Raw genomic sequence first — 60,948 nt, 5'->3', positions numbered from 1 at the left:
GTTACACGACTTTGGGGGAGTATGAATGATATCCAGTCAAACCCCCTTAGGACGAACATGAAGGGACCGATGGCATTTGCTCTGTGAGTTTGTCTTAACCCTATTTTATAACGAGTGAATACAATTATTTCTCCAATAGAGACACGAATAGATTTCTTCTAAAGCGAAAGATTCTAAGCCAGACCAAACCATTGACTCGTCTTTTATGAAACAAATGAGTCACTGAACCTTTCTTTAGGAACATGACGGCAACTGAAACAACAACAGAGAAAATACGATACATGTACAGCACATTCTTGCAGGTACAACAAACAGATTGCAGATCGTAATTCTTGCTCTACCGGCACGCAACTTTATTTGGGGCAGTGCAATCTCAGCGCTACTCACAAATCAAACAGCCCAGACTCGAGTAAACAAATCCAATCGTACGAGATTTTCACGAGACGAGACTGCACCCAGTAGGGAGGTTCTGCTCTACGTTTTGGGAACGCGACGCAAAGAATCACGCGAACTTTCTTCGCGTTCCCGTAACGTAAAGAAATGCTGTTCTGCTCTACGTTTCACCTAGAGAAGTCACGTGGAATGTGTACTGGGAATTTTCCCTTCCATATTTGGCAGTTTTCTGCATGCAGTTGATCGATACCCAGCAAATTTTCTCTGCGTGTGCCACAACGTAGAGAACCCCATCTCCGCGTAGAAATCTGGAGCCAAAACACGCGAAGCCGTAGACTCTAACCCAGACACCTGCTCTCTACGTGATTTCTCTACGTTTCACGTATAGCAGAACCTCCCTATTGGCTTGTTTCGTATGAAGCAAACAAGTCACTGAATGCATGAACCTCTCCATAATGGAGATTTTCCCTGATATGCGAATTTATCTTGCATACTAGTCCTGGGCCAATGCGTCCTTGAACCTTCCCCTACAGATTGGGAACTGCCAACGATGCTATGCCACTGCAAAATTCAGATTCTACCCTATGATCGGGGCACGGAATGCCGGAAGCAATCATGACCAGTGCCTTACTTGTAACGTACCAATGTACAATGAACATGAGTATTTCGACAACACATCTAAGCCTCAGCAGCAACATACAATGTAAGCCTTACCGTCAAGAAGGTGAACTCGCGTTCTTCGCACACTGTTGGCAAGGGCAAAGAGATACGAATGGATCTAAATCCGAATAAAATCAGCACACGTTTCCGTAAATGAAAGGGTGAGCATAAGCAAATGAATCGAAGGAAACTGGTCAACTCAGAGATCACTTGTCATTGAGTATTCCGTAAAAGGAGGCCTCGACAGCAGAAAAGCTAAATTTAGAAAAGAGATCCTGTCAGCTTTTCCATTATTTATTGTATTCCACCTAAAATCAGCACACTTTTCGTAAATGAAAGAGTCAACACAAGCAAATGAATCAAAGGGAACTGGTCAACTCACCTGTCATTGAGTAATATTCCGTGAAAAGAGGTCTCAGCAGAGCCGAAGCGAAATAAGCCAGGACACGAAATATCCGAAACAGCTCATGCAAGAAGCAGTTCCAAAGAAGGAAGTTCCTCGCGCATGCACATCCGAAAACGGACTGCATTGCATGCAACACAATGTCTGCCGTGCACGTGCACAGCACGCGGCTACCACCCGTTGGTAGATCTAATACCGAGCACCTTACGTAGAAACTTACGTAGCCTAAGTGAAGTACCGAGCACCTTACGTAGAAACTTACGTAGCATAGCGGTGTCGTTTTTTCTGCCATGTGAACACAATAATAGAAAAGCTGACAGGATCGCTTTTCTAAACTAGGAGATCCCCCAGATAGGCGTTAGCCTTTGGGTAATCCTGACCTGAAATGAAGATTATTATATTATTAAGAGAACTGGAGCACAGAATTGAACTGCTGAAGTACACAGCTGACGAGAATAAAGACAGGAGCACAGAAATGAACGTGAGACAGTAGACGAAGTGGTGGTACCATCGGTGCATGCACCACGTCTACTTCGATACTTGATGACCCATGGTGTAATTTGTAAAGGTCAATTCGCATATGTACGCAACAAGTCTGTAACGGACCAACTTATCTTGCTAACCCAATCAATGGCTGTAAATATTGATAATGGCACTAATTTTGACCTGATATCTCTAGATTTCAGGAAAGCTTTCGACCGGGTCGACCACTCTATACTCCTAAAGAAATTCGGTAAGATTGCTACAGCTTTGTCAGTAAAATAGCTGAAGAGCTTCTTAGGGGATCGACAAATTGAAGTGAAGGTACATAGCACTAAATCGAAGAAGCGGAGCATCAACTGCGGAGTGCCTCAAGGTTCCCACCTTTCACCACTCCTATTCCTACTCTATATAAATGACCTGCCCACCGCTATGCAACATTGCACGCAATATCTATTTGCAGATGATGTCACCCTCCTACTGGCTTACAAACCTGAAGACACCCTCGCCAGTAGAGCGAACATGCAGTCTGATCTAGATGCATGTCAAACATGGGGCAGGAACAATGGAGGTGAATTCTCAGCAAGCAAGACATCCGTGCTGTGCCACAGAGCTATCAATTTTAGTGATTAAGATACCATATTTTTCGGAGTATAGTGCGCACCTTTGTATAACGCGCACCCCCAATCTTCATTGGGGGTGCGCACTTCAATCGTCATTAAAGTACATGCATTTCATATTCGGAGCATGGTGCGCACCTGCGATTTAGGGCCTAAAATAGCACATTTAAAGTGCGCACCAGTATACTCCGGAAAATACGGTACACGTGCCACGTGACGTGAAATATTGCCGTGGCAAGATTCGAGTTGAGTTATAACAGCAGAACATTTTCAACGCACAAATATAAAGTCTTCCAACAAACTCGATAAAACTACGGATACTCACACAAATGCCATCGGGATGACCATACGTAACTTCCAAAAAACCCACGTCAAGAAACTACATGCGTGGCAGTTTTTTATAACAAACAGCTTGAGCCTCATGCGGCATAGTCAACTTACGTAAAACACATCACATTCTTCGTGAATTGTTTTGAATTTTTCACGTACAAGTAAAAGTGCACGAACGCAAGAAGTTTAGCACGTGAAACGTTACCTATAATTATAGTATTTCTAGTTACTCGTAGTATGCTTAGGCACATTGTACATTGGATAAAAGATTCAGGGCCGTCAGTGCATGAGCTTTGCTAAGGTAGCGCTTAGAAGCTACTATGCCGACGTGCTATGTTCCCGACATGTGTAGACCACTCTAAGGCCGCGGTCACACCAAGCGCGATTCAGCCATTCAGCGGAAAAAAGCGCTTTTTGACGTCATCGTCGCTACGGAAACGGCTGAATTTTCGGCTTCAGCCTTTTTCAGCAGTCAGCCGTTTTCAAAGCGCTGAATGGGAGCGCTGAATGGATTCAGCCACTTTCAGCCATTCTGGCGCAGTGGCGGGAAAAATAAATTCGTTCAAAGCGCATCTTGGCATGATCTTGCAGCGCTTGCATCGTGTTCTGCCACCTTCCGGCTTTCGTTGTTGGTAAAACTTCTCTCCTTGCCTTTTTGTCGGTCATCATGGAATCCTGGACAGTAGCACTGGAGCGGCGACTACTGGAGCTTTGGTTTGAAACAAAAACCAAGTATGAGACCACTATGAAAAAAATACCAGAAAGAGAGCGTGGATCTTGGACGAACTGAAAAAGTGTGCTGGAGAAGGCGGACGGGAAGACAAGAGAAAATCATATTCAAAAATGAGCGGGAAGAAAAAAAACTCTAGCACACAAAAAAATCCAGCCGATTTCGCGAAGTGGTGTGACCAACCGCCCCATTCAGCACAAGCCTCTTTCAGCGCAAGCGGGAAACGGCTTGTTTGGTGTGACCGCGGCCTTAAGATAACTACTCAGAGAAGTGAAAACTTCAAATTACTATATTGCCATGAAGAAGTTGACGAAGACTAAGGACTATAAATGAAAGGCAAGCGCGATATCATTAGATGGACATGTTGAGTAAGCATGCGATTACTTGAACATACATAACGATACACCTGGGGGCATGTAGCATGAAATGCCGTGAACTGCGATAAAATTGAAAAAGTGCATATTATTAGAGTGGCATCTAGGTGCAGAGCAGAGATAACATTTTGTTGCCTTGTAAATTTATTGTAAATTCTACACTTTGAAAAAAATTATGAAAACGTTTAAAAAAAGGATACTAGTACTTGTACTGAACCACATGTTGTTGGTTTGACAGCATGAAACAAGGTGGAGGACACAGTGTTCGGAATCAGTGACCTTACTACAACCATCCACGGCTGGTAGAGCCCTGGTCCGAACTATAACAAGGTTTATCTAGTGCTAGTACTGTACTAGTATTGGAATATCTAATACTAGTACTGAACCGTAGCCGATGGTGTGTGGGGGTGTTGAATGTGCAACTCACCCTACTTTAGAATATTGGGTCCATCTCCTTGTTGTATACTCAAAAAACCTTTTGAAAAGTAAGTATGAGCTTTTGTAAATCGTAGCAGCCACCAAATCCATCTATTAGTAGGAAAATGGAACTAGGAAAACAGAACGCAATAGTGCTTGCTAGTAAATACAACGAATTTTTCGTTCATAGTGCATGGCTGGCAAATATGTTTTAAAAGCATCTGGCAATTGCGATGGAAGAGCAGTGGAGGACTTTATTTTACAAAGATAGCGGCCTCATAAATGCCAACATTCTCATTCGAATATCCCTCACTTGTGCAAATACGAATTTCCACTGGATCAGAGGTACTGGTGTCGAGTTGACGATGAAACCACGGCATATCTGTGTTGTCACAACAAGTCCCGCCAGCAGTACATTGACTGGTGTTGCTCCATGCATGGTTGGCTGGAGTGAATGTCCAAGGTCTCCAAGCAGGTCCATGGTCAGCGCAATAGTAGTGGCTACCAACAAACGATGGAGGTTGTGGCCCAGCTCTGGGACTACATGGACAGTGAGCAGCCTTGTCATTGTCATCAAAACTACCTGTGTATGTCCATAGGTGATGCCTTGGAGAACCATGTGTGATAGAGACACCGTCCATGTACCAGCTGTTCAACTGCGTATGGCTATTATGTGCGGAATAGAATGCGTCCAAAGATTTATCCTGAGATCAACATAAACAGACAGTACATGGTGTATAACATAAGTAATTCCCGCAGCTATGCCATGTCGTACCTTAATAGACAGCTGACCACCTTATTTGAAATATTCAAATAGGTCTTTCAAATATAGGGCACCTACAAGTTTCAAAGTGGGCACTATATTCAAATAGGGCAAATGTAAGATTATAACGTGAAGTAACTTGAAAGAATGTGTATGTTTTCAATTTCGACACATGTTACAAGGTGAGGACGCATAATGCTTCTGACCTAAACCATAGTCGGGTTGGCAGGGTCCCGGTCTTGCCATCATTTGAACCGTATTGGGAAAACCCCGGTTCGGACCCTCTTTACTCTACAGTCTATTTATTGAAAACTGGCACCCTAACTTTTTAGTGTCTCCCTCACATAGTTGTAGATATCGTGAAAACAGCAGTACATCATGCCTTGCGTGACCCGTGCAATTACTCCTAGCCACATTTGAGGCCAGAAAAGTGAAAGAACAGGGAAATAGAAATTCAGCCAAGTTTTACTAAATTGGGACAGGTATGCCATGGCAAAATGTATGGAGAAGCAGATCCCAAACCCAAATTTTTGAGATTTAAAGTGGGTTTTTGATCCTCAATTCGGCCCCAATTGGACTTTCAAAGGCCAGCGGGGCAGTTTCCGATGAATGGACTGTAGGGAAAGGTTGAATTTAGAATTTAATCTCTTCTTACTGAAAAAAAGATAACATTTTAAATTCAACCACCCTAGAGTAAAGATGGTCCGAACCGGGGTTTTCCCAATACGGTTCAAATGGTCGCAAGACCGGGACTCTGCCAACCGGATTATGGTTGTAGCCAGGATCACTATGCGTCCTCGCCTTGTAACATGCTGTCGAAATCGAAAACATGTCATACTATCAAGCAAGGCTTCTATATAATTATACCAATAATGTGTATGTATACGAAGTGTATCGGGGGAATGCATGCAGGGCAATAGTGCGTTTACGAATCCCATGTTCTGTCTGAAAAAAATAGGAGAAATGGAAAAGAACCGTAATTTCACGAAGGTTTTATTGGTGTACTAGCTGTGCTAGTACTTGTTAGCAACAATCCGAACTAGCCCACACACTGCACTGCATTGCTTTGTACTGCATTCAAGACGGACGTCATGCGCTTTGTTTTGCTGCGTAATCACAAATGGCACCAGCCCGTTTTGCTGAAAAGAAAAACAAATCTTGCTTGCCCTGTTGTGCTCTTCCAGACAACAGATCGTGCTTCAGCAGTGTTTCTTTTCTTTTCCTTTCGTAGCTTTGCTGCCAACCCGAGTCGGAGTGTCACCTCGACACTGTATTTCTTCAGTATGTCTGACCTAACTGTCGACACTTTGAAGGCAAGGCCTTGCCAAGCCCGCGGCGAGCTTTCTCAGCGCGGCTTGAATCCGAAAGGAAACTTAGTAAAAGTATTTTACATGACCGTTTGCTGGCACAGCTACCCCTTGGTAGTGAGGTCTGCTCTGGCCAGGAGAACCAGCAACATGACAGTGCGGACACGGCTCGCGAGCCCAGAAGCCCGACTGGCACCAATGCTTCCCCCGCCAGCTCAGGTGATGCGGGCTCAACTATCTCTGCGCTCTCGTACGAGATGAGGTGTAGTCGGCTTTGTCGGCTGCCATTATATTATTATCGGAGAGCATTGTGCCGCTCTTCACCCAAGACCAAGGCAATGCGGCTGCTGCCGCCACTACGCCAGGCCAAGCTCCTGTAACCCACCTGATCAGCCACCTGCACCAGCAGTGCCCAAGGCTGTGCAAGAACGTATCTTTCAAGGGGAGTTCGTAGATTTTTCAAGTTTGTTGCCTGAAATTCTTGCACACTTCCGGCCCAGCATTCCGGCTGGTGTACAGCCCGAATAACGATAGCCAGCTAAATATCGTTGAGTCGGATGACGCAAAGCAGGTGCGTCGCAAGGTTCACGATATACATGTAGCTACCCGGCTAGAGGCATGGACCACATACATGTCTGTTATCACGGCTGTTGCCCCACACCACACTGCTGAACTGATTGCTTACCAGCAGTTGATCGTGACTGCTAACCGCCAGTTCTTCCCAAGCTCGTGGCTAGAGTACGACCGCCAGCTGCGGATGCTCGCGGCCCAGTAACCAGGCACGAAGAGGTTGGAAACCATCGACGTGAACCTATGGCAGATAGCTTTCACAGGCCATGCACACTCAAAATGCGCTCAATGTAAGACGGTCCATCCAGGGGCGGTTTGTGTCCTTTTCGTCCCCAATCTCAATTCTCCAAGCCAGCAGCATTTACCTCCAGTGGTCGCATCCAAACCAGCGACGGCCAAGAAATCTGCCACAACTTCAATGGAGGTCGCTGTTATTTGTCGTCGTGCCGCTTCTCCCACACCTGCAGCCAGTGTGGCAAGGACCAACCATGCATCAGGTGCAACCGGCAGCAGTGCGGAGCCAATCGGCCGCTCCTAGCAGAATGGCTACTGAATCGCTTGACTCGGTACGTAGCTCCTTTCCTATACACTCTGCAGACACCACACTGCTAGCTGACCACTTTGCCTGCCTGTTACGTAACCACTCAGATCAATCATACGTTGCGTATGTTCTCCATGGCCTGCGCCATGGCTTTACTCTTGGATCTGCCGGCCAACACGACATTTCGATTTGCTCTAATAATCTGCCGTCGGCTTTCACTCACTCGGCATTTATATCTGAGCAATTAGCTGCTTCCTGCGCCCGCAGCGAGACCACAGACCCATTCCCGTCACCTCCATTTCAGTTCATGCGCCGCTCTGGTATTGGTGCCGTCCCCAAAAAAGAACGGCAAGCTGCGAATGATCCACCATCTGTCTAGTCGGGAAGGCACCGGCGCGGACGACAGCATTCCTGCCGAGCCGCTCTCTCTGCACTACGCGAGCATTGACAACGCGATCAACATCATCATGTCATGCCCACAGCCTGTGTATTTGTCCAAGCTCGATGTACGCAGTGCATTTCAGCAGATCCCAGTCCGCCGTCAGGACTTCGCTGGGAAGGCTCCTACTACTACGAGCGCTTTCTGCCTTTCGGCCTCCGCTCCAGCCCAGCTGTCTTTGACTCAGTAGCCAAAGCAGTCAACTGGATCATACAGCACGAGTTTGCTATAGATCACCGGCTTCATTACCGCGATGGCTTTCTCGATATCTCCACTGGTTTGCCTGCAGCCAACCAGCAACTCACCATCCCTCTCCGGGCATTCACGTATCTCGGCATTCCTCTTTGCTCCATCCCAGCTCGAAGGGTCATCACCATCATTGACCTTCCTTGGTATAGACTGCGAGCGCCGCGAAGCTCGGCTACGAGAGGACAAGCTGTTCGAGATGCGTGCGCCACTCATGGCTACTATCAGCGAGTGCAGCATCGGCCAACGTTAACTCGAGTCCCTCCTGGGCAAGCTCGCTTTTGCTGCCCGAGTCATCATTCCTGGACGCACATTCATGCGTGAACTATGATCAGTGTGCCCTGAACTGTGTCTGTGTATGTGAGTGCGGTGCGTAAAGCCCACATTGAGAATGGGTTTGCCGGCCCCTTAATAGATGCATGGCTTCTGAAGAGGGTGTTGAAGGGCATCCAGCGATGCCATGGAACGGCTGTACTCACCCCTCTCCTTCCTATCACTATGCCAATCCTGCGACACCTGACGGATGCACGCCGGAAAAGTAGTATCCTGAATGGCCATGACAAGTTGCTCTACCAAGCCGCCATGCTGCTCCTTTGGATTTCTTCGATGTGCCGAATGCAGAAATGGCATCACACGGGGCTGTACTAGCTCCCCTGGTGACGGACGCCTGCAACTCTTCCTGCTTTCATCCAAGACGGAAGCATTCGGTAAAGGCGTTACTAGTGACATTGGCCCGTCTGTACCGCCGTACTGCCCGGTCCATGCCAGGGTTAGCTACTCATTTGTCACTCGTCGCGAGGGACCGGAACAACTCTTGTTCGTACCCTCGAACGGACAGCAGCTGACCAGACAGTCATTCACAGTAACAGTACAGTCTCTTGTCGTTGTGGCCGGTGTACCATCCCAGTCGAACTACTCCGGGCATTCAGTCCACATTGGTGCAGCCACCACCGCTGCTATGGCTGGTGCCCCCGACTCCTTCGGTGGAAAGAGCGATGCGTGCCTATGCTACATCCGGAATAAAACAAGCGCTAAACGCCAGCTATCGTCCTGGCTTGCTGCCGTGTCATGGATGTCATGATCCCCGACTTGGGTGAGTAATAAGCTACAGAACTCTAACTGCGCAATGCTTGCCTTTGCTGACATTAATTGACCCTTGTTGTGCGTCAATAGTGCTTAGCTAACGGAGTGCTGGTTTCATGGGTCCACTCTCACAACTGGTGTAATCTAGCTATTTGCTGCGGCTCTGCCTTGCGCTATATTACATCCATTTAGCATTGCAGCTCTACGTTGAGCTAACACCAGCTCTACTTTAAGCTACCAGCAGCTCTACTTTGAGCTAACCGCAGCTCTACTTTGAGCTAACAACAGCTCTACTTTGAGCTAACAGCAGCTCTACTTCGAGCTAACAGCAGCTCTACCTTGAGCTAACAGCAGCTCTACCTTGAGCTAACAGCAGCTCTACTTTGAGCTAACAGCAGCTCTACTTTTAGCTAACAGCAGCTCTACTTTGAGCTAATCGCAGCTCCACTTTGAGCTAACAGCAGCTCTACTTTGAGCTAACCGGAGCTCTACTTTGAGCTAACCGCTGCTCTACTTTGAGCTAACAGCAGCTCTACTTTGAGCTAACCACAGCTCTACTTTGAGCTAACACCAGCTCTGCTCTGAGCTAACAGCAGCTCTGCCGTGAGCGACGTGCAGCTCTGCTCTGAACTAACAGCAGCTCTACTTTGAGCTTCAAACCAGTTGTTTCGAAACCAGCACTCCTCAATCCAAAGATGCCTCTTTGTTGACTTGTTTGTGTGAGGGATGGGGCTAATGAGATATCACGAAAAAATTCTAGTACATGTAGTGTCAGTTTTTTTCTTGGCGCTAGTACTTTTCAGTCTGTGTTGTCGTTCCGGGCGTGTCTTCCTTCAGCGTCGAGATGCCTTCAGGTTCTCTTTCCGGTTTTGAGGGAGCTGATCCTGTGCTGGTGACGGACAACGAGGTGAGTATAGCCGCGTCGGATATCGGATGGACGTCAAGTGTTATTAGAAAGTCGGACCGCAGATCGGTCAGAAGACCAAGATTCGTTTCGCTGGAGCTTTTCCAGAAGCTGGAGTTATCAGTAGGCCAGATGTTTGCTTCCAGCGAGAGTTTTATATCCAGATTCAATCAGGCGCCCAGGAGTTTGTCAAGCAGACCGATCCGTGGATATCGATGTTCGAGGGCGAAGATGAATCAGGCCCAGACGGCACGCCGTCTCTGGCAGATTATGTGACTCGCTCTCATTTTACCTGCCCTCCTCTACATTTCTAACGCATAATTCTCCTCCCTAAGATCAGCCTAAAGACATCTGCTGCCTGTACTAGATAAAAGGTACATTCGTACAGTGGCCAAACAGCCGGGGTACTCACACCGCCCCTTTGTACACCTGCAACGGACAGATCCCCGCGCTGGAAGGCGCTGAGCCATATTCATACCCTTAGCCGCTCATGGGAAGCGTACTGATCCACCAGCGATTGTTTCGTCTAACTGTGCGCACCACCCTTGTCAACGACCAACTCGCATGTGGTGTCCCTGCGGCACACGATCACTCAGGTGACTGTCGCCCCTTAGTTGCTGCCATCAAGCTGTGCAATGACTTGCCCCACGGGTTTTGTATTGCAAAACGCTTCCATCAGTTCGAATAATGTATCAACATGCTATTCCGAATATCACTAGCCATGCAACGACATGCGCAAAGTGCAAACCCATAATGGCAGTGAACGAGGTAGAACATCTTGTCGCATAGAAATTTCCAGGGCAGAGGCAATGTGTGGGGAGGCATATAATATATTCCGCTATAAAGACTTAGCTGGTGTGTCTTTAACACCTATTGGCATATTTGGCAGTGGATTGTTTTCGGTCAGGCTACCGCAACTCCCACTCCTGCTGTTAGACATTATAATCCAAGATAGAAAAGTATATACTTCGATGTTTCTGATCTGGACAGTCATCAGAAACTGATACTTTAGGTATAAAGCTGCAGGAAACTGGCAGGCAGATACTGAATTGTACAATAGCCTCTTCAATTACATGTACATCTATTCAAAAATTAATATAAATTCCGTCTTCTTTGTCGTATCTTCAGGGGTTTCTTCTCCAGGGAGTGCCAGATGAGCCCATCAACGCAAAGCTACTTTCTAAATCTGTACAAGTAGTAGAACTTGACTTAATCTTTCACTCACCCTGTACCCAGTGACAAATCCAATCACTTCACTGTACTCGGCAATAGGTGACAGGAACGATACACCATCACATCCACCATCACTGCTGACTCGTCTAGTGCACAGCTTGACTTGAAGGTTTTCAAATCTCATGGTACCATGACATTTGTCCATCTCTGTGGGGTTGATGTAAGCAATCAATGCCCAACCACCACCATAGTGATCCATATCACAGTAGACCTAGAGAACGAACAAAACACGAGTATAACACAATGGATAGAGTAGGGTACCAGGGTGGTCCTACAAGTATAGGTGGTGTGTGCATCGATAATTGTGGATTATACAAGAAACCATAGGTTTTGATGTATAATACTAACTGCATAAGGAGGTGAAGCGAAATGTAACACTGTAGTGGCCCCTTCGTTTTCTCTGCAAACCCGCTAGAAATACCAGAATTTTTTAACGCCAAACACCATAGCAACCACAGCCCTGGATAACCCCTGTGCCACTGCCTGCCTCCATTGGCCTTGTTTGAACTGCTCTGTAAATCCTGAGCACGCCCCAGTGGGGATGGGCCGGGAGGGACTACAGTGTTACATTTCGCTTCACCTCCTTATGCAATTAGGATTATACATCAACACCTATGGTTTCTTGTATAATCCACAATTGCACTGCAGAGGCTCCGCTTAATGTAACACTGTAGCTATTTGTCGCAGTAACAAACCGCCCACAAGCAACGTGAAGCGAAATGGTGACGAACAATACATCACCGCAGGCCAAGACCAGTGGAAAACAGGAATAAGTACCTGGCTAGAAAAATCACTATACATGTAGTGTCCACGGTCAGAATACCATCCGAAATAGACCAAATGGGAGTACAGGCGAGAGAAGCCAAAGAGAGAAAAAATGGGTTCACAACCCATCATGTCGTCATGCACTAGAACAAGACTAGATAAGAGTCCAGAATTACATGTACAACGTGAGTACTTGTGAGTTATTATTTGCAAAATCCAACTCATAGTCCGGGAACCGGACATAGCTAAGTCCGTCGAAGAACCGTGGCCGTGAACTGATCTGCCGCTGTCCGTGCAGGGCTCGCGTCCACTGGCAACAGATAGAAACGCCGAAAGGTAGATGCTGATGACCAATCGGCTTGGTGCAAGATATCCGCTAAGGATACCTCACCGGCATGCGCGGCCGATGTAGCGGCCCCACGCAACGAATGGGCTGAGAATATCGCTGTGTCAACTCCGGCCGCAGTCGAACCATCCTTTATCCACCTGGCTATAGAGGACGATGTCACCGGCTTGAAAGGCTGCCGCAGGCTGAGGAAAATCTGCGGATGAGCAGTCTGACGGTGAGGAGCTGTGCGCCTGACATACTCCTGGAAGCAGCTTGATACGCACAAGTGTGGCGTGCTGTCGAAGACAGGTCACACCACTGTGAGAAGGGACGCATCCCCTCGGCAACCAGGCCGACGCTGATTAGGCATGGAGGCATACGTCACACGAAGAGACCCATCACCCTCAGTAACATGGGAATGAAATCCAAACGATGCAAATCAGAAGAGCGCTTGGCTCCAGTCAGCGCCATGAGCAGAGCCAGCTTTATCGAAAGCAGGCGCAGAGAGAGGGTAGAATTGTCACCCAGACCATCCATCAAACTCAAGACATCGGAAACTTTCCAAGTATGGGAATACCGGGGTTGTGGAGGACGCTGTAGGAAGACGCCACGCATAAGCCGAACCACCAGGGGATGTTGGCCAACTGGCGCACCATCTAAGCCTGGCAATGTGGAGGACAGGGCAGAGCGATACACGTTCAAAGTGCGGTAACTTCGGCCCACGGCAAACATACCAGTTAGAAGCTGCAATACTTGTGACACAGGCGGCTGAAAGGAATCAATCCGCCGTTCAGAACACCAACTGTGCCAAGCTGTCCATGCTGACGAATAGGCCGAGTTGGTGGAGTCCCGCCATGATCCCAGGATGAGGGCAATAGTGCCTGATTAAAGGCCTGCCGCCGCATAGGATCGGGAGAGATGAGCCAGCCGGCTAGTTGGAGATGACCGCCCAGCACCATGGGATGAAGTTGATCCAGCGGTGAGGTGAGGAGCGCTGGATGGCCCGGTGATAGAACTGGACATGCTACCAGAAGATGGAGCAGGAGCGGATACCATGGCTGCGCATCCCACACTGGCGCCACCAGCAACACTCTGCACCCCGGGGACTGGCGCACTTTGTGCAGAACCCTCGGCAAGAGAGCGAAGGGTGGAAACATCCACATCCAGTGCTCCGGGTTGAGGCCCCCAGGACACAAAGCTATCTAACTAGGCATTGGTCCGTGACGCAAACAGGTCGATCGCCGGCTGCACCTGGAAGTGTTGGCAAAGGCCCCGGAACACTACTGGATCGAGCATCCAGTCACTGGAATTGACCACCTGACAGGACGGGGCATCGGCCGGGTTCTCCGCCGACGGTATGTACTCGGCTTGAACTGTCATGCCACGTTCCAGACACCACTCCCACACCTGGCAGGCCAGCTGGGACAAGTGCGGGGCATGTGTGCCGCCCATCTTGTTGAGGTAAGCCTGGCAAGTGGTATTGTCCACAAACAGGCGAACATGGAGCGGACGGTCCAACGCCACCCGGTGGAAGGCCCGAAGTGCCAGAAACGCCGCTGTCAACTCGAGGGCATTGATGTGCATGGAACGCTCTGCCCGAGTCCACCGGCCGCCCACCTGTTGATCCCTGCACACTGCTCCCCAGCCATCGAGGGAGCCATCCGAGAACACCACCAGATTGCAGGGTGGGCGAACCAATGACTTCCCGTTCCAGTCGGACAGTCGCTCTTTCCACCACTGTAAATCCAGCCTGGCATCGGGTGTCCACTGGACGGTCGCCCCGTAAGACTGGGACTCGCGAAGAGCTACGATCTTGAGCTCCTGCAGATGCCGGTAACGGAGCGGCGCTGTTAGCAGACCCGGAGAAAGGGATGTCAAGCGCCCCAACAGACAGGCTAACGTGCGAACAGTCACCCGTGGCTGCAGCAGAAGCTTGGTGCACTCCTGGCGAAGCTTCCGGATCTTCTCCGGAGGCACCCGCATCTCCATGGCACGAGAGTCCACTTCGAAGCCCAAGAATGAGATGTTCTGGGCAGGAGTACACATCGACTTCTTGAAGTTGATGAGAAATCCCAGTTGATGTAACAACTGAATTGCCCGGCGCAAGTGCTCCAGTGCTTCCGCCGCCGACGATGCAATAATCAGCAGGTCGTCCAGATAGATAATCAGGCGCACACCTTGGCTGCGCAGAGTCGCCATCGGAACCTTCATGAGCTTGGTGAACACCCTTGGCGCGCTGCTCAGGCCGAAAGGCAAGCACTGAAATTGGAACAGCTGACCAGACCACCGAAATCGGAGCAGTCTCCTGAAATCGTGGTGGATTGGCACCACGAAATAAGCATCCTTCAGGTCCAATTTCACCAGCCAGTCGTTGGGCTGAAGGAGATCGGGCAGCAGCTTCAATCCTTCCATCTTCAAGTGCTCGTAGACCACGAACCCGTTCAGCGCTTTCAAATTCACCACGGGACGTTCCTTGCCGGAATCCTTCTTTGGAATGGTGAAAATCTGGCCGACGAATTGATGAGGACACTCCTGCACTCGAGTGACGGCCCCTTTCAGCACCAATTCGTCCACTTCGAGCCACACAGCGAACGCTCTGTCCTCCTCCAGAGATAATTCCCTGGGCTTCGTGTATTGTGCGGGATCGGCCACGAGATCCAGCTTCAGGCCCCGCACCGCATCCAAGACCCACTGGTCTGACGTGATTGCCGACCGGGCTTGCGCAAAATGCCTCAAACGCCCAGCGACCGGAATTTGGGGGAGCGGGGGCAAGAGCGGAGCTCGCGCCAGCTCGTTGTGGGGTGGACTTATGGCCGCGAAGAGTACGTTGAGCTGGGAACGCGAACCATCCACCGGCAGGGTCATCAATGACCCTGACCGCGCCCCCGAAAGGGCCGATTGCCTCCACGCCCGTTTTTTGAACTGGCAGTGGCGGAAAAATGACCCCCTCGCCTATGGTTGTCATGGCGGGGAAATGAGCGGTGGCCCCCACAACGCCCACCAGCACTTGCTGGGTAATAATTATGGCCCCTGAAGTTGGAAGGCCGACTATCCTTGTATGCCGGCTTCGGCTTGGACGAGCCAGACGAGCGGCGAAAAGCGTCAATTTCTTGAGTCCGCTTCCTGTATTGTCTGGTAAAGTCTTCGCTGAACAACAAGTTCCCAGACGGGGCCATTTCCCGGAGGAGGCTGGACGGGCACTTGTTGGGGAGCTGCCCCGTCAGTCTTTGCCGCCGCATGACCGAGATGCTATTAGCGGCATCACCCACCAAAGACACTGCGACCTGCAGGAGCTGCGTGATCTCCTTGGCTGGTCGCCCAGCATCCACTGCGGCCCAAGCCGCCGAACCGGGCGCAAACGCGGCACATACCCTAGTTTGCACTGCCGCCATGGCTTTATCGGTCTTCCGGCCAAAGCCCAGCGACGGGAGGTCGCGGAAAAAATTATCCAGGTGAGGACACTGGGCCTCCTCCACCTCCGGAAATGGGCAGAGTTTTTTCAATTCTGCCTTCTGCTTGGAGGTGAGAGACCGCCGGGCATTAGCACGGAGGAATGCCGCTATATGCGCTGGTGGCTGCCAAGAGTCCTTTGCCCCTAAGCGCGACGGGTCAAAGACCTCGTCTCCATGGTCACGGTCAGGTGAGGAGTCTGTCCCACTAGAGGAGAAATCCTCGCATGAGGAGCATTACCGACTACTAGATCCGGAGTCCGTGGATGAGGACCGGAAGCGTCTGCCCCGCGAGCGTCGACGACGAGGAGAGATGGAAACTCTCTGCCTAGCTCCCCCGGCCAAGGCCCGGGAGTGGACGACATCGCCGGGTCCCGACCCGGACTCACTCGACGAACGACAACGTCATCGTTGAGATCGATCCCCAGCCCCGGTTCCATGCCCTCGTACAGAGGGAGCCCTATTATGGGGTTCCGGTGAAGCCATGGGGGATCGGTCACGATACCCCAAGCTCTGCGAGCGGGGCCTTATGCGGAAATCCCGTTGAGGGCGCATGCGCGGACTGCCTGCTCACGGCCTGGCCTTTTCCAGTCCCCGACGGTGTTTTTGATGGGAAAATGGCGATCGAGAACGGGAACGACAATGGCCGAACTCATTGTCGGAAACAAGGACGTTCAAACCTGGGGATTTGTCCCTGGCAAAACGTGCATGGCCATTGTACCCTACAGATTCGTCATCTGAGGCCCGGGGGCTCTCAGTGGCAACCCTGTGTGACTCAAGCCCTGAGGGTCTCGGAGGTGGTGTCTGCTGTGTGCCAATTTGTGAGCCGCCGGCAGTGGCGGAAGGACCTGTTTGTATACCGCCGGAGTGAGCGGGTGGACCATTTTGTATGCCGCTGGTAGGGGCGGAGGGACCGACTTGTATTCCGCTGGTTGGGGCGGAGGGACCATTTTGTATCCCGCCGGTGGGGGCGGATGCAGCTTGTAAAGCCAAACGCACCTCAGGGTGAGCCAACAACGAAATAAAATCCGAAGGGTCCATCGTCGTGAAAGCTACGCTAAGGGAAACTGAATCACAAAAGGAAAAGACACGTCAAAGTCACCTATGAAGAGAGAGAAAAACTTGCAAACCACTCTTTACTTGTAAAGAAAACAAGGCCAATGGAGGCAGACAGTGGCACAGGGGTTATCCAGGGCAGTGGTTGCTATGGTGTTTGGCGTTAAAAAATTCTGGTATTTCTAGCGGGTTTGCAGAGAAAACGAAGGGGCCACTACAGTGTTACATGAAGCGGAGCCTCTGTAGTGCAATCCAACATCAACTCAAGATCACATAGGACCTCTGTTTGCACATTAGGTTGTGAAGCCTGACTGTAGTATTGGCACAGATCTAGGGAAGAAGACGATGACCAGTCGATCATAGTTCTAGATTGCATGGACAAGGGCAAGAAGTTTACCTCCTGGAATGTTGTCTTCTTTGGGTCCAGCGGAACAATCTTGTACAGACCTGAAGATGGTATGGAGAAGAGTCATGGATAGCATTACTCCATGCTTGATTATCTAGGAATAGTAACTCACGAAACTTACACCTTTTCACTCTCAAAAGTTCGAAAGAAGAATGTAATACTACATTCCCCTTCCAAAGCACACACACACACAAACACACACACACAAGCACAAGCACACACACACAAACACACACAAGCACACACACACAAACACAAACACACACACACACACAAGCACACACACACAAACACACACAAGCACACACACACACAAACACACACACACACAAACACACACACACACACATACAAACACACACACAAACACACACACACAAACACACACACATACACACACAAGCACACACATACACACACACAAGCACACATACACAAAATAACCAAACATACACACACACACACACACAAACACACACACACACACACACACACACATACACACACACACACACACACACAGTAAGATGGGGGGGGGGGGCGAAGGACATTTTGCCAAACTATATTTAGGCTGGGAAATGCCACAGATTTGAGAAAAGTACCGGCTGGAGCTGTAGATTTAGGGATTTATGCATGGTTTTCTATTTTGAAGTACATGTTTTCCACGTGGCTTGATTATAATTGGATAAAACAGAGAGGTTCCAGGCTGTCCAAGAGAGTGCTCAATACCGAGAGGTAGAGCTGGTTCAAACAATAGGAGGACAGAGAAAGTATTTTATAATTGGATAAACGTTGAATAAGAACAAAGATTTTAATGACTATCATTTGAACATTGTAGAACAATGCTAGGCTTCACCTTGAGCCCCTACATTCTTCGGCGCCCGATTTCACTGTATGCATACACGCATGCAGAAATAGCCACTTACACATACAGAGACGCCAATAAGAAAGGGTTTGCTCCCCACACCGGAGATCTCGCTATTCCGCCGACTTTACTTGACACTTGACTCTTCAGGCACAATCTTCCTCAGCCTACTCAAGCTCAACTGATGAGGGGTGAATTCCCCGAAACACTGTGTATTGAGCAGGGAGTGGTGCTTTCTTGCAGGTTTGCCGAGTCGAAGGTTCGATGGACTTCTCGTGTCCTCTGCATGGCAGTCGTGAGTCAGTCAAGTGTCAAGTAAAGTCGGAGGAATAGCGCGAGCTCCGGTGTGGGGAGCAAACCCTTTCTTACAAATCATCGCCAAAGTCGCAACCACTACTTAGAGACACCAATGTTTAATTTTTAGCAAAGAAAAAGAAGCAAGGAACTACAAGTTACGCTATAATGTCCACTAACATCACCAGTTACTTGAAAATCACCTCATGCGATAACACTACACACAACTGACCAACACTACATATGTTCCACAAGCAACTCAGGTCTAGCACGTCTTGGGTGTGCGCTCCAACAGTGGTAGTTCCTTGGTCCTTCTTCTTTAATATAAATTTAGCATTGGCTCTCCACGTGTCTATCCTAGATACCGATGTCTACGAATATCCCTCAGCCATGTGGGATCTTACCTGATGTTGCTGTGTAGTTTGAGAGTTGCTGAATTTCCTTACATGAACTAGCGAGTTTGAGAGAGTTCTTCTTCACCTATCGAAAAGCAGATAACCCAGCCACGAGTTCCACACATTTGAACAATCCCATCTGAGTTCTCAACCGGCAATTGATATTTTTTTTAAATTATAATAGGTTTTTCATTTGACCCGACGACACCACACGGCGCTTGCAGACCACAGCACGAACAGTTCACCAGTCACACTCCACGGAACCAAGTAGTATTACTCCTGACAAGTCTTGTTTCGTTCCATAAAGACTGTTCGTGCTGTGGTCCGAGTGCAAGCGTCGTGTGGCCTCGTCGGGTAAAATGAAAACCTATTCCTACTATTTGACGAACCTATTGAAGATGGCAACAAAGAATTGATATTTTTGTCCACGAAAGTTGTGTGACAGATCCTAAATATAAATAGCTGACGAGGACACAACAGTCGTAAAATAGCAATGAATAAAACGAATTGTGCACTCATAACCATGCATAAAACAATGAAAAATTTCCAGAACGTTTTCTCGTGACTATCATCAGTGGAACATCTTCACATGGAAAGAATCACTAAAACAACCAGTTAGCCCAGGCCCACGCGTTAGCCCAGGCCCAACACAGAGGCCTGCGGGCACACCTCCGCATACACACATGTGCAGGCACACACACATTCATCTGCACAAACATTATTCCAGACACTCTCATGCCCCGTAGGTGCGTACAACAATGTACCCACGCGCGTCCTCACAAGCAATTGACACATAGGGTTGGGGTTTGCCACGAATTCATTTTGGTTAACCCTTTGTGGACGGACTGTACGAGTTTAGTAATAAGATCGAAACCTCGTAACTTCGTAACTCCATCGTTTCTTGAGCAAATTCCACAATCGAAAGGTCTACGTGGTAGCGGGAACTCCAAGCTGTCCAATGCAACAATCGCCGAAGAGTTACAATGTTGGACGCCAGAGATATCGCACGCCGTATTCTTACCTCGGCAAATTCAAATTTTTGATCGATCATTTCGCCATTTTGGGGGAAAATCCCTTTTCGTGTGCTCTTTGAGCGACTGAGCACATGATAATGACGTAGCCGGCTGAAGTTTGAATCGTCTCAAACAGATTTGAGCGTTCTGCGATGATGGAGAGTGGAATGGCGTTGATGGGACGAATTTGCTTGCATATCAGGCTTGGAGACGACTTTGCTGTGTTACCGCGCCTGATTTGTGGCGGCTGGATAATGGAGATTGGTACCCTGACGTAGCTCTCGCCAAGAGCTTTCCAATGAGCCCTTGATTGTGAAAATCAAGTGAAGGACACCAAAGTTATGACATGGAAAAGTTGAAAATTGTACTGACATTTTGTAATTCTGGTGCATACTGTGCTAGTAATCCGTCCATAAAGGGTTAAAAATGCTACATAATAGGCTTGGTGAGGGTCTATAAATTAGTACGTGATGATAGACCGGTTCCAAGAAAGCAAACGCCAATTGTCGCGCCATACCATCAAATTCGATCGTCAGTGGTCCAGACTGCCCGCCTGGGGCAGACACATGAATGGCCCACCGAGGGCTAGCGTGCTGCTGCCCACCGTGGGACGATGACACGAGTGGCTGGCGAGGCCAGCAGCCAGCCTGCTGAGGGTAAAGTAATTCTGCCTGCCGTGGGCCATTAGCATACTGCCCACCGAGGGCGCACAAATGGCCGACTTGGCCAGCAACCTGCTCGCTGCGGGCGCATCAACGGCCGCCGAGGCCAACAACTTACCCATCGAGGATTAAAGCATGTAGCCCAACCGAGGGCGCATGAATAAGCATATAACCCAACTGAGGGCGCACGGATAAGCATATACAAGCAGCCCGACCGAGGGCGCATGAATAAGCATATAACCCAACTGAGGGCGCACGAACGGCCGCCAAGGCCAGCAACCTGCCTACCGAAGACTGAAGCATACAGCCCACCCAAGGGCGCACAACTACTGTAGAGGCCAATAGCCTGCCCACCGAGGGCTAAAGCAAACTTCCCGCCAAGGACAAAGCGTAGTACCCACCGAGGGCTAATGCATGCTACCCACCGTGGGCCGATCATATACTACCCACTGAGGGCTGAATCATACTACCTATTGAGGAAACAAACAGCCACCGAGGCCGACAACCTGCTCGCCATGCGCAAAAGCATACTACCCGCTGGGGCAGATCTCATACTACCCAGTGACAGCAAACGAACGACCACCGAGGCCAAGAACTCACAGAACTGCCAGGCATGAGGCGTCACACCACACGCATACAATATGATGCCCTCTGGCACCCAAAAAGGATATTGAACCTAGAAGCCATGGCTCCCGCACTACGGAAGGTGTATTTGTACCCTCAGCATTATTCCTATGCATAATCATATGATGCCGCCGCTACATCATCAATTGTTCTGAACCACGCGCAAGCTGGGGATCCAAGCCATCCAGTACTTTCCTCATGCGGGATTTATGTAAATGGGACGCATGATAGCTGTCTGCGCAAACTCGCACATCATTGCCGGGAGCCTTTGAGCACTTTGCATTTGTCGGCCCACGATTCCCCAGAAAGATAAGGATCCAGGTAACACCGAACGAGGCAACGGTAGTAGACCGAAGTTCAATCCAGGACAGGGTGGGTCGCCCACTCTAGCAGCCAGCATGCTGCAGTCCTGTCCAGGCAATGTTTTGTGCGCAGCGTCCGGATATACCACGCATTATCACCATACTGAAGTGCCAAAGATTTGAGGGGGAGGGGGGGGGGGGGTGCCAGTGAGCCAAAGAGTTGAAGCGGGCGCCCGCCGCCCGAATGAATTGTTTATGGGGTGCTCAATGCACAAATCGTCGATCGATTCTCACCACGATTGCCCCTCTGACAATCTGCTGGTTAGGCGCTGGCATGCAGGGGCATCTCCGACGACTACGAGAAATCGTAGTTAGGAGTGATACTTGCGACATCAAACAATTATTTGTGAGAGTATGTTCTCTCTACCGTCTTCTGCCCTCAGCTGCCGTCAGCATTGCGCGGGGCGATGCGCTCGATCTCTGACGCGACTGGTGCTGGCGCATGGCGGAGTGCTGCTAGCGGAACATGTGCCTTGATCGGAAAGGCACAGGGTGGAGCCTGAGAGCAATATCATGATGCTCCGCAAAATGTTCCGCGTGAAGATACTGGGACCGGAAAACGGCTGGGTTGTTGGCCAGCCATGCGACAGAATCAAAAGCTGTAGCTAAACGACAATGCCGAGAGAGCTAGAAACTAACTGGACAAACTGACGGAAAAGCTAAAACTGCATGTTGACACATCAAGAAATCAACTCGGCAAAGGAACCACCTTCACATCCCGACAGTTCAAGACCTTGAAGAAGACACGTCTTCCGATACGACACCATAACAGAGTGTCCGTAAAATTGTGCGAGCTTGCAATTCGTGTAGGGACAGCCACGTGACACACACTCACAGCAACATGTTAGTATTGCGCGTGTGCCAGGCCCAACTAGACTTTGCTTCGCATGCGTTAAGCCCACATAATCATTATTTTATAGCTAGAACAATTTGACAAGGAGTGTGAGAATGCAGCAGCTCGCGGTTATGCATAGCGCGGGTAGTGTGAAGTTATGCAGGGAATCTGAGAATGTCAGCAGTAGATGAATGTGTCAGTTGTGTGTGTGCGTATGTGCGTGTGAATGTGAGTGTGCATCGTGGAAAATGTTCACAATTGTTTTATACATGGTTATGAGTGCACAATCAGTTTTATTCATTGGTATCTTAGATCCTAAATGGGAAATAGAATCTTTGTTTAAGAAAATGATATACGAAGTCATTCGCAGACGGAGAAAAACATTGAGGTAATTTGAACATGTTCTCGTGGCTATCTTCAGGAAATAGTGGCCTCACTGAATTAACTTAAAAAGAAAGGCAAACAAGAGAAAAAAATGTAAAAATGGAGACACTCAATGCCGTATCATAGCAACTGGGTTTATCATTGTCTCTTCTCTATATAAATCCTGTCACTTCGTCACCTATTTCTTTAGAAACTTCGAGTTTAAATAGAAAAGTACATATACATGTAAGTTACTAGTTACCCCTAACAGTCTACTAAGGTTACCAGATAATATACAGTCAGACAGTGCGACCACAAAGCACAAGGCTGGCAAGGATATTGAGACATTCAACGACCTGAAACCCACATGCAGTTCCAACACAGCTACGCGCCTTCCAAGTTCGAAGGCTGTTGGTTTGCGCTTGGGAGGATCAAAGCCATATTGCGGCACTATCTGACTGTATATTATCTCGTTATCTTGGTGCACTGTTAGGCATAACTAGTAACTTATAGGTTCTTTTCTTTTTTTAAATAATTTTAAAATAATTAATACCGGCTCAACATCCGAGTTTTACTAAAAATTGAGTTCATTAAATTGTCTGATCTGTTTTCTTCTAGACTCATCGGGACATGATAAAACATGATGAAATTTTTTATTTTTAGCATGTTTCCTGGAAGATATTATGTTTCCGTTTGAAATATGTTTATCAGCTGATAACTAGGTGCTCATTAAACGTGGTCCATGTCTGAGTGGCCAGAAGTTTACCTTGTCCCTGATGTCACCGTACTGGCTGTCCAATCTTGCCACCTGGTCATTTAGCGTCTGCTCCATTTTCTGAAGTACACGTGACACCGTGTCTGCGGTTCTACTAGCTGACTGAGCAAACTTAGTCTCTATTGTATTCAGACGTAGAGTAAGGTCAGCCAGTGATGACGTGATGTTGGCCAATTCGCCTGAGAGAAAACAAGATTCCATGGAGCCATTGGTTTCATTCAGGAGATATTACGGAGGATTAGCAAGACGAAATTCGCGTTCGCATTCGCTCTCCAAGGAAAGTCGAACTCAGTGACGGAATTCGCGTTATGAGAAGGACTAGCAAACAGAATTTGCACATGCATGACGACATTGGCGTTGTCACGGCGTACATTGTGTACAGACAGTACAGCGTGGTAAATTTATGACTGCCCTGACACGAATCCGCAATTCGTATTCCGACTACTTTTCCGAACGAAAAATGCGAAAGTTCGCAATCCAGTTCGCGAACTGAAAAATGTTTGCGAACGCGAACGCGAACTTCATCTTGCTAATCCTCCGTACTTATACAACCCAGGATGAAAACCTTCCAAATGAAATATCCCCTTCTTTGCCACTTTGCTTTCAATGCTAAAAGAGATCACACAACACAAATACTGGTAATCTATTCAGCCGATAGCTTTGGAGTGACAATCAGGGACACAACTAATGGATACACTAGCATACACAATACGTAGGTTTTCAAGTTTGTGAATCGAGGAAAATCACTGCTTGCCTAAACGTTGTATTGTATCAGTGAGATACAAAAGCATAGCACACATACACACATATACACATACACACACACATACACACACGCATACACACACATACACATACACACACATACACACACATACACACATACACACACACATACACACACACACACACATACACACACACACACCCACACACACATACTAACACACACACACACACACACACACACACATACAAACACACACACATACATACAGACACACACAAACAAACACACACACACTCTCTCTCTTCCCTCCCTCCCTTCACCATCCTTCCTTTGTGCCTCCCTCTCTTTCACACACATACACACACAAACACACAAATATACACACACACATACACACACACACTCTCTCTCTCCCTCTCTCATTCTCTCACTCCCTCTCTCTCTCTCTCTCTCTCTCTCTCTCATTCTCTTTCTCTCCATCTTTTGTTCTCTCCCGTTCTCTTTCTGTCCACCTCTTGTTCTCTCTCTATCTCTCTCTATTTCTCTCTCTCTCTCTCTATCTCTCTCTCTCTGTCTCTCTGTCTCACCGTCTCTCTGCCTTTTGTTGATACTTGCAAATCTTGCATGGCAAACACAACACGTTCAATTGCGTGGGAACTGGTTTGGGAAAATGTAGTTGCTGGGCATTTTGAATGGCATACATTCACCTACAAATAGGACAGAGTTGAGCTAACACAAGAACTTATTGAAAGCTCCCTCCAGTAGAACTATGTTGCAGTCTCTTCTTATCAATGCACTCCGAGACAAGATAATCGATACTTACTTATTTCGCAGTTCTTGCCACCAAACAATGGTTTACACCGACACTCAAAGGCATGTGGGCCGCGACTGTGACAATGTCCACCATTTTGACATGGACGATGCGTTCTGCAAAACGACACAGCTGGACAGTAAAACGCATGCATGGATAGAGATAAGATACGATGGCAGCGCAGAATCCCCGAACATTGCCTATGGTATGACTCACCGAGTTCACACTGTTGTCCGGAATATCCAGGTCTACATTGACACTGGTATTGCTTCCGCTGATCAGTGTTACCATCAACACTAGCATATACACATCTACCACCGCGATGGCATGGAGATGGATGTCCACACTGACCACCTGGATCAGGATACAGAGCATTGTAACATGTGACACACAAACAACACAAAATACCACTGAAAAACTAAAGCTAAAAAAGAACGCAGTTCATCCTGGGGTGATTGCACAGACAAGGAATCCACCTTGAATTATCAACCTTTTCTGGAGCACATTACATGATCCAGTGTCTGGGAACTGTGATCCAGTGCATCAGCACCAGAACACAACAAACGAATTGTCACAAATTGGTTTGACCGAATTTGATAGATAATGAAAGCTCTTTTCCTCCTGGTCATCTTCTTCATGGTCCCAGAACGTATGTATGCCCATAGCCAGCAATCGCATGTCACCACGTACTTTGAAAATCAACATAATTTTTCGAGTCGACCTTTTTTTCCGGATCACTTTTCAACGAGGACGAAGCAAAGTCGGCCGAACGAAGCCTAGAGGAAGAAAATCACGCTCTTCACTTCACCATCACGATACTGACATAGAAACGAGATGAAACAACTAAAAAATCCACAAGAAAACTGTACGGCCATCATCGCGCTGACTTTGGTCTGAGAATTTCTATCACGATCAAAAATGTACGAGGAGCACTCAAATATAAGCCAAAGACGTACCTTTATCGCTCTCTACTCCTTTTTCAAGGCACAAAAGTCGAGTCTCCACTTTCAAACCAGGAACCAGACATACCAGTGGTCCTTTTCAGCTGCCCCACGAGCGCAGGAAATGTTCACCAAGGGGCGCAGAGCAGCATCCATTCCAGAAAAAGAGCTAAAATACGAGTGAGACTGCATGCCTGAGTACATGAGTACATGTATGAGTACATGCAGAAAATAGTCAATTTCAGCGTTTCTGCTCCAAACAGCAACTAGCTTCGGCTAGAAACAAAGATTACACCAAAGGATCAAACAACAACCATTTTCTGCAGTTTTTTTGCAGATGGCTTCCTTGTGCTTGGCCCAGCACGCCAAAAATCACACCTCGGAGGAGTACAAAAATTACATCTCTCAGATGTCCTCGATTGCTGGCCATGCCACAACCACACTTCTTATTATCGTCAGTGTCTGGAGATACGTTGATTTTGTAGAAGAAAAAAAACTGCACATACACCACAAGGACACCTCTAGGCTCACCAACACTTTCCCTATCGTGCTCCAGTTAAAGCATCAAGACAGCACACAGAAAAATCGTTGTTAAAACTACGACTCAAACTGCAAAGAACTCGCGGCATTCAAAAACGTCAAGTGAAATCCCATTGCATGACTTGAAAGTCTCAAAAATATACTTAAACAGAAACTGCGAAATGAGTTCAGATCAAAGCCCGCTTTCAATTTGGCACCTCATTTTTACGTGTCGTAGCGGCAAAAACACTGTTGGAATAGCCATTCGAGGACCTTAATGATGACAATTAACGAGAGAGCTTGGAAGCTCAGGGCCCTACGCTATGCTTTTATGCTTTTTTGCCTAGCTCATCGTACATGTTATAAGAACTGAGGCAAAAGTATTTGCAGAATTTATTGCGGATTGTTATTTCTGTAATAATCATCAGGTTTGTAAATCAACAAAATTTGGCCGATGAGAAATAGAAACCTCTCTATTAGAGAGGTTAAGATGCACGTTATTTCCGACGTGACGCGCAATTTCACGTAAAATTTGAAATCGATCGGTATTTTTGCTCTGACATGCATCCATTGCTCAATCATGCATCATTTGCCTGTATGACAAACTTTGGCCTGCGATTTACTTTGGCCGGTTGGTACCAAGCGGTGAAATCAGCGAAATTAAATCGCCAGCGAAAATTAGTTGATTTTAATACAGTAATCGGATTTTCTGGCCTTTTTGTAGTAATACATGTACATTGACCTGTTGAGCCAATGACGACGCCGAATGCATGGTTGCCTGTGGAGCACATTACATAACTTAGCAGTCTCCTAAAATACATATCCTGTCCGACGGCAAAAGAGTCTGCAGATTAAGTTTTTCTGCCCGTCGACCGGATGTCTGCGACGCGAAAGTTCAGCTCGCGTTATTTGGCTCGCACGTCGAAAAATCAACGCGAGTGACCTGCTGCTCACGTGGAAATTTGGACATTACATAACTTTACATTCTACTATAATACGTATCCTGTCCGACGGCAAAAGAGGCTGCAGATTTAGTTTTTCTGCGCGTCGACGGGATGTCTGTCCTGACGTTCACTGGGACCGGCGCTGACTCTGCCGATCACGGGCGTTCTGGACTCAACGGGATGTCTGTCCTGACATTCCCTGGGACCGGCTTAGACTCTGCCGATCACGGGCGTTCTGGACTCAACGGGATGTCTGTCCTGACGTTGCCTGGGACCGGCGGACTCTGCCGATCACGGGGGTTCTGGAGTCGACGGGATCTCTCTTCCGACGTTTCCTGTGACCGGCGCTGAATCACTCGTTCACGCTTATTTTGGAGACGACGGGATCTCTCTTCCAAAGTACATGTATGTTTATGCTGACGCATCCTATCACCTATTCGGCGTTTATTCTAATTTAATTTCCTCCTCGTCTCCCTATTTCTTTCCAAATCTCCCTCTACATCAGGGAGTCGTATACATAATACGACGAATATTGGTACGGTACGGGACAGATACAGGAGCCCGCAAATATTGTGCACAGCTGTTATGTACAATCCTGTAGAGCCTTTGTAGTCACAGATACGGGACAGATACGGGACAGATACGGGATAGCTCCAGCCGTGACACAAACAAACAAACAAACAAACACACAAACACCAAATTAAAGCTGTGTGGACCCTGGCTAGCGCCAGACGTTACTGAAGTAACGTCTTCTGCATAGCTACGGGAATAATCTATTTATGGCGAGAGGATATTTCAAAAGCGATGCGCCAATAGCAATTTTAGAATCGCGAACAAGGCGAGGTAAATTAACATGTCTAACGGCTTCATTGCACTTGGAAGAACAAATGAATCACGCAAGTTGACTAAGGCCGTGATGGACAATCGATATTGCATTCAAGAATTATCGCTGCCATTGTACAGACAACCATCCAGTGCGCACGATATGCTTACTGCACACAAAGTGTAGCTCGAGTATACTCGTCAGATTGGACGCAATGCATGGCGAATATACTCGTCATAGAAGTAGTATCAACACGGTCACATAATTTGAGGTGATAGTTCTAGAATTACATTTTCAACAGTCATTCTATCATAGTCTGAGAGAATTTGACTTGAACTTACTTCCACACTGCGTAAACCTGGCAGACCTTTCCTGTCCGCCAAGAATAGCAGACAGCAACAGTGGATTAGTCTGTGGCAGGGATGCTTCATCAACTGGCGTTTCAAATGCTTGCAGTAAATTTTCGTAATTCACCAGCTTCTCAGCAGAGTCACTTGGGAATGAATTACGTAACCAGTGTCCCATACATGTACCTGCAGTGAGAGTGAATGACAAAAAAATGATGTCATGCATGTACCTGCAGTGAGAGTGAATGACAAAAAATGATGTCATGCATGTACCTGCAGTGAGAGTGAATGACAAAAACATGATGTCATGCATGTACCTGCAGTGACAGTGAATGACAAAAACATGATGTCATGCATATAGCTGCAGTGACAGTGAATAACAAAAACATGATGTCATGCATGTACCTGCAGTGAGAGTGAATGACAAAAACATGATGTCATGCAAGTTCCTGTGCTGAGTAAGCTTTCCCCAAATCGGCCGGCCGAAAAATTCGCCGAAAACAAGACTTGTCGAAAAATCGCTAAGCTTCTTTTGCCGATATTGGAGGATTCCATTGAGAATCGCCGAAAATCTTCCAAAAGTTGGTGCGAAGTGCGTTTACGAACGAATGATGTTGGTGCAAGCATGACCCCTATGATGTTGGTGCAAGCATGACCCCTATGATGTTGGTGCAAGCATGACCCCTATGATGTTGGTGCAAGCATGACCGCTCGAGCTCTCTACTTCAGTACTTGTAGTACATGTACTAGTGTGTTGAGGTCATGTGACTCGTGTCCTTTGACCTCCTCTCAAACGAACATTAGCCATTAGGAAGATTGTGACTAGTAAAATCCCCAAATCGGCCGGCCGAAATATTCGCCGAAAACTAGGTTTATCGAAAAATCGCTAAGGTTTTCGCCGATTTTTGGAGGGTTCCTTTCAGAGTCGCTGACAATCTATCAAATCTTCCAAAATCTCACCAATTTTGAAGCCAATACTAGTACTGTAAAATTAAATTAAATACAGCTATGTATGCCAACAACCCTTTTAGCCGATTTTCCGGTAAAATCCACTTTTGCAGCATATTTTCGAACAATCAGCGGATTTGCAGCCGAATCTGATTTATTTTTGAGCCGAGCGAAAAGTCAAATAGGTGATTTTGGGGAAAGCATGAATTGAATTGAAGCATTGCTGTATTCTTCCCAGGTTTAGCATAAAACGAGAGAGTCTTCGCGAATGATGCTACCATGAGAATATTGATAACATGCCTGTGTTAAAAGTTAACAGCAACATCTCTTTACTCTGCACAGCGCTGACCCATAGCCAATAGCAAAACGCCCTTTTGTGTTTCAGGTAGAATCTTTTTCGCGTGAAGACCTGTCAACTCTATCCAGGAACTAGGAATGTGTTCGACAAACCCGGAACTCTGCACTATCTAGTGGTCATAAACCGTACTACTGGACTTATCACAAACAAACACAGACGACAGTCACCATGACGACAGTCACCATGACGACAGTCACCATGACGACAGTCACCATGACGACAGTCACCATGACGACAGTCACCATGGCTCAGGATAGGGTTCAGTATAGCCAGGAGTCCATAACATACCCCAGAGTACACAGGACCTGGTTAAAAACGGAACTAACTCAAAAGTAGCGACAAATTAATCTTAACCGTCCACCTCTTCACACTATGGAACATTCACCCAAGAACAAACTCCCTCGCTACGGTGTGGTGTTGTGAATGTGGGCCAAGAGGGCGGTTGACAGTTAAGATGGAACTACGCTGAAGTATGTTTCATTTCTCTTGTCCGAGGTTTGTTGGATAACCATGAAACTCTCAGTAACAACATACATCAACCTAGTTTCATTGCTAACTTGTGTTTAGACTCTGACCTCGTCGTATTCAGCACTTTTCAAAGGACAATTTAGCGGCATAGCCTGTAACACCCCAGAGTACGGAACTCCACAGTCAGTGGTTTCCTGAGAAACTTTCATGTATGTGAAAAGAGTTTAAGGATTGCAATAAACAAACCAGCTGAGACGACATTTTACGAAGGCCTTATTGAGATGTCACGAACAAATTTTATAGAACCACTTTCCCTTGAATTTGTTCGTGACATCTCAATAAAGCCTTGGTATTTTGTTCACAGAACCAGCAATCCTAAAATTTCAAGCTGGCGAAATTTATCATTCAATTTGCTGTGTACAGGTGTTTGCAGATGGATACTAACGTTAGACTGACTAAGATGCTGGACATACCAAACTCCCTGCCCAATGCAATTTCCCGCCAACCTCATTCACAAGACCACAGCATGACTCTGTTGTAGTGAATACAGGCACCAGGTCCTCCATACGGCTGCTCTCATCAACATCACTGATGAACTCTGCCGGATCAAAGCAGCAGCTAGATTATTTGATGCCAGAGTCCACTCCACATACCGTGATGTCGCGTATAAAAGCACGTGCTTCCGGCCGTATAAGCCGGGGTTCAAACCATGTTTCTATTCAAGACATAATTCTATGGCAACATCATCAGTCTGCACTGTGCAGTGCATACTGCCACGCAGGTACGTGCACATGTACTTTGCGGAGAGCAACTTCTATTCAAACCATGTTTCTGTGTCACAGCGCGCTTCAACAAATCGGCTTCTATTCGAGTCTTGCTTCTGTATAGGTCATGCTTTTATATGCGCCACTCCAAACATCACCATAACTTGGAATGAAGCTACTGGTGTGGTCAAAGACGTTCTCAGGGGAAGTGCACAACTTGTACAGTAGTGGGGAGTTTCGAATAAACTATGTGACTATCAAGATGTACTAATAGACGGCATAATTTTGTTGGTGACTAGCGAATGCAGTGCGGAGCTGAGAGATACAGACAAGTGTGGTACAATCATGTACATGTACCTCCATTCTTATGGAATTACGGTTAATTTCATGTTCATGCTATGTGTGCTCAGGTACGTAAAAAGCAAAACAGAATCCTGTCATGGATGTCAGCAAGAGTACAATCATACACACCACCACCCCCCCCCCCCCAGAGTGTCCAACGCCTGATCCAGCTCTGCAAAAGAGTCTTGGCCGAGCATGCTCCGACTCAGATCTGCTGATGTCATGCGTAGGTGTACGCTTCACACCAGCGCAAGGTTGGTCTCCAGGCAGGGCACCGTTGTTTATGATCCGAGAGTCCCCCTGACGCAAAGATCCTACGCAGACTGAGAGCTGGATCAGGCGTTGCACAATCTGCGGGTTGTTCTACTCTTGATTTGAGACTACGTAGCTGGCCCTCTCTGATAGGCACTAGAATCCTCGGTAGCATGAGCAGAGGACAGTCAGTGGCTGATTTGACTTACCGACGGAAGCCGTCGTCGCGTTCAAGCACTGCCCATTCCAGGCCATGATCAGCAGAAAGGCCAGCGGCAACAAATCGGCAGGTGCACGAAACCTCCCACTCGGCGCCATTCCTCCGCTATAGCACCGTGGTCCAGCAATAATACTAAAAGGGTTAGACGGATTAGGGTCCTTCTTGCAAGAGAACTGATAGAAACAGTGGCGCTAGTCACAAATCGACGTTCCTGCAGTAAAGCTTGCTTTTATTTCTCATTCAAACAAAAAATCATTGCGTAGGTCTACCGCGAACAGATCGGGCCCCACTCACAAGTCTTGACGGTGGGACACTGCGGGGCAGAGTCTGTCACGAAACACTCACACTCACGGCTCAGGCCTGGACAGTTGGCGCTGATCGTGCGATCGCGACCTCCACACACTTTGGACTGTACTGTAGTCTGTAGTCTGTAGTCTGTAGACTGTGGTCTGTACTGAAGTTCTACAGCTCGGCCTGGGCGGCTACACGTAGGACTAGCTATGATAGGCCAGGGGCCATAGCGCCACCCGACTGGGAGTATCCCCATAATCCGGATGTAACTGAGCATGGACGATTCAGACTACGGCCAAAATCATGTCTGAACTTGAAATTCCATGGTGCTGCATGCAGTCGTGTTTCAAAATTAATAATTATGCTGATTTGCAGCCGAATCTGATGTATTTTTGAGCCGAGGGAAAAGCCGAATAAGTAGGCGAATTTGGGGAAAGCCTGGCGCAATTTCCAGCTCTACAGACGTGCCGAGAGAAAACACAACAACTTGCGGTATGATTACAAAGATCATTATACAAATCATGCGAACCAGTAGATTTCGAAATTTCGTATTTGTAGCAAATAGACGGAGGGAATACTTCCTTCATTTCTTCAAATATTACACAGCAATGAATCAAACAAGTCTCTTTCCGCTGTTACTCCGAGTTTCGTGTGAAAACACTTCACCAGACAGCATTTTTGATTCATTGCTGGGTAATATTTGTATTACTGGCTCTGTTCACTGGACATAGAGCACTGTAAGCAGCCTAGGGACTTTAGACAACTGTCTACTTCATTTCTTCAATACATGTACATGTACGTGCGGGTATGGCTTTAAGACCTTGAACGGTCAAGCCGTGAGCTTAGCAATGCCATGTGTGCATATATTACCATTATGTTTTGCACACTTTTCCAATTGTCCGCCAACTCCAGCGCAGCCGTTTACACATTCAGGAAATGTTAATTCTCAACTCCACACTCCAAAAACGGTCTATTTACCACGATTCAAAATTCAAATCTTGAGTTGAGACGCGAAGTTTCCTAAATGTTTTGTACACATTAAAGAATCACCTTTAAACTGCCGGCGAGGAGACAACAATTTAAATTTTAATTGAATCGACATGTGAATAAAAGATATCATACTAAGTCCATATTCTTCGTGTTCCGTTGCATCCACAATGTCTGCAGTTCACTCCTCTCTGACATGTTCTCCCTTCGCCGTGACTGCGCTCGCACAGATGGAGTCACCCGCGGCCAAGACAATAATTCCCTTTCTTTACCCATTGTGCAAACTCAAGCTGGTTACAAATCTATTTCATTCCTTGGTGCTGACCGCTTTAATGCGCTTCCCGAATCCCTTCGCACAAATCATATCCCCAATTCATACCGCCAGGAACTTTTAACACATTCATTCATCTTAAGCACCTTGTCAGAATACCTTAGGGTCTGTTGGGAATGCCTAAGTAAAATAAGAAAATACATGGTACAGTCTGTACCATACAATACCGTGTTTATTCGTGCAGTGTCAAACTATGGAAACTATGTTCAGTAAAATGATGGAAGAGGGAAAAAACATATTGTAAAAAGAAAGACCCCTTGGCCTTTGTTTGCAACTCCGAGTTTCGTGCGGAGAAAGCATGTACAATGTGAGTCAAATTGATCACGAATGGTGTTAATCATCGTAAGCAGGAGTGGATTCGCCGACGAGAGCAGAAAGGTTCGCATTTTTCGCTATAAAATCTACTGGTAATCCAAGCAGAGAATGAAACCTACAGCTGGGCAATTCTATCTTTGAACATAAAAATTCAGCTTTCGTCATGTGAGAGAATCGACGTTATTTCACAAAAATGGCGGCTTCGTCAATTCCAATATCCTCTGACCTAGCGGTATCGTCAGAACAGACTCTTATTTGTATTTTCTCTGACGTTTTCGTGTCTAGTTGGCGGTGAAACCAAGGCATATCCGGGCTATCGCAACACGAACTTCCCGAACCACACTCGCTGGTATTGCTCCACGCATGGTCTGCAGCAGTAAACGCCCACTCTCGCCAGACGTTCCCTCGATCTGCGCAATAGTAATGATCGCCCACGAATGCCTGCGCTTGGTGGCCCGGACGTGCACTGCACGGACAGTGATAGCTGGGGTCCACATAGTCGTCAAAGCTTGCTGCGTATGTCCACAGATGTTGCATAGGTGAACCGTATGTTAGTGACACACCATCAACATAGTAACTGTCTAGTGGAATGGTGGAACGGTGAGCAAAGGCGTCCATCGATGCCATCTGAATGGGAAAGGGTGAAACCAAAAAGGAGAAAATTTGCTCATCATATTGATCATGAAAGCTTTGTTTGTGTTTTTCAGGTACAATGCCAGGTACTGAAGGCCAATGCAGCTGACTCTCATAACATGGAGTATATAATACATTCACAGGGGAAGGGAGTGACTTTTGACGGTGGTAAACTAGACTTACCCGATACCCGGTGACGAATCCCATCACTTCGCTGTAATCACCAACCATGGAAGGGTATGTTGCCATTGAGCAGCCTTGTGATACAGTCACAGGCCGTCTGCAAACCGGCACTTGCAAATCTTGGAATTGCATAGCGCCCGCGCATCGCCGCTGTTCGGCAGGGTTCATGTAAGCAATCCGTGTCCAGCCACCCCCGTAGCGCTCCATGTCACAGTAAACCTGAACAACACAGCACATGCAAGAGCGAACACGTTTGTCTCTAGGCTTGTACGAACAGGGAATTCCACTAATCATCTAATCTGAGCTTGAGAGTCGCAATGTACATGTTCGTGTCTCAATAATGTTAGCAGTGATCCTGAAAGGAGGCAGAAGGAACGAATTTGATCAAGAAGCCATCTTTCAATCTCCCTTACCTCAATTATGCTTCCCTGTGAGGATACAATCTTGTAGAGACCTACAGGTTAGGGAAAGGCAAACCAGTGCATTCACAAAATTGTCAAGCCTTGAACTTGCGAACTATATGTTTTCCACAAAGCCAGCACGATTTGGACGTGTTCACCGCGGTCTCTCATTACTGGAACCCTTTCTCTCTGAATTCAAACATTCCCTCTGCCAGCGCTATCGTCAACACACTCTCTATACTGATGGCATACCAACCAACGTCTTCATACCAACCAACGCCTTGACTGTCGCAATTCCTATACATGTACATGTACTTATTTACTCTTTTTTAAACTTCTTTTGATACAACTTTTCTAAGTACAATACTTGTACGCACGTGTTTCTGTTTCCAGCCTGATGGTGGGCGATGCTAAAAAAGCTGGTGAACAGTTCAAATGCCATATGCAGCAAAGAGACCGTATTTGTAGTGTTTGAGTCGAGGTACCCTAATCCTCTGATATACTCTTGCTCTATTCTTTCCGGAACACATGACATTTGTGGGATAATGAGATCCCTCCACAGGCCTAGAGCCTCTGTGAACACACCTTAGAATTCACACTAACGCCGGTTACCTGTCGATTTGATCAACACTAGATTGACCTGCTGTACCATACGTACAGAATGACAATGGCCACTCACCGGACGGAAGGGAAACATTACGTTTGGCGCTTTGCAGATCTTTACATGACGTTGGCAAAGAACTGAGAACGTCTTGACCCAGACGAAGTGACCTACGGACGTATAAAGCACCATCATCAAGCTCATTTCAACAGACTATGATGTGGAGAGGCAATAACTAAATCATGACCCGCATGAGATTAAGTCAGACTGAGTTTACGCCATCCGCAGAAACTCAACCACTCCCTCAAGGAGGCAATAGCATTTCATTCAGACCATCCGCCTGAATAAAGCTCGAAGAAGCATACATGTGTCCTTGGCTGTAGAATCACTGGATTTTATAATAAGCAAGCCATGATGTAGCTGTGTGACACATTGCAAGACATAAATGCACTAGCCATTCTATCACCGTGGTCTACAATACTTCCTTCGGCCAGACAACTATGCTTGAACATCTCCACTACGGCAAGGATTTTTGTTATTAGATTATAGATTATAGTCGCTGATTGCCCAAACACAGCTCCTTAGTGAAGGTAGACAACGAATGAATTATTTTGATATAACAGATATTTCACTAGTAAATCCCCTCACTTGCGAGCCGTGGAACTACAAATTCTATTCGATGTTACCTGGGAGTACATTCCAGACACTAAGTCCCTGTAGAATGTGTAGATTGCTACTTACTGAGAATGTTTGATAGCAGACGAGAAGGCCGTTCACAGCGAGAAAGCCACACAACAAGACAATGCACACGAAACAAAGCTTAGACCATTGCCATACCCATAGGGTGCACTGCAATACCCACTGCGAGACCCATCTAGTACTGGCCCACAATGCAACTTGGAGGTATTGACGACCTATGGTGAAACAGATTTTGTCTGAGTTTTTCTTTTAAAAACTATTATTCCACTACGGGAACTGTTAAATTATTATTTTCAAGGTGAAATAGTTCAGGAAAAACTTCTGCCATCTGATAGTATTGGTGTAAATAAGCCATCACGCCTCCACTAATGGGCGAATGTTCGATATTTTCGATTTGGGCATTTGCACTCAGGAACGAGGGGAGAACTTCAGTCTTCAACTCCTACACGCACACATATCATGATCATCAGGTTACAAAAGAGGTGGCCTGAAAGAGGTAGAGCGAGACCAGCGGAGGAAAACGTAATAAGACAAATTGACCAAGATTTTGTGAAGCAATGAGGCTTGTACTTTGAAGCCACACAGGGCCAGTTCTCACATACGAGGGTGATACCCAATGCTGGGAGGTATAATTTCATGCAGAAAAGGCAATTATTATTAATGGATGTCGGCCTATTTTCACTAAGGCTCAACTGAGGCTTACATCCTGCTTCAAAAACAATTTCACTGATAGTTGTTTCCATGTTGAGCTTGAAGCACCGTCTCGCTCCTGTGCTGTAGAGCTATTTCTTTCAACTTTTCAAGCACGTCTCTTTTCACAGGCAAGACACATGCCTGTCCGATTGGTGGGCGAGTGCTAGAACCGATAGACGCGTACCCATCACTCAGATAACACCTAACTCAGATTTCCTGCTGCTTTAAACAACGTCCTGGCATTATTGCACCATCAGGTCAATCTGGTTTTGATCAAATCGACAGGAGACCGGCGTTTGGCGTTGACGGGGTGGCAGGAATGACCTTGCCAGTTCAAACACTTCCATGTGAATCGAAACTGCAAGACGCCCCAACCGTACTTCTGAGTTGCCTGAGGGTCGATGGTGAAAAGGCGTACAGCTCGGGGTTGAAACATATTATTCTCCTTTCTGATAGTGTGTAACTAAGTTAGTCTGTGTGATGTCAGCCCAACCAGGTCAAGCCAAGCATGCACTTCAGGCGACTAGTTCATGATGGCGCATGCTGGTTGTGACGTAACATACAGGCAACATATATGACGTGATAGTCACATGATAAGACATGAGCATCATATCACATCAGCCTGGTTATGTATTTATGGGCTCTAAGAATAGCACACCCCATGGCCTCAACGTAAGGAACACTATTAATTATAGCAAACGTGTCCATGAGAAGAGAAGAGAAGTCATATGCGGCTCTGCAGGCTGAAGCAGCTCATGTAATGATCGGTTAGCTCGAATTTGTTTGAATTTTATGTAAAAGTCATGATAAATTGTCACCAGTCTGCAGACAAGTTAAAAAGATTTCGTTAGAGCTCCTCACCAGTTTTTCAATTTCGTCCAGCCTCTTATCCTGTGAAGCGTGCATACTTGATAGGCTCTCGTCGACTTTGGACTGGAGTGACCGCATGAATGTCGAGAGTGTCTGGGCACGGTCTGCTGCAGACTGAGATGCCTTCTCCTCCACGTTCACCAGCCGCTCCTCGAACTCTCTAATTTCGGATGCAATCCCTCGCACCTCGTCCTGTAGCCAGTCTGAGCACACAAAATGATCACAAGGCTAAAAACCTCAGTCAGGTCACTAGCAAAGAGACAATCATGTTTATCGTCTAATACCTCAGTCAGGTCAGTATCAACGTGACATGTTCATCGTCTACTACATGTACCTCAGTCTACATTACTTGAAGTAGATGCTTTGGAGGCATTGCTATTGCTTAGCATGGCTTTTGGCGAGTAATTGTATGCATGCATCCCCACCTCATCCACGGCGCAGTCGTGTTTGGTATGAGACGTCTTACCAGTCAGTGATCACTTACAATTCTGACAGTGTCTGCCGCGAAACAGATGTTTGCACCTACAGCGATAGCTTGTCTGTCCAATAGTCTGACACGTTCCGCCATTCTGGCATGGATTACGTGCTGAGCAGACCACCGACAGTGCTGTATGACATGACACAATAGCGAGCAGATCACATGCAACACAATAGTAACTGAGAATGATGGTTACTCAATATCTAGTAAAAATAATATGCTGAAGAACAACAAGTACATGTGACGGGTATTACACGAGGCAGAAATACAGAGACCAAAAAAGCTTTCTCGTTACTCCGAGTTTCGTGTTCAAAAACATTCATCAGACGAACCTTTGTTCTCCCTTGTGAAGTACGCTCTGCCCTTGTTAGGGTATTGAGCTCTATTTGCAGCAAGGTCTTCAGATATTTTGTGATGGGTATTAGAGAATGTGGAAATGAATCCTGGGCTCCTACCATTCTGACAAAGACGACCAGAATAGCCAGGGTTGCAGACACACTGGTAGTCCTTCACGTGGGCTATGCCATTGGTGGATGTAATGTTAGCATAGATACATCTACCTCCATGATGGCACGGCGTTGGATGGCTGCATTGTCCACCTAGGTATTGTACACGGATAACATAGACAACACTGCCAGGGGAAAAGCTACATTATATTAATTAATTAATTAACTATTGCATACTGAGTGTCACGAGAAATTCCTGAATTAAATTACAGGCTATTATAGCGAGTGAAGATATTATTGCGTATTAATTTTTAGATGACGAAAATACTCGATCTGCGGTCCGAACTGTTTCATCCTATGTGGACTCATCAGCGCAGCTCAAGGAAAACGATGCCGAACCTGGTACAGTTTAGGAATGAATAATCATTTTCCAAAGCCAGATTAAACCAGGCCCGAACGTACCTCCAAATGACGAAAATACACCTTCACTACATATCCGTACACGTGACGTCACCATCTTCTTCCGTGATCATCACAGAGCATTCACTACCCATATTCCGCGGTTTTCCAGGCTATTGCAGTATCCCTGCTAATGCCGGTGTACAAATTTGCAAATCGCTTCTTATCATTTTGCCTTACTTGTGCATCGAGAAAAGTGATTTGCGCTGTCTTGGCCACCGAACACAAAGGACAGCAGGAATGGACTTGTCGTGGTGATGGAGTTAGCATCCACCGGTGTTTCCAGTTCTCGCAGCACTCTTTCGTACGTTTTCAAATCCGCCACGTCTTTGGTGGGAAAAGCGATTCTCAGCCACTCCGTCATGCAAGTATCTGTACGGTCAACAACAAAGGGAAGAAGTGAAGCCACCGTGAGCAAAACTGCCCTGCTGATGAATAAAGCGCAGCTCTACTTCATGCAGCACTCTATATCAATGGGATATCGACTATTCTCTTGAACTATTACTTGCAGTACACCTAACCGGATGGCGAATCATAGAATGAATGAGTGAATGACCATACCATGTTGCGGTGGCGACATCGACGGGCCGTGAACGTTTGCTCCTGATATCAAGCTCCCAGCACCAGTCAACAAGATAACAGCCGTGACGAGCCAGTCCATGGTGGGCGTTGGTTAGCAGGAGGGACTTGAGAAGCAATACGAATCCTCTTCTAGGTCTCAAATATCTACCTTGTTTGCTTCGTAATATAGAAAGGTTGCTTGGAGTGGAAGAAATCCGATCTGATGCCAACATCGATACATGTACAATGTAGTCAATGAGACTTGACTTGACGAAGAATGTTAGCACCATGTCTAAGCCTGTCATGCATTCACCTGTCATTGATCGGCTGTCATCTTCTGTTCAGGCTTTAGCTGTGCCTGGCTAGGACCTGATGAATGATACAGTCAGTAGACAGTACTTACCGAGTCTCTCCGTGCACGGAGTTGCAAACCCCCACTGGCCGCAGCTGCTTTATCGTCATGCATTTACAAGCATACCAGTCCATATTGTGCGTGCAGAGCAGCTCGCCGAAACGAGAATTCTCATCAGGCAAACACGGAAATTAAAGGTATCTACCGGGTTTTCTTGTCACTTGAGGTAAAATCAGCTTTCCTGTAATACAAAACATGGTAATAGATACGCCTTGTTTTCTTGAAAACAATAATAATATTTACGGTCCGGCGGATTCTGCCGGCAGAAAAGTTGGCAGAATTCGGTACTTTTTCTGGTAAGTTTCATGCATGGTTGGTATGTGGATAAAAAGATGGAGCAGAATTCGAGGAATTGCGCGCCATAAGGCTTGTATGGTTCTGCCAATTTCACTGCTTTTCGACCAGAATCTGACACCTATTCGAGCAGAATCCGCCGGTCCCTGTGGCTCATATATTGTTGGTTGACAGCATTTTGCAAGGCGGAGGACGCACAGTGTTCGGAAACGGTGCCCCCCCCCCACAACAACTTCCACGGTTGGCAGAGCCCTGGTCTTGTGATCATTTGAACCAAAATTTAATGTCAACCTTGGATGTTGTACATTATTAAAGCGTGACCGCAAGCGCAGACACAACCAATTCAAGTCGGTTATCAAACTGCCCTTCATCAACGACTCACTTGCCGCCCGTGTCTCACGACGTGTTCGAAAGTTCAGTCCGCATGTTTGTGTTGTCTATGTATCTGGTCCTTCTTTGAGGGATATGTTGGTCCGATCGTCGAGTGCCTTCCGTGTGTGTCCCCGTGAGAAGCAGCGATCGGAGGTGAAGAGAGGGAGAGGTCGGCCAATGCAGTGTCGTGCATGTGATGCGAGTATGGGGAATAGTCAGTGTTTAGTCAAAGGTGTTGTCTATTGTATGTCTTGCACGTTGTGTGCGTAATTGTACGTTGGTGAGTCCTAGCGCCCGGTGAGGGACCGATTCTCTGAGCACTACCGAGAGGTAAGGGCGATGGTGGCGAAGGCTCCCTGGGGCTTCCACTTTCGTACCCAGCATCGAGAATCTTCAACGTCTTCCAACTTTCTGCCCTTCCACCAGGCAAAGATTCTCGGCAGGGAGGCTTAGCTTCCATCAAGGAAACTGCTTGAAGCCATCGAGATAAGGAAACGCACACCAGCCGTCAATTGCCATGACGGTTTACGCCTAATTGACTAATTGGATGTCACCGGATCGTCACTGGAATGGACGCCCATCTCCTCGAACCACCACTGGACTTTACCACCTGAAAAAGCACACATACACATACTGAAGTACTTTGCACTTACACTTGTCATGTACATAGATCACCTTTAGCATTCCCACACTTGAAAGTGTTCTTGTACGTGCTGTGATAGCCTTATCTTCTTTCTTCTGTTTAGGTCACCTTACAGGTGATGATTGTAAACTTTAGTGTTAGTGTTAGTTTTCTTGCCTTTTTGCCCAATTGTGTCTGTGTGTATGTGTGAGGTTTTTTCCTTCTTCTTTTTTTCTCTTCTTTCGTTCTGTTTAGTTCACCTTACAAGTGACGATTGTATAGTTTGCTGGCCTTGCCGATTGTGTCACCACAATGTGTTAGTTCTAGAACATTCATCTGCCTGCGTTATTCGTCTTTATATTTCGTTTTTTTGCCTCCCGTTCCTCAATGCCCTGATGATGTCCAATGGGCGAAATATTGGCACAGTGTTTTTTTTCTACTTCGAAGTATTTGGTTCAGCTGTGAGCCTGGTGCCGGAATGGCGGTATTTTCAAGTGCAAGAAATACGCAGCAATGGAGTGTGGGAATTCTGAAGAAAGGAAAAAAATGCATAGTGAAAAGAAAGATCATTTGTCATTTATTTGCAACTCCGAGTTTCGTGCGGAGAAAACATTTACAGTGTAACTCAAAATGATCACGAATGGTGTTAATCATCGTAAGCAAGAGTGGATTCGCAAACGAGAGCAGAAGGGTTCACACTTTTGCTATAAAAGGTACTGGTATCGCAAGCAGAAAATATAAACTCCAGCTCGGCAATTTAATCTTTGAACACAAATTTTAGCTTTCGTCATGTGAGGGAATCGATGTCATTTCACAAAAATGGTAGCCTCGTCAATTGCGACATCCTCATGGCTTGCTGCCTGATCAGAACAGACTCTTATTTGTATTTTCTCTGACGTTTTCGTGTCTAGTTGGCGGTGAAACCAAGGCATGTCCGGGCTATCGCAGCACGAACTTCCCGAACCACACTCGCTTGTATTGCTCCACGCATGATCTGCAGCAGTAAACGACCACTTTCGATAGACGTTGCCTCGATCTGCGCAATAGTAATGATCGCCCACGAATGCCGGCGCTTGCTGGCCCGGTCGTGCACTGCACGGACAGTGATAGATGGGGTGCACATGGTCGTCAAAGCTTGCTGCGTATGTCCACAGATGTTGCATAGGTGAACCGTATGTGATTGATACACCATCAACATAGTAACTGCGTAGTGGAATGGTGGAACGGTGAGCAAAGGCGTCCATCGATGCCATCTGAATGGGAAAAGGCGAAACCAAAAAGGAGCAAATTAGCTCAGCATGTTAAAATCATGAAAGTTTTGTTTGTGTTTTTCAGGTACAATGCCAGGTACTCAAGGCCAATGCAGCGGACTCTCTTGCCATAGAGTATAATACATCCACAGGTGAAGGGAGTGACTTTTGACGGTGGTAAACTAGACTTACCCGATACCCGGTGACGAATCCCATCACTTCCCTGTAATCACCAACCATGGAAGGGTATGTTGCCATTGAGCAGCCTTGTGATACAGTCACAGGCCGTCTGCAAACCGGCACTTGCAAATCTTGGAAGTGCATAGCGCCCGCGCATCGCCGCTGTTCGGCAGGGTTCATGTAAGCAATCCGTGTCCAGCCACCCCAGTAGCGCTCCATGTCACAGTAAACCTGAACAACACAGCACATGCAAGAGCGAACACGTTTGTCTCTAGGCTTGTACGAACAGGGAATTCCACTAATCATCTAATCTGAGCTTGAGAGTCACAATGTACATGTTCGTGTCTCAATAATGTTAGCTGTGATCCTGAAAGGAGGCAGAAGGAACGAATTTGATTAGGAAGCCATCTTTCAATCTCCCTTACCTCAATTATGCTTCCCTGTGAGGATACAATCTTGTAGAGACCTACAGGTTAGGGAAAGTCAAACCAGTGCATTCACAGCATTGTCAGGCCTTGAACTTGCGAACTATATGTTTTCCACAAGCCAGCACGATTTGGACGTGTTCACCGCGGTCTCTCATTACTGGAACCCTTTCTCTCTGAATTCAAACATTCCCTCTGCCAGCGCTATCGTCAACACACTCACTTAACTGATGGCATACCAACCAACGCCTTCCTACCAACCAACGTCTTCATACCAACCAACGGCTTGACTGTCACAATTCCTATACATGTACTTGTTTACTCTTTTTTAAACTTCTTTTGATACAACTTTTCTAAGTACAATACTTGTAAGGACGTGTTTCTGTTTCCAGCCTGATGGTGGGCGATGCTAAAAAAGCTGGTGAACAGTTCAAATGCCATATGCAGCAAAGAGACCGTATTTGTAGTGTTTGAGTCGAGGTACCCTAATCCTCTGATATACTCTTGCTCTATTCTTTCCGGAACACATGACATTTGTGGGATAATGAGATCCCTCCACAGGCCTAGAGCTTCTGTGAACGCACCTTAGAATTCACACTAACGCCGGTTACCTGTCGATTTGATCAACACTAGATTGACCTGCTGTACCATACGTACAGAATGACAATGGCCACTCACCGGACGGAAGGGAAACATTACGTCTGGCGCTTTGCAGATCTTTACATGACGTTGGCAAAGAACTGAGAACGTCTTGACCCAGACGAAGTGACCTACGGACGTATAAAGCACCATCATCAAGCTCATGTCAACAGACTATGATGTGGAGAGGCAATAACTAAATCATGACCCGAATGAGATTAAGTCAGACTGAGTTTACGCCATCCGCAGAAACTCAACCACTCCCTCAAGGAGGCAGTAGCATTTCATTCAGACCATCCGCTTGAATAAAGCTTGAAGAAACATACGTGTGTCCTTGGCTGTAGAATCACTGGATTTTATAATAAGCAAGCCATGATGTGGCTGTGTGACATATTGCAAGACTTAAATGCACTAGCCATTCTATCACCGTAGTCTACAATACTTCCTTCGGCCAGACAACTATGCTTGAACATCTCCACTACGGCGAGGATTTTTGTTATTAGATTATAGATTATAGTCGCTGATTGCCCAAACACAGCTCCTTAGTGAAGGTAGACAACGAATGAATTATTTTGATATAACAGATATTTCACTAGTAAATCCCCTCACTTGCGAGCCGTGGAACTACAAATTCCATTCGATGTTACCTGGGAGTACATTCCAGACACTAAGTCACTGTAGAATGCGTAGATTGCTACTTACTGAGAATGCTTGATAGCAGACGAGAAGGCCGTTCACAGCGAGAAAGCCACACAACAAGACAATGCACACGAAACAAAGCTTAGACCATTGCCATACCCATAGGGTGCACTGCCATACCCACTGCGAGACCCATCTAGTACTGGCCCACAATGCAACTTGGAGGTATTGACGACCTATGGTGAAGCAGATGTTGCCTGCGTTTATCTTTCAAAAACTGTTATTCCACTACGGGAACTGTTAAATTATTATTTTCACGGTGAAATAGTTAAGGAAAAAACTTCTGCCATGTGATAGTATTGGTTTAAATAAGCCATCACGCATCCACTAATGGGCCAATGTTCGATATCTTCGATTTGGGCATTAGCACTCAGGAACGAGGGGTGAACTTCAGTCTTCAACTCCTACACGCACACATATCATGATCATCAGGTTACAAAAGAGGTGGCCTGAAAGAGGTAGAGCGAGACCAGCGGAGGAAAACGTAATAAGACAAATTGACTAAGATTTTGTGAAGCAATAAGGCTTGTACTTTGAAGCCACACAGGGCCAGTTCTCACATACCAGGGTGATACCCATTGCTGGGAGGTATACCTTCATGCAGAAAAGGCAATTATTATTAATGGATGTCGGCCTATTTTCACTAAGGCTCAACTGAGGCTTACATCCTGCTTCAAAAACAATTTCACTGATAGGTATTTCCATGTTGAGCTTGAAAGACCGTCTCGCACCTGTGCTGTAGAGCTATTTCTTTCAACTTTTCAAGCACGTCTCTTTTCACAGGCAGGACACATGCCTGTCCGATTGTTGGGCGAGTGCTAGAACCGATAGACGCGTTCCCATCACTCAGATATCACCTAACTCAGATTTACTGCTGCTTTAAACAACGTCCCGGCATTATTGCACTATCAGGTCAATCTGGTTTTGATCAAATCGACAGGAGACCGGCGTTTGGCGTTGACGGGGTGGCAGGAATGACCTTGCCAGCTCAAACACTTCCATGTGAATCGAAACTGCAAGACGCCCCAACCTTACTTCTGAGTTGCCTGAGGGTCGATGGTGAAAAGGCGTACAGCTCGGGGTTGAAACAGTTTTTCTCCTTTCTGATAGTGTGTAACTAAGTTAGTCTGTGTGATGTCAGCCCAACCAGGTTAAGCCAAGCATGCACTTCATCAGGCGACTAGTTCATGAATTCGCATGCTGGTTGTGACGTAACATACACAGGCAAAATATATGACGTAATAGTCACATGATAAGACATGAGCATCATATCATATCAGTCTGGTTATTTATTTATGGGCTCTAAGAATAGCACACCCCATGGCCTCATCGCAAGGAACACTATTACCGGTAATTATAGCAAACGTGTCCGTGAGAAGAGAAGGCATATGCGGCTCTGCAGGCTGAAGCAGCTCATGTAATGATCTGTTAGCTCGACTTTGTTTGAATTTTATCTAAAAGTCAGGATAAATTGTCACCAGTCTGCAGACAAGTTAAAAAGATTTCGTTAGAGCTCCTCACCAGTTTTTCAATTTCGTCGAGCCTCTTATCCTGTGAAGCATGCATACTTGATAGGCTCTCGTCGACTTTAGACTGGAGTGACTTCATGAATGTCGAGAGGGTCTGGGCACGGTCTGCTGCAGACTGAGATGCCTTCTCCTCCACATATACCAGCCGCTGCTCGAAATCTCTAATTTCGGATGCAATCCCTCGCACCTCGTCCTGTAGCCAGTCTGAGCACACATATGATCACAAGGCTAAAAACCTCAGTCAGGTCACTAGCAACGAGACAATCATGTTCATCGTCTTATACCTCAGTCAGGTCAGTATCAACGAGACCTGTTCATCGTCTAATACCTCAGTCAGGTCAGTATCAACGAGACCTGTTCATCGTCTAGTACACGTACCTCAGTCTACATTACTTGAAGTAGATGCTTTGGAGGTATTGCTATTGCTTAGCATGGCTATTGCTTAGCATGGCTTTTGGCGAGTAATTGTATGCATGCTACCCCACCTCCTCCACGGCGCAGTCGTGTTGGGTATGAGACGTCTTACCAGTCAGTGATCACTTACAATTCTGACAGTGTCTGCCGCGAAACAGATATTTGCACCTACAGCGATAGCTTGTCTGTCCAATAGTCTGACACGTTCCGCCATTCTGGCATGGATTTCGTGCTGAGCAGACCACCGATAGTGCTGTATACCATGACACAATAGCGAGCAGATCACATGCAACACAATAGTAACTGAGATGGACGGTTACTCAATATAATAATTATCTAGTCAAAATACTATGCTGAATAACAACAAGTACATGTGATGGGTATTACAAAAGGCAGAAATACAGAGACCAAAAAAGCTTTCTCGTTACTCCGAGTTTCGTGTTCAAAAACATTCATCAGACGAACCTTTGTTTTGCCTTATGTAGTACGCTCTGCCCTTGTTAGGGTATTGAGCTCTATTTGCAGCAAGGACTTCAGACACTTTGTGATGGGTATTAGAGAGTGTGGAAATGAATCGTGGGTTCCTACCATTCTGACAAAGACGACCAGTATAGCCAGGGTTGCAGACACACTGGTAGTCCTTCACGTGGGCTATGCAATTGGTGGATGTGATGTTAGCGAAGATGCATCTACCTCCATGATGGCATGGCGTTGGATGGCTGCACTGTCCACCTATGCATTGTACACGGGTAGCATAGACCACACTGTTTGGGGAAGAGCTACATTGACTATTTCATACTGGGTGTCACAAGAAGAGCCTGAATTAAATTTCTTGAAGTACAGGATATGTTGCGTATTAATGATGACAAAAATACTCGATCTGCAGACCGAACTGGTTCGTCCTTTGTGGACTCATCAGCGCAGCACAGAGAAAACGAGGCCGATCCTGATAGCAATGAAAAATTCATTTTCCAAAAGCAGATTCAATTAAACCAGGCCCGAAAGCACCTCGAGGCGACGAAAATACACCTTTACCACATATCCGTTCACGTGATGTCACCATCTTCTTCCGCGATCAATGCCGATCATCATAGGGCATTATTCCTAGACGTACCGCCGTTTTCCAGGCTATTGCAATATCCCTGCTACAGGCAGTTTAAAAATATACTCAACGGTTCTTATCATTGTGACTTACTTGTACATCGGGAGAAGTGATTTGCGCTGTCTTGGCCGCCGAACACAAAGGACAGCAGGAATGGACTTGTCGTTGTGATGGAGTTAGCATCCACGGGTGTTTCCAGTTCTCGCAGCACTCTTTCGTACGTTCTCAAATCCTTCACGTTTTTTGTGGGAAAAGCGATTCTCAGCCACGCCGTCATGCAAGTATCTGTACGGTCAATAACAAAGGAAAGAAGTGTGGCCACCGTGAACAAAACAGCGGGGCTGAGGAATACAGAGAGCAGCTCTGCTTCATGCCGCACCCTGTAACAATGGGATATCGACTATTCTCTTGAGCTATTACTTGCAGGACCCCAAACCGGATTGCGAATCATAGAATGAATGACTATACCATGTTGCGGCGGGGACACCGACGGGCCGTGAACGTTTGCTCCTGATATCAAGTTCCCAGTACAAGTCAACAAGATAACAACTGTGACGAGCCAATCCATGGAGAGGCGTTGGTTAGCAGGAGGGACTTAAGAAGCAATACGAGTCGTCTTCTAGGTCTCAAATATCTAACGTCTTTGCTTCGTAATATGGAAAGGTTGCTTGGAGTGGACTAAATCAGATTTGATGCCAACATACAAACATGTACAATGTACGTGCGCAAGGAGACTTGACTTGACGGAGAATGTTAGCACCATGTCTATGCCTGTCATGCATTCACCTGTCATTGATCGGCTGTCATCTTCTGTTCAGGCTTTAGCTGTGTCTGGCTAGGAACTGATGAATGATACAGTCAGTAGCCAATACTTACCGAGTCTCTCCGTGCACGGAGTTGAAAACCCCCACTGGCCGCAGCTGCTTTATCGTGATGCATTTGCAAGCATGCCAGTCCTATTGTGCGTACAGACAAGGTCGCCGAAACGAGAGTTCTCATCGGGCAAACACGAAAATTAAAGGTAGGTACCGGGTTGTCCTGTCACTTGAGTTAAAATCAGCTTTCCCTGTAATACAATTTATGGTACTAGATACGCCTTGTTTTGTTGACAATAATAATTTTGGGTCCAGCGGATTCTGCTGGCAGAAAAGTTGGCAGAATTCAGTATCTTTTCTGGTAAGTTTCATGCATGTTTGGTATGTGGATAAAAAAATGGAGCAGAATTCGAGGAATTGCACGCCATAATGCTTGTATGGTTCTGCCAATTTCACTGCTTTTCAAGCATAATCTGCCACCGTTTCCAGCAGAATCCGCCGGTCCCTATGGCTCATATATTGTTGGTTTACAGCATTTTACAACGCGGAGGACGCACAGTGTTCGGAAACAGTGCCCCTCACAACGACCTCCATGGTTGGTAGAGCCCTGGTCTTGTGACCATTTGAACCAAAATGTCAACCTTGGATGTTGTACACTATTACAGCGTGACAGCAAGCGCAGACACAACCAATTCAAATCGGTCATCAAACTCACTTGCCGCTCGTGTCTCACGACGTGTTCGAAAGTTCAGTCCGCATGTTCGTGTTGTCTTTGTATCTGGTCCTTCTTTGAGGGATATGTTGGTCCGATCGTCGGGTGCCGTACGTGTGTGTCCCCGTAAGAAGCAGCGATCGGAGGTGAAGAGAGGGAGAGGTCGGCCAATGGAGTGTCGTGCATGTGATGCGAGTATGGTGGATAGTCAGTGTTTAGTCAAAGGTGTTGTCTATTGTATGTCTTGCACGTTGTGTGCGGAATTGTACGTTGGTGAGTCCGAGCGCCCGGTGAGGGACCGATTCTCTGAGCTCTACCGAGAGGCAAGGGCGATGGTGGCGAAGGCTCCCTGGGGCTTCCACTATTGTACCCAGCAACGAGAATCTTTAACGTCTTCCAACTTTCTGCCAGGCAAAGATTCTCGGCAGGGAGGCTTCGCTACCATCAAGGAAACTGCTTGAAGCCATCGAGATAAGGAAGCGCAAACCAGCAGTCAATTGCGATGACGGTTTGCGCCTAATTCACTAATTGGATGTCACCGGATCGTCACTGGAATCGACGCCCATTTCCTCGAACCACCACTGGACTTTACCACCTGAAAAAGCACACACAACCTGGTGACTGTGGTGGTAGACTGTGACGTTGCGAATATTTTGATATTTGATGTTTATGAGTGCTAGCTGGTTATATATAGTGCTTAGCAAATATTTGTCGTCATCTTTGTCTTCACACCCATGGACCCAGCCCAGCTACATTGCATACTTTGCATTCTATTCTCCATGTCACTAACACATATTCACACTTACAGACACAGCTCTCCACTTGTCTCCTTCGCTCCTTCCCATTCTACCAACACATTTCACCATTGCTGCTGGTAACCACACTTCTCGTGTTTTCCCTTCACGTCGCACTAACACATATTTACACTTCGCTCCTTCCCTTTCTACCAACACACTTCACCTTTGCTGCTACCCTCCACACATACAAATATTTCCATCACTCCCGCACCACACAGTATATATACTCGTTTCAGTTTTTGTTGGCTTTAGTTGAATGGTTTTTCACCCTGATGATGGGCCATGCCCGAAAATTTGGTGCATTCCATTTGTATCTAATATTATTTATTTTTTTGGAAGTGAAGTGAACTTATGCAGCGAAGAGACCGTAGTTGGAGAGTTTGAAGTGAGGTACCCTGTAATGTACTTCGAAGTATTTGGTTCAGCTGAGAGCCTGGTGCCGGAATGGCGGTATTTTCAAGTACAAGAAATACGCTGCAATGGAGTGTGGGAATATTGAAGAAAGGAAAAATGTATAGTTGAAAGAAAAACCATTTGTTATTTATTTGCAACTCCGAGTTTCGCCTAGCGCGGAGAAAACATTTACAGCGTAACTCAAAATGATCACGAATGGTGTTAATCATCGTAAGCAAGAGTGGATTCGCAAACGAGAGCAGAGGGTTCAACACTTTTGCTAAAAAATGTACTGGTAATCCAAGCAGAAAATATAGACTTCAGCTCGGCAATTTAATCTTTGAACACAAATTTTAGCTTTCGTCATGTGAGGGAATCGATGTCATTTCACAAAAATGGTAGCCTCGTCAATTCCGACATCCTCATGGCTTGCTGCCTGATCAGAACAGACTCTTATTTGGATTTTCTCTGACGTTTTCGTGTCTAGTTGGCGGTGAAACCAAGGCATGTCCGGGCTATCGCAGCACGAACTTCCCGAACCACACTCGCTGGTATTGCTCCACGCATGATCTGCCGCAGTAAACGCCCACTCTCGCAAGAAGTTCCCTCGATCTGCGCAATAGTAATGATCGCCCACGAATGCCTGCGCTTGCTGCCCCGGACGTGCACTGCACGGACAATGATAGATGGGGTCCACATAGTCGTCAAAGCTTGCTGCGTATGTCCACAGATGTTGCATAGGTGAACCGTATGTGATTGATACACCATCAACATAATAGCTGTGTAGTGGAATGGTGTCATGGTAAGCAAAGGCGTCCATCGATGCCATCTGAATGGGAAAGGGCGAAACCAAAAAGGAGCAAATAAGCTCAGCATGTTAAAATCATAAAAGGTTTCCGTTTTTCAGGTACAATGCCAGGTACTGAAGGCCAATGAAGGTGACTCTCATAACATGGAGTATAATACATTCACAGGTGAAGGGAGTGACTTTTGACGGTGGTAAACTAGACTTACCCGATACCCAGTGACGAATCCCATCACTTCGCTGTAATCACCAACCATGGAAGGGTATGTTGCCATTGAGCAGCCTTGTGATACAGTCACAGGCCGTCTGCAAACCGGCACTTGCAAATCTTGGAATTGCATAGCGCCCGCGCATCGCCGCTGTTCGGCAGGGTTCATGTAAGCAATCCGTGTCCAGCCACCCCCGTAGCGCTCCATGTCACAGTAAACCTGAACAACACAGCACATGCAAGAGCGAACACGTTTGTCTCTAGGCTTGTACGAAAAAGGAATTCCACAAATCGTCTAATCTGAGCTTGAGAGGCACAATGTACATGTACGTGTCTCAAGAATGTTAGCTGTGATCCTGAAAGGAGGCAGAAGGAACGAATTTGATCAAGAAGCCATTTTTCAATCTCCCTTACCTCAATTATGCTTCCCTGTGAGGATACAATCTTGTAGAGACCTACAGGTTAGGGAAAGGCAAACCAGTGCATTCACAGCATTGTCAAGCCTTGAACTTGCGAACTATATGTTTTCCACAAAGCCAGCACGATTTGGGCGTGTTCACCGCGGTCTCTCATTACTGGAACCCTTTCTCTCTGAATTCAAACATTCCCTCTGCCAGCGCTATCGTCAACACACTCTCTATACTGATGGCATACCAACCAACGCATTCATACCAACCAACGTCTTCATACCAACCAACGGCTTGACTGTCACAATTCCTATACATGTACTTGTTTACTCTTTTTTAAACTTCTTTTGATACAAACTTTCTAAGCACAGTACTCGTACGCACGTGTTTCTGTTTCCAGCCTGATGGTGGGCGATGCTATAAAAAGCTGGTGAACAGTTCAAATGTCATATGCAGCAAAGAGACCGTATTTTTAGTGTTTGAGTCGAGGTAACCTAATCCTCTGATATACTCTTGCTCTATTCTTTCCGGAACACATGACATTTGTGGGATACTGAGATCCCTCCACAGGCCTAGAGCCTCTGTGAACACACCTTAGAATTCACACTAACGCCGGTTACCTGTCGATTTGATCGACACCACATGGACCTGCTGTACCATACGTACAGAATGAAAACGGCCACTCACCGGACGGAAGGGAAACATTACGTCTGGAACTTTGCAAATCTTTACATGACGTTGGCAGCGAACGGAGAACATCTTGACCCAGCCGAAGTGACCTACGGACGTATAAAGCACCATCATCAAGCTCAATTCAACATTCTATGATGTGGAGAGTCAAGAATAGATTCATGACTCTCATGAGATTCAGTCAGACTGAGTTAACGCCATCCGCAGAAACTCAACCACTCCCTCAAGGAGGCAGTGGCATTTCATTCAGAACACCCGCCTGAATAAAGCTCGCAGAAGCATACATTGTCCTTGGCTATATATTCACAGTATCATTATATACAAACGGAAGAGCGTGTAGCTCTCTACATGGGAGCTCGCGGTTTTCCTGCCGACTTGAACTCTCGCTATTATCATTGTATACAATCAGTGTATTACTTGTAGTAGATTTTTTATTTTGTCAAATTTTGATAAAAGCAAGCCATGATGTAGCTGTGTGACACATTGCAAGACATAAATGCACTAGTCTCTCTATCACCGTAGTCTACAATACTTCCCTCAGCCAGACAACTATGCTTGAGCATCTCCACTACGGTGAGGATTTTTGTTATTAGATTATAGTCGCTGATTGCCCAAACACAGCTGCTTAGTGAAGGTAGACAACTAATGAATTATTTTGGTATAACAGATATTTCACTAGCGAGCCGTGGAACTACAAATTCCATTCGATGTTACCTGGGAGTACATTCCAGACACTAAGTCACTGTAGAATGTGTAGATTGCTACTTACTGAGAATGTTTGATAGCAGACAAGAAGGCCGTTCACAGCGATAAAGCCACACAAGAAGACAATGCACACGAAACAAAGCTTAGACCATTGCCATACCCATAGGGTGCATTGCCATACCCATAGGGTACACTGCGAGACCCACCTAGTCCTGGCCCACAATGCAACTTGGAGGTATTGACGACCTATGGTGAAACAGATGTTGTCTGAGTTTTTCTTTCAAAAACTATTATTCCACTACAGGAACTGTTCAGGAAAAACTTCTGCCATCTGATAGTATTGGTGTAAATAAGCCATCACGTCTCCACTAATGGGCGAATGTTCGATATCTTCGATTTGGGCACTCAGGAACGAGGGGAGAACTTCAGTCTTCATCTCCTACACGCACACATATCATGATCATCAGGTTACAAAAGAGGTGGCCTGAAAGAGGTAGAGCGAGACCAGCGGAGGAAAACGTGATAAGACAAATTGACCAAGATTTTGTGAAGCAATGAGGCTTGTACCTTGAAGCCACACATGGCTAGTTCTCACATAACAGGGTGATACCCGAAGCTGGGAGGTATAACTTCATGCAGAAAAGGCAATTATTATCAATGGATGCCCGCAGATTTTCATTAAGGCTCAACTGAGGCTTACATCCTGCTTCAAAAACAATTTCACTGATAGTTGTTTCCATGTTGAGCTTGAAGCACCGTCTCGCTCCTGTGCTGTAGAGCTATTTCTTTCACCTTTTCAAGCATGTCTCTTTTCGAAGGCAGGACACATGCCTCTCTGATTGGTAGGCGAGTGCTAGAACCGATAGGCGCGTTCCCATCACTCAGATAACACCTAACTCAGATGTCCTGCTGCTTTAAACAACGTCCTGGCATTATTGCACCATCAGGTCAATCTGGTGTTGATCAAATCGACAGGAGACCGGCGTTTGGCGTTGACGGGGTGGCAGGAATGACCTTGCCAGCTCAAACACTTCCATATGAATCGAAACTGCAAGACGCCCCAACCTTACTTCTGAGTTGCCTGAGGATCGATGGTGAAAAAGCGTACAGCTCGGGGTTGAAACAGATTATTCTCCTTTCTGATAGTGTGTAACTAAGTTAGTCTGTGTGATGTCAGCCCAACCAGGTCAAGCCAAGCATGCACTTCAGGCGACTAGTTCATGATTTCGCATGCTGGTTGTGACGTAACATACAGGCAACATATATGACGTAATAGTCACATGATAAGACATGAGCATCATATCACATCAGCCTGGTTATGTATTTATGGGCTCTAAGAATAGCACACCCCATGGCCTCAACGCAAGGAACACTATTAATTATAGCAAACGTGTCCATGAGAAGAGAAGAGAAGTCATATGCGGCTCTGCAGGCTGAAGCAGCTCATGATTGTAATGATAGGTTAGCTCGAATTTGTTTGAATTTTATGTAAAACTCAGGATAAATTGTCACCAGTCTGCAGACAAGTTAAAAAAAATTCGTTAGAGCTCCTCACCAGTTTTTCAATTTCGTCGAGCCTCTTATCCTGTGAAGCGTGCATACTTGATAGGCTCTCGTCGACTTTAGACTGGAGTGACTGCATGAATGTCGAGAGGGTCTGGGCACGGTCTGCTGCAGACTGAGATGCCTTCTCCTCCACGTTCACCAGCCGCTCCTCGAACTCTCTAATTTCGGATGCAATCCCTCGCACCTCGTCCTGTAGCCAGTCTGAGCACACATATGATCACAAGGCTAAAAACCTCAGTCAGGTCACTAGCAACGAGACAATCATGTTCATCGTCTTATACCTCAGTCAGGTCAGTATCAACGAGACCTGTTCATCGTCTAATACCTCAGTCAGGTCAGTATCAACGAGACCTGTTCATCGTCTAGTACACGTACCTCAGTCCACATTACTTGAAGTAGATGCTTTGGAGGTATTGCTATTGCTTAGCATGGCTATTGCTTAGCATGGCTTTTGGCGAGTAATTGTATGCATGCTACCCCACCTCCTCCACGGCGCAGTCGTGTTGGGTATGAGACGTCTTACCAGTCAGTGATCACTTACAATTCTGACAGTGTCTGCCGCGAAACAGATATTTGCACCTACAGCGATAGCTTGTCTGTCCAATAGTCTGACACGTTCCGCCATTCTGGCATGGATTTCGTGCTGAGCAGACCACCGATAGTGCTGTATACCATGACACAATAGCGAGCAGATCACATGCAACACAATAGTAACTGAGATGGACGGTTACTCAATATAATATCTAGTCAAAATAATATGCTGAATAACAACAAGTACATGTGATGGGTATTACAAAAGGCAGAAATACAGAGACCAAAAAAGCTTTCTCGTTACTCCGAGTTTCGTGTTCAAAAACATTCATCAGACGAACCTTTGTTCTCCCTTGTGAAGTACGCTCTGCCCTTGTTAGGGTATTGAGCTCTATTTGCAGCAAGGTCTTCAGATATTTTGTGATGGGTATTAGAGAATGTGGAAATGAATCCTGGGCTCCTACCATTCTGACAAAGACGACCAGTATAGCCAGGGTTGCAGACGCACTGATAGTCCTTCACGTGGGCTATGCCATTGGTGGATGTGATGTTAGCGTAGATGCATCTACCTCCATGATGGCATGGCGTTGGATGGCTGCACTGTCCACCTAGGTATTGTACACGGATAACATAGACAACACTGCATGGGGAAAATCTACATTATATATTAATTAATTAACTATTGCATATTGAGTGTCACGAGAAATACTTGAATTAAATTACAGGCAATTATAGCGAGTGAAGATATATTGCGTTATAATTTATAGATGACGAAAATACTCGATCTGCGGACCGAACTGTTTCATCCTATGTGGACTCATCAGCGCAGCTCAGGGAAAACGATGCCGAACCTGATAGCAATGAAAAATAATTTTCCAAAGCCAGATTAAACCAGGCCCGAACGCACCTCCGGATGACGAAAATACACCTTCACTACATATCCGTACACGTGACGTCACCATCTTCTTCCGTGATCATCACAGGGCATTCACTACCCATATTCCGCGGTTTTCAGACTATTGCAATATCCCTGCTAATGGCGGTGTACAAATAATAAATTTGCAAAACGCTTCTTATCATTTTGACTTACTTGTGCATCGAGAGAAGTGATTTGCGCTGTCTTGGCCACCGAACACAAAGGACAGCAGGAATGGACTTGTCGTTGTGATGGAGTTAGCATCCACGGGTGTTTCCAGTTCTCGCAGCACTCTTTCGTACGTTCTCAAATCCGCCACGTCTTTGGTGGGAAAAGCGATTCTCAGCCACTCCGTCATGCAAGTATCTGTACGGTCAACAACAAAGGAAAGAAGTGAATCCACCGTGACCAAAACATCTCTGCTGATGAATAAAGAGCGCAGCTCCACTTCATGCAGCACTCTATAACAATGGGATGTCGACTATTCTCTTGAGCTATTACTTGCAGAATCCCTAACCGGATAGAGAATCATAGAATGAATGATTGAATGACCATACCATGTAGCGGCGGGGATACCGACGGGCCGTGAACGTTTGCTCCTGATATCAAGTTCCCAGTACCAGTCAACAATATAACAACTGTGACGAGCCAATCCATGGTGAGGCGTTGGTTAGCAGGAGGGACTTGAGACGCAATACAAGTCCTCTTCTAGGTCTCAAAATAGTATCTAACGTCTTTGCTTCGTAAAATGAAAAGGTGACTTGGAGTGGACGACACTGATCTGATGCCAACATACATACAGTCATGTACACTGTACATGCGCAAGAGACTTGACTTGACGGAGAATGTTAGTACATGTCTATGCCTGCCATGCATTCACCTGTCATTGATCGGTTGTCATCTTCTGTTCAGGCTATAGCTGTGTTTGTCTAGGACCTGATGAATGATACAGTCAGTAGACAGTACTAAGTCTACCGAGTCTCTCCGTGCACGGAGTTGCAAACCCCCACTGGTCGCAGCTGCTTTATCGTGATTCATTTGAAAGCATGCCAGTCTTATTGTGTGTACAGAGCAGATCGCCGAAACGAAAATTCCCATCAGGCAAACACGAAACGACATCTACTAGTAAGTAGTATACAGGTGGTCTTGTTCATTGTGTGTGTGTGTGTGTGTGTGTGGTGTGTGCACAGGGGACACGTGACCAGGTGAAAGCAGGTTTCCCTGCAATAAATGACATGGTGTTAGATAAAAAATGTTGAGTCACCTCTACCATTACACTGTACACTTTATCCGACTGCACCCTATTGCACACAACCATCATCACTGCGAGGACACTTCCGTTGACGGTATTGATAATTCTTTCAGACAGCTGTTTCGCTAATACTTAGCTCACCAGTGAAGGTAGATGTTGAATATTTAGAAATATAGAGCAAACTGCTATTATAGGGTTTTCCACATACACAACTGGCATAGGTGGTGTGATAATACCGGAAACGGAAAGTGTGAAGTACTGTTGACGCGCATGGGACATGCGTGCAGCCGCTTGCAGCGTCAGAAATTCGGCGCGGAAAATCAATCACTATGGCTATCAATGCAGATATAATGAGCCAGAATCAGTGTACTGTGTAGCTGGTGAGAGTCTGTGTATTGCACTTGTCCGAGCGCCATGAAGGCCTGCAAACTCACCCCACGACCCGCCGACGTCGACAGCCACTGCAGCCCCTGGGGCATAACACTGCACATTTTCTTCAATGGCCAAGAGCTCTGTCGCACCCTGGAATGGTATTAGATAAGCCTTTTTTTGTTAAAAAATATATTGTTGGTTGACAGCATTTTACAAGCCGGAGGACGCACAGTGTTCGGAAACAGTGCCCCGCACAACAACCTCCACGGTTGGCAGAGCCCTGGTCTTGCGATCATTTGAACCAAATGTCAACCATGCATGTTGTACATTGTAGTAAAGGGCACTGTTTGAGAACACAACTTTTTTCGGCGTTGTGGCCTCTTTTACGGGCAAGATAAAGTCATGTAGATGTGAAAGGATAGAGAAACCTTGAAAAGTAAAAATTGAATTTTATTGAATTTTATTCAGAACACAATGCGTCGTCCGCCTTTTAACATGCTGTCCACCAACAATACACGACACATTTTCATGTACTTGTAACTGTGTTTTGAGATTGTGAGGAAATGTGTGTTTCGTGTTATATTCTCATTCCACCAACAGGTCCCTAGGGCCAAACGGTATGTCTCACTCACGGCCTTAAGTGCAAAATGCCTGCGGTGACCAGAGGGCAGCACACAAAGGAGAGTGGGCACCATCACTGCTGAGTCTCCGTGCAGCGCCTGCTCATTAGTTGGCACGTTTGTCCTAGTCTCCGTACCATTGTCTTTCCTTATTCCTTTCCAGCTGGTTATGCGACCATGGCAAAAAATAAAGAAGGTATACTAATAGCCAAGCCGAGGAGACAGAAGCCGTCAATCCGGTGCGAAAATTCTATAAGCTCAATGAGTTTATTTTACTTTGTATCATTATGTACGTAATTTACGTTGCAACCAGGTGTAGACAATCTATTATAATGCTGCCTCGCACCATGGTGGGTTTCCAGGTTCTGAATTAAATTATGACCGACTACTCAGAAGTCTTCAAGGAAACAGCAAACGTTCCTTTCCTACCGGCCTACAGTGTACTCGACTTGCACCCTATTCCAAGACTCTCATCTAGGGACCGGCGGATTCTGCTCGAAAGGGTGGCAGATTCTGCCCGAAAAGCAGTGAAATTGGCAGAGCCATACAAACCTTATGGCGGTCAATTCCTCGAATTCTGCTCCATTTTTTATCCATAATATCCCACCCCCAAACATGCATGGAACTACCAGAAAAGTACCGAATTCTGCCAATTATTCTGCCGGCAGAATCCACCGCACCCTACTCTCATCACATTCCTTTTCATGTTATTGGGTTCTTGCCCGTTTGAAGTTGCGAATTCAAATAAATACAAACAACCAAACAATCTCTGGCCCTACTAGTGAATACTCCTCTTGCCTGCGGTGCGCTGTTGGGGCAAACAAATCAAAATTTAATGGAGAATCAATCAGGCAACCAGCTTATGTACATGTACTTCGAAGTACTAGATTTTACCGGAGGAAATTCCTGAGTGACTACTTCTTATAGCCTCTTTTACTGGGAAAATGCACACAATAAATGTTTTGAAACTCGGATGTTGAGCCAATAATAAATGTAGAAAGGAAAAGGAAATATAGATGTGTTGAAGCTAGGTGTCAAGACGTCGAATGTCTCTGTAGTTTTGTGCTTAGTTGTTGCACTTTCTGACTGTATCTGTGTCTGGTTACAGTGATGGAGAGTTACTCTCAACTCGTATCTATTATTTCCTTTTCCTTTCTACATTTAAATGAATGTTTTCCAAAGTGTTCCACTCAACTTCAACTCAAATTCTACAAAAAGAACGAAAAAACGCAAAGAATTCAAAAAGAAGCCAAAACAGAATACTATGTGCGTGTACATGAACATACCTACTCAGGACACACAAGCATAATCTTGTACTCTTACTGCATGCACTGGGTGGTGCCAATCAGAGAGTGGCGAAATATTTCAGGCCGCTGGCCCTTGCGCCAAAATCTGATTGTAACTGTGGTCAATGCTCCATGATGGCATCATGGAGCATTGACTGTCTGTACAGTGTATTAGAGAGGTTCCGCACTACGTAAAGTTGAGCAACTTTACGTTAGTGGGCGGGAAAAACCCATGAATTCGCGAGTTTGCACTCCACCTACGGAAAGTTGTCTACGGAGAGTACGTAGATAGGGCTCTGATAACGTAGCTGGTCCGTAAGTGGATTGGGGTACAAATTTATGACTCTCTCCCCCGGTCGATCTGGTCGTACACTGCCGCGTTCGGAGTTGCCAAGGGCAGCTACGTGATTTGAAAACTCCGTATGGCGGAACCCAGATCCGCATGCAGTTTACGTAAGACTTTCCGTAGATGACTACGTTTTTTACTAACGTAATTACGTTATGCGGAACCTCTCTAATACCTTAGTAGGTCTACCCAGTAGATCTTTTCATAGTACAGCACGCGTACTCGTACTTTATCATTCAACTACAACCGGACCCCGGGACCGTGCGCAGACGAAACTTCAACGAATACGAAGTCATTCTGTTTGATAGGCTGCTCAATCCTTTCAGAAGCAGAGCTGCATGTATATCATTCGAGACCAAGAGCCCCACGCAAAGGCACTACTTCCCCACATGAGAGTGCTCAGCTGCTACAAGAACAAGAGCGAAATATTCATGTACATGATGTAATACATGCTGGTAATGTCATAATTATCACATTATGGCAATCCTC

At 46.4% G+C, this 60,948-nt stretch overlaps 4 protein-coding genes across 5 annotated transcripts; all 4 read right to left on the bottom strand.

Annotated features, from left to right (window-relative positions):
* Positions 1-3,878: 3,878 nt before the first annotated feature.
* LOC135811395 (uncharacterized) lies at positions 3,879-32,427 on the bottom strand. The gene is made up of 9 exons (XM_065324628.1): positions 32,142-32,427; positions 28,795-28,986; positions 25,443-25,580; positions 25,239-25,358; positions 23,677-23,864; positions 19,061-19,136; positions 17,489-17,538; positions 11,486-11,704; positions 3,879-5,111 (listed from the first exon to the last, which is right to left on the bottom strand). The coding sequence occupies exons 1-9, from the start codon at positions 32,248-32,250 to the stop codon at positions 4,662-4,664; spliced, it is 1,542 nt and encodes a 513-aa protein (XP_065180700.1). The 5' UTR covers positions 32,251-32,427; the 3' UTR covers positions 3,879-4,661.
* Positions 32,428-33,833: 1,406 nt separating this feature from the next.
* LOC135811394 (uncharacterized) lies at positions 33,834-40,497 on the bottom strand. 2 transcript variants are annotated; one of them, XM_065324626.1, is made up of 9 exons: positions 40,101-40,497; positions 39,720-39,911; positions 39,090-39,233; positions 38,641-38,763; positions 38,149-38,359; positions 35,973-36,064; positions 35,306-35,346; positions 34,893-35,111; positions 33,834-34,703 (listed from the first exon to the last, which is right to left on the bottom strand). In XM_065324626.1, the coding sequence occupies exons 1-9, from the start codon at positions 40,198-40,200 to the stop codon at positions 34,257-34,259; spliced, it is 1,569 nt and encodes a 522-aa protein (XP_065180698.1). In that variant the 5' UTR covers positions 40,201-40,497; the 3' UTR covers positions 33,834-34,256. The 2 variants fall into 2 exon arrangements, with proteins under 2 accessions (XP_065180698.1, XP_065180699.1); XM_065324627.1 differs by lacking the exon at positions 40,101-40,497 and having other exon boundaries at positions 39,543-39,862.
* Positions 40,498-42,247: 1,750 nt separating this feature from the next.
* On the bottom strand, positions 42,248-48,662 carry LOC135811393 (uncharacterized). Its single transcript, XM_065324625.1, has 9 exons — positions 48,507-48,662; positions 48,132-48,323; positions 47,525-47,668; positions 47,067-47,189; positions 46,516-46,726; positions 44,334-44,425; positions 43,656-43,696; positions 43,243-43,461; positions 42,248-43,053 (listed from the first exon to the last, which is right to left on the bottom strand). Exons 1-9 carry the CDS (start codon positions 48,604-48,606, stop codon positions 42,607-42,609), a joined length of 1,569 nt encoding a protein of 522 aa, XP_065180697.1. The 5' UTR covers positions 48,607-48,662; the 3' UTR covers positions 42,248-42,606.
* Positions 48,663-50,701: 2,039 nt separating this feature from the next.
* Positions 50,702-57,328, bottom strand: LOC135811392 (uncharacterized). The gene is made up of 9 exons (XM_065324624.1): positions 57,141-57,328; positions 56,758-56,949; positions 56,132-56,275; positions 55,678-55,800; positions 55,127-55,337; positions 52,863-52,954; positions 52,183-52,223; positions 51,770-51,988; positions 50,702-51,584 (listed from the first exon to the last, which is right to left on the bottom strand). The coding sequence occupies exons 1-9, from the start codon at positions 57,238-57,240 to the stop codon at positions 51,138-51,140; spliced, it is 1,569 nt and encodes a 522-aa protein (XP_065180696.1). The 5' UTR covers positions 57,241-57,328; the 3' UTR covers positions 50,702-51,137.
* Positions 57,329-60,948: the final 3,620 nt, after the last annotated feature.

This window comes from Sycon ciliatum, chromosome 3, assembly GCF_964019385.1.
Source record: "Sycon ciliatum chromosome 3, ocSycCili1.1, whole genome shotgun sequence".
Classification (NCBI taxonomy): Eukaryota; Metazoa; Porifera; class Calcarea; order Leucosolenida; family Sycettidae; genus Sycon; species Sycon ciliatum.
This window is presented reverse-complemented; position numbering and strand designations above follow the sequence as displayed.

Bases quoted from the DNA above. Each gene is read 5' to 3' on its own strand.
- LOC135811395 (XM_065324628.1), bottom strand. From the start codon at position 32,250: ATGGCGCCGAGTGGGAGGTTTCGTGCACCTGCCGATTTGTTGCCGCTG. The intron at 23,865-25,238 runs GTAAGTATCGAT...GTTTTCTCTCAG, and splicing joins TGGCAAGAACTGCGAAATAA to GCGAATTGGCCAACATCACG. The intron at 5,112-11,485 runs GTGAGTGAAAGA...TGTTGATCTCAG, and splicing joins GATTTGTCACTGGGTACAGG to GATAAATCTTTGGACGCATT.
- LOC135811394 (XM_065324626.1), bottom strand. From the start codon at position 40,200: ATGGACTGGCTCGTCACGGCTGTTATCTTGTTGACTGGTGCTGGGAGC. The intron at 36,065-38,148 runs GGTGAGGAGCTC...ATACGTCCGTAG, and splicing joins CTGGACGAAATTGAAAAACT to GTCACTTCGTCTGGGTCAAG. The intron at 34,704-34,892 runs GTAAGTCTAGTT...TTTCCCATTCAG, and splicing joins GATTCGTCACCGGGTATCGG to ATGGCATCGATGGACGCCTT.
- LOC135811393 (XM_065324625.1), bottom strand. From the start codon at position 48,606: ATGGATTGGCTCGTCACAGTTGTTATCTTGTTGACTTGTACTGGGAAC. The intron at 44,426-46,515 runs GGTGAGGAGCTC...ATACGTCCGTAG, and splicing joins CTCGACGAAATTGAAAAACT to GTCACTTCGTCTGGGTCAAG. The intron at 43,462-43,655 runs GTAAGGGAGATT...TGTGTTGTTCAG, and splicing joins CACAGGGAAGCATAATTGAG to GTTTACTGTGACATGGAGCG.
- LOC135811392 (XM_065324624.1), bottom strand. From the start codon at position 57,240: ATGGATTGGCTCGTCACAGTTGTTATATTGTTGACTGGTACTGGGAAC. The intron at 52,955-55,126 runs GGTGAGGAGCTC...ATACGTCCGTAG, and splicing joins CTCGACGAAATTGAAAAACT to GTCACTTCGGCTGGGTCAAG. The intron at 51,989-52,182 runs GTAAGGGAGATT...TGTGTTGTTCAG, and splicing joins CACAGGGAAGCATAATTGAG to GTTTACTGTGACATGGAGCG.